This window comes from Opisthocomus hoazin, chromosome 5 (assembly GCF_030867145.1).
Source record: "Opisthocomus hoazin isolate bOpiHoa1 chromosome 5, bOpiHoa1.hap1, whole genome shotgun sequence".
In the NCBI taxonomy this organism is placed as follows: Eukaryota; Metazoa; Chordata; class Aves; order Opisthocomiformes; family Opisthocomidae; genus Opisthocomus; species Opisthocomus hoazin.
In genome coordinates, this window is record NC_134418.1 from 68,369,216 (window position 1) to 68,440,624 (window position 71,409).

At 41.8% G+C, this 71,409-nt stretch overlaps 1 protein-coding gene across 6 annotated transcripts; it reads left to right on the forward strand.

Annotated features, from left to right (window-relative positions):
• The first annotated feature begins 2,077 nt into the window (after positions 1–2,077).
• Positions 2,078–51,914, forward strand: FNIP2 (folliculin interacting protein 2). Of its 6 annotated transcripts, none has more exons than XM_075421637.1 (18): positions 2,078–2,231; positions 24,622–24,748; positions 27,920–28,054; positions 29,142–29,242; positions 29,325–29,396; positions 30,034–30,134; positions 30,284–30,373; positions 31,506–31,577; positions 32,190–32,319; positions 35,679–35,880; positions 36,453–36,541; positions 37,407–37,553; positions 37,680–37,849; positions 41,283–42,585; positions 43,390–43,546; positions 44,706–44,906; positions 48,609–48,724; positions 50,116–51,914. In XM_075421637.1, the coding sequence occupies exons 1-18, from the start codon at positions 2,137–2,139 to the stop codon at positions 50,192–50,194; spliced, it is 3,387 nt and encodes a 1,128-aa protein (XP_075277752.1). In that variant the 5' UTR covers positions 2,078–2,136; the 3' UTR covers positions 50,195–51,914. The 6 variants fall into 6 exon arrangements, with proteins under 6 accessions (XP_075277752.1, XP_075277756.1, XP_075277751.1 ...); XM_009936924.2 differs by lacking the exon at positions 2,078–2,231 and adding an exon at positions 17,522–18,061; XM_075421641.1 differs by lacking the exon at positions 30,284–30,373.
• The last annotated feature ends 19,495 nt before the right edge of the window (positions 51,915–71,409 follow it).

Below are 71,409 nucleotides of genomic sequence, written 5' to 3' on the forward strand. Positions count from 1 at the left end.
ACCCAGCCTATCCTGGCTGTAAAACCGAGTTTCTGCATTTTCAGGAGACTCTTCAGAGAGATTTATGCACCATGAAACACAGAAATACTTAACAAGCATTCAGCTATTCCAGGATTTGAATGATCCTTTTTATATAATGACAACTTTCTAACAAAGTCCCATCTATTTCTACATTAAGAATCTGGCTCATTTTCTGACTGAAGTTCCATCAATTACATTGTCTTTCTCTGTACGTAGGAAGTCTGACCCTTAGAACATGGCAAACAACGTTTTGATTCTCATGTGCCACATTTTTGTTTCCTGTATTTCCTAGCAGAGTGAGGGCTGTAGAAACACTATCTTGCTGTAAATGGTCTTTGCTTGACAGATGGTGTGGCTTTTTTTTTTACATCTGCTCATATTTTGCCCTCATGGGTTAGCAAAAGATCGCCGCGTTTGCTTTGCCAGGTGTTCTTTATAGCCAGACTCCGCTTGGGGTGGGACAGCGTGTGCTGACTGTAAAAGTTATTTCATGATCCTTTGCTGATTCTGCTGTGTTTTCCCCATGATTTTTTCAGAAGCAACCTTCAGAACACCAGTGTCTTAATGTTCAGTCACCAGTTAAGGACCACAGTGACTGTCACACGCATTAACAGAAGATGCTGAGAACTAACTTTGCACTGAGCGTCAGCCAGCACGTGGGGCGCATTTACACTGCCGGTTCTGCTCAGATCAGGAGTGTGTTTTCAAAGCCGGTCTCCCAGCTGTCCTCACTGACTTTGCCTTCCCTCTCATTTTGGAGTGGCATCTGGGCATACAAAGCAGATTAAACTAAACCAGATGTGATTTGGAGTGGAACCAAACCAGGTTCTGTGGAGGAAACGAAACCAGGTGTTTTTCAGGGACACATTCAGTGCGCTCCAGCAACTGAGACTCATTCTGCTGACAGGACCAGATTACAACCAGTCCTAAATAAAACCCTGTAAAATGTTGGTGACGCGGGCATCGGGCTCTGTCACACAACTGTTTTAGCCCATGATTCTGCTGAGACGGGTCAGCGCCGCTTGCTGATGCCGCAGAGTGGCAGCCATGGCATTTGCAACCTCAAGTTTCTCAAGACCGTTCCAGGAGAAACGCAGTCCAGTGCTTCTTTCTGGAGTTGGACGCCTGGATCCTCACTCGCATTAGTTACTGCGTCAGCCACGACGTCCTCCGTCTTGTCCAGCCATGCCCTGCTGTTCACCTGCCTTTCAGTGGCCGGTCACCGCCCTACCCTCGCTCCTCTGTCCTTCACCTTCAGCTGAGCGGACTGACCTCCATGACCGGGGCATCTGGTGGTGGCGGTGGAAGTAAAGAGTCAAAAGTGGAAAGAACATCTTCGCTGGGTGTTCGGCCTCACGGGTGAGGAGGCCGGGGGCCTTCGGAGTGGCGATCCCCGCTGAGAAGCGACCCCCAGCCGAGGTCAGCCAGCCCGCTGCTGCAGCGGGAGGGGCCGGCCGCTGCACCAGGCACCGGGCAGCAGGCGGCCATCTCCTCACTTCTGTTTTGAGCAGTAAAGCGAAATGCACCCCACACGGTCCGTCACCGACACGCGCATGCGCATGCTCACTGCCAGCCATCAGCGACATACCTGCACGCGCCGCGCCCCGCCCCGCCCCGCCCCCAGCCAACCGCCACCGCGGGACCCGGCCCGCCTCCCCCGCAGGCCTGCCTCCGGCGCCTTACCACGTGCTGGGGGCGGGGCCGGGAGCGCGGCGCAGCCAATGGGGAGCGCTGGAGGGGCGCGGTGCGCTCGCGTCCCCGTCCCCGTCGCGCGGCTGCTGGAGGCGCCTCGCGTTGCGCCGCGCCGCGCCCCGTCCGGCGGGCGGCAGCAGCCAGCGCCGCCGGGCTCGCGCGGCCCGCGCTCCGGTGGCGGGAGGGAGGGCGCCGGCTGCGGCGCGGCTGAGCGGGCCGGCGCTCCGCTCCCCTCTCCTCCGCTCCCCTCTCCTCCGCTCCCCTCTCCTCCGCTCCCCTCTCCTCCGCTCCCCTCTCCTCGCCTCCGCGCAATGCCGGGCGGCTCCGCGGCGGCGGGTATGCTGCCGCGGCCGCCGCCGCCCGCCGCCCGCTGAGCCGCCGCCGGAGCCGCGGCGGAGCCGCCGGCCGGGCGGGGCGGGCAGCATGGCCCCCACCCTGCTCCAGAAGCTCTTCAACAAAAGGGGCGGCAGCGCGGCGGCCCCCCACGGCCGGGCTCCGGGTGAGGGGCCCGCCTTCAGGTGAGCGGCGCGGGCGGGGCGGGTCCGGGCTCCTCGAGAGACGGCTCCGGGCGGACCCCGCCCGGGGGCTTCCCCGGCGGCGGGGGAGCGGAGCGTCACCGCCGGCCCCTGCCGGGTTCCCCCCCGGCGAAGTTCCCGCAGGGCGCGCGAGGAGCGGCCCGCGGGGAGCCGGGCGGCCCTTCCCCGCCGTTCCCTCACGCTGGGTCTCCCGGCCGTTTTATACCCGAGCGGGGAGGGGCCCGCCGGGAGCGAGGCGCCGGGCCTGCGCTTCCCCCGCATTCGTGCGCGGCTGCTGCGGTGGCTCGGCTTTGGGTCTCGTCAGCGCGGCGAAACCGAGAAACGGCCGGGCGGCTGTGACCTGGAAACACGTGCGTGGCCTGGCGGCCCGCCGAGCCTCAGGTCCCTGTCACTGCTCGCTCTGCTGGTGGTGCCCCGAGTCCTGGAAAGTGAGGCGGGGCGGCTGTGGAGGCTTCGGGGCTTGGATACGTCATCTTTATCTGGTACCGAATTATTACTCTTTTCTCGAGGACGGCGTTTTGCTCAGGCTGGTGGCTTGGAGCTTTGTTGCTCTCGGCATCCGTTCTGCTCGCAAGACCAAACCGGTCCTGGTGAGCACGGTGACGGTCACATGCATGTCCCGTAAGTTCTGTGTCTCTTTATCCATTTGGCATGAGTTGACTAGTCTTGTGATCAGATAATATACAGCACTGAATTGGAATCTGGGCTTTCACTGCTGAAACTACTAGGAACGGCAAGGGAGAAGGGGTGGAAAATATCTCGATCCACAAAGTGCCATAGTGCCGAGTATGAAAGATCACAATCGTGGAGTCATTAGGATCTCAAAGATGGTCGGTTAGGGCCATGGCCATATGCATGGCCAAAGTTGCAAGGCCGTAGTATAAAATGGAATAACATCGAAATGGCATTAGGGTGTTTGGGCTATAAGGCGATTCCTTTGGAAGTGGTAGGACACGGTACTGGTGCTGCATTCATCTGAGAGAACAGGGCTTGTGAATTTTGGGAGGCTGTAAAATCTTATGTGCTATGCTTGCTAGTTACTTACTTTTTGTAGCAGTTATTCACCTTGTGAATTATCTCCTTTAATTTGAAAGAAAACAAGTGTTTTTCCCACATTTAAACTGAGTGGCAATTCCCAGGTAACTCTATTATTTTGCCTTGTGCTTAAAATCTTCCTAAGTACTATATATCAGAGACCAATACTGCTAGTTCTAGTTTTAAGGTTATGGGATTTGTCAAGGACCTCTGTGAAGGCAGATTCCTTGTGCAGTGTGTCGTACATTAAGATCAGTAAGACTGCTCCACCTGGAGTATTCCGTGAGATTAGGGATTGTTTTTGTTTTCTTCTTCTTCCTATTCCTTAGGTAAGATATTCCACATTCGGTTTTCAGTTTGAATAACATTTAAATGGTGTGACACTTCAAACAAAACCTGTTATCATTAAAATATTATTGTAGGTACCCATCACTTTTTGTCCCTAATTTTCCCCCATTCCTCTATCTGATTAGTTTTTGGCAAATTTAAGGTTAATAAAGTTATTTGAAGCATTTTACATGGGTGAAATGCTGTGTGGGTTGGGTGGGGTTTTTGCCTGCTAATATTGCATTAAGCTTCTTTCTTATGACTTTCGAATGTGCTGCAATGCTTTTTCTTTTTTTCCAGTGATCTTTTGATGACCTGTAGGAGCATACTTACTGGGTCTTAGAAGCTTCACTACACGTTTTTAATAGACTTTCTGTTGAACAGCAATCTCTGTTTGAGGGGAGAGGTGTGACTGGACCTAGTAAGATGGAAGACTTAATCCGTTGGTAGCTGCTGTATTAAGCATATGCTGCTGGTCGCTGTTAGAGACAAAGTGGCAGGTCACTTTCTGTTCTAATGGCAAGCCTATATTTTTAAGGATTTTAGTTATTTTTATTCCCTCTTCATGTTTTTTTCAGCGAGGTCACTCCACATTCAGTGTGTCTTGCTGTGTGTAGCTCTGTTAAGCGGCCCCTGAACCTTGAATTGTTATGAAAGTCTTGAAAGCCTGAGTGTATTTGCACACCCTCCTTACCCTGAACAATAGCAGAATCACCAAAAATCTCCTTAGTAGATAATACCTCCTCAGATTAACTTAATTTGACAACTTTTTTCAAGTACATTGTTAGGAAGCTTTGCATTGTCTAGTCTTCCCAGGAACACCAGGAGAAGTTCTGTTGCAGAGGGCCATCGACCAGGCTTAAGATTTGCCTGTAACAAGTACTGTGTGTGCTTGTTCTATTGCCCGCCTCTCCTTTAACGGGAGCTAAATCTTGACCAAATGTCATTGCTGTTTCCTCTCTTTGGCTCTGAAGAAAACAGCAAGCTCCAAGGTCCGTGCTGCTTACCAGGATGAGCTGGCATGGCCTCAAAGTGAAAAAGAGACATGGTGCCTACAGCTGAAGGTGGAGCCACAGGAAATGATTTCTTGGATGCGTGAGCATTAGCATCTTAATTTGGATCAGGAGCGCTCTCTTAAAGAAAACCTCTAAATTGTCTCCACTCACTGCACTTTGGCTCACACAGCCAAGTGGCTTCGGTGCGTAAACTGGATTCCTGTTGGATTGAGTGAAATTAGAAAGTGTGCTCCAACCGCTAATGGGCATTCAGCCCCTGGGACCAGGCTGCAGCTGGTCAAAAGTAAAACCCCGGAACACATATAGTGTGGGCGTCAAGTCCTTAGCAGCAATTAACTCACTCTGTGGATCTGCTGCGCTGTGTGTTCATGTAAACACAACCCTTGCTTGCTGTTTAAGGACAAAGTGAACAAGAGAACATGAGGTGTAGATGTTAATATAGAGCTATTAGGACAGTAGGACTTTCTACTGGCCTGTGCCTTCCTTCAAAACAATGGAGATATGGAGTGGTAGAAGGGTAGTAGTTAGAGATGTAGAGTATCTGAAGTCTTGTTTTTAAAAAGAGAAATTATAAACCAGCTGGAGAACAGATGGGTATTAGTGTCATGATACTGCATTTGCTCTAAGCAGGTTTGTGCACAGATCTTCAGCTTCTCATTTATGTTACTACCGCTTTTTGCTTCCCTTAACTAAAAATATATATATATATGTTTGTGTATATATGTTTATAATGCATACATAAAAATGTGTGCGTATACACACACATAACCTTTCAACAGAGACATTGGAGTGACTGTAGTTCAATATGTTTCTTTTTAGCCTCTAACGCTCTGAGGAAATTCTAGTTACACATTTCTCACACACAAAGTATTTATGTGGCTAAGTTCCCTTAATATTTCTTATTTCCTTATGAAATGTTACTTCCCTAGCGAGACTGATTTAGAGTAGTTTGTATGGGTTTTTGGAGTGCTACCAGGGTCGTGTGCTCAGCAGCATGGTAGCTATTACTGCAGAAACAAAGCATCCTGCTTCCTATGAATTTTAAATTTTAGGGGTTGAGTATTTTATAAGCACGTTGTATCTCAAGACAAGAATGTCTCAAGTGCTAAGCATATATTTGAGTGAGGTATGGGGGGATGGCTTTGGGGAAATGGGTATGGGTTGCAGATAGTTTGAATGTACTTAAATTTATAGCAATTCCTCTGTAATGGTGTTTACCTGACTCCAGAGTGAGATTTCATGTCAGTACTTTTCAGCATGAAAAATTGACGATATCCTTAAATTGAGGGCTGAGGTTTCACACTAATGTCAGTCTTTGATAGTTTTGCTTTTCTTTAACAAAGTACCTATATCCAGGGGTGTAAGAATGAGAAGAAATGTCTTTCAGTTTTCGGAAGACTCTGCTTTCACTGCTGAAGGTGTAATTTCTGCATTGCAACCTCTGATGAAATTTCTTTGATATTGGTATGTTTAGGGAAGGAATGTTGTAGAACAGGGAGTAGTTTCATTTTATGTGGATTCTATAAAAAAAAAATTTGTGTTATTTTGGCTGTCTGAAACTTGCAAATGGGCTGTTTCTTCAGCTTTAAGTATCAGTTGCTCCTTCTGGTGTCCATAATGGAGCGGATGTCATGTTGTAACTGCAGGATATCTGTCTGGTAACAGTTTGTTAGCTTTGGTATATGAGATCATTTGTTTGGCAGCTGATAGTAGTAATTCCTTTGGTCATAGCGCTGAAATGCTTGGTGAGATCCTACTCGCTAAGCATTATTTCACAGCATTTATTACCAGCCTGGCAATGTTCCACCTTCTGAAAAAGGAAGGAAAGCAGTAGTGAGCTTTGAGTCTGCTTGCATGTCAGTTTGTTTTATCTTTGTTAAAATGAAACACTCCTCAGTAAATTCTTGTAGCCTAATTGGGTTTCTCATGAGATTCTTGCAGCTTTGTAGACGTCCATACAGCCATAACACTACTGAGCACTCATGTGTGTCTTCATACATAGAAATATTGTTAAACATCTGGCTGTAAACCCTTCAAAAAACATATGGAAGAAGGTCACTCTTTTACATGCTGTAGGAAGGGTGCTGCAGCCCGGGGCCAGATTTGAGCATGGGGGCAGGGAAGCCACGTACCTCCTCTTCACTGACAGCTGAAGGCGAGCCTTGAGGTGCAGTGTTATACTTCTGCTCTGCCATTAGCCTTTCCTCAGTAATGAGAGCTAAAGAGTAAGTTCTGCAGAAAGAGATTTATTACAGCCTTGCTCAAGAGAACAGCTTAGAGAGGAAGTGATTGAAAATATGGTCTTTTGACTGGCTGTTTTGAAGCAAGACAAACAAACCTCAGGTCCTCTGGCTTTTGAGCTTTGCAGGAACCAAGGCCATCTCCCTCTTAAGCTGCTTTGATTCCCCCCCACTTCTGTCACTGAACAGTCTCTTGGTTTCCTTTAGCTTTGTGCCAATACTAACTCCCATTCTCTCTTAAAGTTGCAAGAAGACACCAGCTTCTTTTTTCTTCTTTCTTTTTTGCCACAGGTGGCTAAAAAAAATTGTCTGGAAATGCATAAGCTACTGACGTTCTGAGAGGAATGGATGTACCTTGGTTATTTAATTTAATTCCATGAAAAGATGCATTCTTGCCTGACTGATCAAATGGGTTTTGCCAGTGGACTGTCTTATTTCTGATTTACAAGTAACTTACGCATGTGCCATTACCAGCTAGTAGTGCATTTCCTACACATCTGACTCTTAAATTGATGTGCAGTTGGATGGTAGGTGCTTGATTCCTTATTCTTTCAGTACTTTTGCTGTTTACATGTCCAAAACCGGGTAGGTGAGTACTCTGCCCCATACTATGCTCAGTAGAAAGTCATTTGGGGAGTAGTAGCAACAGAAAGCCTTGGAGCTACCTTCCTGTGTCAGTAGCACAACTTAAAGCAGAATACACTATAGTCTAAAGCAATGATACTAATGGTGTAGGGGAGGAGTAGTCTGTTGATGTAAATGGATTGGTGTGAGCAAGTAGAGCTGCTTGGGGCTGAAAAACATGGACATTCATGCATAAAAGCAGAATTTGTAGAGAAACTTTTTAAAAGCTGATGCAGATCTTTATTGCCAGTAGATGGTGGCTTCATGTAAACTTATGTAAACTTTGTAACTTTTCTTATGTAAACTCAGTTGAAGGAGCAGAATAGCTTTATTAAAACTTGAGAGGAAAGGAAGGTGGAAGAGGTTTGACAAAAATGTTGTGATCGTTAGTCATCATGTCATCCCACTGACATTGTGGGATGTAGGTGTTCCAGCGCATGGTAGTGGCCTTTTGCTGTAGCTTTGGTCTGAACAGTGAGTAACAGCAGATCGAAAGCCCAGACAGAGTAGATGTGACAAAATGGCTGGGGTCAGAGGGGCCAGAAAATGGAGTAACTTTTCATAAAAGCAATTTATTGCTTGTTCTGGCATTTCAGTAATATTGAAGCTGCAGAGGGCTTCTTTCGCAAAGAGACTTCTTTGAATTAATACTGACTACATGTGCAACAAACCGTGGTGACGTACCTGTTCCTTTAGGTATTCTTTGTGACACTTAACGATCTTGCGCTTTCATCTGTAATCTACTTTGCACCTTAGTGATGTTCAGGGATGGCTTCTGAAGAGAAGACTCAGTTTTAGAGCCATGTGTTGTGTTTTATATTTGTCAACAGTTGTTTGTACTAACTACACCCTTGATTAAGAGCACACTGTCATCTTGCATGCCACTTAGACAAAGCGTTGTAAGAAGAATGTTCTTACAGTATCCTAATTACCAGCATTCGCTATGTGAAGGTTTCCATGGGTACACTCCTTAGGCAAAAGATGAGGAATGCAGTTCTGTACAGTAGTGGTGAACAGGCTTGCTAGAGAGAATAAGTGAGAAAAGGAGGACTTTGAACTGGGTACCTCTTGTATGAAGGCAGCAAATGTGTCTGTAGCCTTGCATGCAGTTCCTGTGACAGTGTCAGACTGCTGCTGTTCTAACAGGCATGGATGTGGTTGTTCACCTTTGCCTATAATGAATCATCTCTGTGTGTGCTCTGCCTCCACTTCTCAATCTTCAGGCTCAGGTTCTTCTCTGTTCTGCTTCCTCCTTATCTTAACAGTGCTCACTGTCTTTCTTGCCTCACTCCATTTGCCCTATTTGTGTGTGTTTGTCACTCGAATACTGTAGCGATGTCATGTTTTTATAGACTAGATTGAGGTCACAAGGCAAAGTGTTCTTCTGAGGCACCGAGAGGGCTAACTGAGGAGTTTCAATTATAGCGCCTGTGCCTTCCCCACTTCAGTTAGGGCAAGTATGGGTGCTTGTACATGACCAACAGCCAAACTATCACTGTTTTGTCAGTCAGCATGCTTCCTGGGTATTGGTAAGATTCTTAGAATTGCACTGATAAATGGGCATGAGGATTTTGCATCACACTTGCTGCTGTCAAAACTGACTCATGATTTTCCTTCCATAGACTGCTGAAGTGAAACTTGAACTGCGTGTGATGTAATTACTGAATCAGTATGGAGCTTTCTCTGAAACGTGTTCTCACCTCAATGCAATACACTTCAAATTTTCTCCTCCAAGGTGCTCAGTGGAGTTTCACGCGTGCTAATGAAATCAGCTGTATTAAGAAAACAATCTGACAATATTTATTTACTTTCCTAATAGAGGTGCTAACAGGTGAATTTGGTATTACCACTTTCAAATTACAAATCTGAACACTTTACTGTAGTACAGTACTTTATATTTTATAATGAAGTCAGGAAGTTTCTTACATAATAACTCCTGGCTTTTATTGTCATTAATTTTACTGACTTTTATGAAAGAAAACAGTCACTGGAATGATCTCGGTGCTCTAGATTTGTGTGTGGAGTCTTTGCACTGAATCCAGATATTATCTGCCACCTGAAATTGCTCAGTTTTTGGGCCTGAGTATATGAATGCACAGCTTCAGGGGTATAAATCTCAGAAGAGTACCTTAAATTATGTTTTTGAAGGAAACATTGGAGAGAATGATATACAAACTGTACTGCAGTTTATATTTATAACAGTTATTCTTTCACTGAGTGTGGATCATTTTACAAATTTCAATAAAAAGTTGTAGTGTTAAAGCCCTCTCTGGTCTGGAGAAGACAGTTATGAAAGTTTTTTAAAATCTGCAACTCAGAGGAATTAGCCTATGTTAAGACAAATTTTTGCGTCTATCTTCTGTGTTTCTATGCATGGACACATGAACTCATCTAACTACTGCTGAACAGTTGAGTGCTTGTGTCTGTCTTTCCTTGCCTTTCCTTTCACGTTCATGTAACATGACTGAGTTAAAGTAGCTGGGCAGAGACCTGTTAAGTTGCCAGAAAGGGATGCTGGGGACCTCTGGTGCAGGCACAAGGAAGAAATGGGTTAGGTGCAGAAGCCTCTTTGCCCAGCTGTACAGCAGCGGGGTTAGTCCGTGCGCGTTAAGGCTCTGGTCATGGCAAATGGCTGCAGTGGTACAAGATGCCATTGCCTTCTCCCATGCTATGCTGAAATTGATTCTTGTCTGGACATTTGTCACTTCCATGTTAGCATTGATAGGATAGTGTTGGAGCCCTCCTCAGTTATGTCTATGTAAAGGTCAGTAATGTAACCATCTCTTGCAGTAGTTTGTGTTAAGCTGTCAAACTTCATGCAGAAATGGTTATAGAGGGCTCGCATGTTCTAGTTCTAAGCTGCGTTGAGAGGGCTGCAATGAAGAGCTGGGAATGGGTAACCACTTCATCTCACTTGCCGGGCGACTGTGGTGACATGCATTGAGCTCTTACTTAATCTTGGCTTTTAGCCTGGAGGGAGGTTGCTCTTACGTGGTAGCCAGCAGAAACATCAGCAGTGCCAGCCTCTGCCTTGCCAAATGTTAAAAGAGTTTCTAAATAACAGCAAGTTAAACAGTTGGAAAAATTAACCCTGTCTGATTATAAAGGTATTTATGACACTGGCTGTGGATAGACAGTGTGCTTACGAAGCGCTAAAACCATTCCACGTATGATTTCAAGCTATGGAGTGAGTAACACCTGATGACTTCAGTATTTGGGAGACTCAAGGATATAAGTCAGTCGTCCACTGTGGACAAGATCAGAGTGCAGTTTGGTTTATAAACAATTTGGCTACTACATGTCTTGTGTTCAGAAGTCCCTGTGTGCAGTCTTACAGACAGGAAGATGTTTGGGAATGCTTTTGAGTGGAACTAGGAAAATAACACGTATTTGAAAACTAGCTTTTTCTGTTTGTCGCTTTATGGTGGCACTTGGTGACTGTAAAATGCCTGTGAATAGCTGGAGTGGATGATGAGTCCAGGGGTAGGTATGCAGTGGAGAGGAAAATAAGAACAGAACACTGTATTTTGTAGTGGACATGGGTTTTTCAAAACAGTCGGTCAACTCAATGAACCTGTGTACACATTGATACTATGTCTGCCTGACTTCTTTGTTTTTAAGCAAAAAACACATGGGTGGAATGTCAAAGATGACTTGAACCTCTAAATTAAACTTTGTTTATTGCTTAAAGAAATAATTGTATATTTATACAGAAATGGGGTGTTATGTGAACTAGAAATCTGATTGAAACAGTGGCTTTTCATTTGTGTTACTGAAGCACTAAAAGTTGGCTAGAGTGTAGACTTTATTAGAGTTGTGTCCATGGACCCTGTTTTGGCTAGAAAAGAAAATGAGAGGTGTTTTTTGGTTTTGTTTGTTTTTTTTTTAAATATAGTTGTCCTGAATCTGTAATTGTTAAGAAGGCTCATAGTGAATCTGCTCTGGTAGACTTCATCTTGGGAGAAGGTCAGATCCACTATAAAGGACTTTCTTATACAGTGTTTTACGGGGGGACACTGGAGGAGCTGGGCCAATTCTTACCTTTTCTTGAGGAGAAAAGTTTCTAATTTGTCTAAATAAATAATTAGTGCATAAGCTTGGTGACTGACATTTTAGAAATTATATTTTGTTTTTATCACTGACTCTTCAATGTGTGAAGCACTTTTCTATGGCATGACAAGGTTGCACTTTGCTCTTTTTTGTGATTTTTATTTTTTTTGTCTGGATATTTCATGATTGACGGGCTGTGACTTGGCAGCCAAATGTTAGCATGGTACTGGGTGTGGTCAACTGTAATTACGTGTCAACCTGGTTCTATAAACTTTTAAGTCGATATAATACCAATATTTTTGAGAAAATGTTTGGGATCATATGTAAGCAGTTAGAGCAGTTGGCCTGCTTTAAGCAGAAGGCTATTTTGTAACTTAATGACTATTTATACATTCAAAGTCCTACGCAATTGGTGGTAAACAGAACGTAACTGCCTTGCGTAGTGTCTTGCAGTAGGTTTAGGTTTGCCCGTGCCAGTCAGCTGCAGGACCGTGGCTTGTTTGGTTGGTTGTGTGTAGTGTTTTTCACTGAGAAGGTGTTATGGCATGAGTGATTTAACTACTCTGATCTTCTGTACGGTGTGCCAAGACATGGGTCCCCCTTCCCTTTCCAGTGAAAGTTGAAAATAAATGTATGTAAGCCTTCAAGATTCAATGCTAGTTGCTGGAACGCTACCTGTAGATGCTGTCTACAAGAGAGGGTTAAGGAAAGTGTTTTGGATGGAATAGACAAATTATCATAACAACAAGAGGAGCAAAACATATTTTTGGCTATAACTAGTGAAAAATGCCGGAGCTGACGTTACATCCATCTGTGTTATCATTTCATTCAATCTAAGTCAGGATTTCCTGGCATTCATCTAGACACAGGCGATGGACTTTGCTGTTCATGCTATAGCAACTTCTGGGTGACCAGGCACCGCTTCTTGTGTATGTGTTCTTTCCCATATCCTGGCCAGTTGGGTAAATCGGTAAACTTTCATAAATATTCGACATACGTACTTAGTTTTTCTTCATTCTCTTCCTGATTATTGCAGACTAACTTTTCAGTTACAATCTCTATTTTAAAAGAAGCAAAAACAGTCTTGCTCTTACAACAGTTTAACATAACCATTTACGGAGGGCTCACCAATAGTATGTTAGCTGATGGAAAAAAAAAAAGGGCTGCTTCAGCTCTTATCACTGCTAGGGAGTCACATCTGATGTCTTTGGTTTCATATGTTATGAACCTGGGAGGATGCACCTAGAACCAGGTGACTTTTGGTTTTTATTTTTTATTTTTTTCTTCTAGTGAAACTGTACTGCTGAATGTGCACTGCTGGGTTCATTGAAACTGACCCTTCTGAATCAGTGTCCCTTGGAAGAAGGGCACGGGGTCCCTGGCTTGCGCTTGCCTCTGGCCTGCCTTGAGAGCGTTCTCTTGTGCAGTGGGAGTGCGTGTTCAGAGCAGGGCTGAGGAGGGGATCTGCAATGCTTTCCGCACCCCTGGACAGCATACCCGAAATTTGTTTGGCTATAAAGTTTGCGAGGGAATGCCCTGTCCTCTGAAGTTTACAAAGCCTTCTTGCAAATGTAGCCTTTTCATAGCAGAAGCAGAGGAAATTTGTAATGAAATTGTTTCTTTTAATATGCGTGTGTTTTTAGTTTCTTCAAGTGAAGGTGTTTGTGTGTGTTTTAGCAAAGGGAGTATTTTTCAGTTAACTAAAAAAGAGTCAGGGGGGCAGGGACCGGTGTTGAACACCAAACAGTGTTGTTCATATCTCTGTATCAGTTGACATTAAGATGTATTTACTTATGTCTAATAAATAGTATTGTTTCGTAGCCATGTTTTTTTAATTTTCATATTCTAAAACTGCTTCTCTGAACAGAGGCTTGAAAGCTGCATACAGACTTTTTCTTATTAAATAAAAAAAAAAAAAATAGGGCTTTACAGAAGAAGGCAAAGGAACAGGAAAGAGCAGGCAACCAAACCCATGCCTCGGGATACCACCCCTAAGGTGTGGTGGCGATGTCTGTGCTGGCCTGCTCGTTTACGTAGGAGATACTAAGGTCTGAGATCCGTCAGTACTTTCATACAGCGCTGAAATGCAACAAGAGCTGGTACGGTGTTATAAATACCAGATTCTGCCTTACGTTATTGCTCAAAATTCTCCCTCAGCTGTGCAGCGTGCAGCTCTTCCTTCTGTGCAAGAGAAGGTGGGGAAAGGCAGAGGCAGTACAGCTGGTGGGATAAGAGATTTCTATTCATCCCGTTTTCTGGCGGAGGCAGTTCTCAGACATGCCTTGGCAGTGTCTGTATTTAGTAGCTGCGTTCCTGGACACGGGCCCGGTCACATGGCGCCGCTGGAACAAGTGACATGGGAACGATGCATCAGCTGGGACCCGGGCTGGGGTGCCGGGCTGGGAGCTGGGGTGCCTGGCCAGCCAGCAGGCCTGCGCCCCGCTGCTCAGCAGAGACACAGGGCCCAGAGCTGCTTACTCCTGGCCATGGCTGCTGCCGTTCGGCTCAGCCCCTTGGCTCCAGTGAAAGCTGCAGGGTGGTTACTGGAGGTGCCTTTAAAAAGATAAACCTGGGGGAAGGGAAAAATGCAACCCCCTAAGGAAAGTTCAGTTAACAAATAAACCTTCAGTTCTTTGAAATGATAAAGATTATTCCTATGAAACAACTTCTGCAAAGTATTTGACTTAATTTGGATCAAGTGAACTCTCGTAGCTGTTAGAAGCTGTGGGGGCTAGGGGGCAAAGTGGGATGGAAGGTGGGGAGATAAGGACTAAGCAAGGTTTTCTGTACCGAGGAAAGGACTAGCTGATGGATCTAGCGTCCATTTTGCATGCTTTCCTTTCTTTAAATAAAGTCTTAGTTTAGCAAAACTAAACATGCTTTTCTTAATAGTAAATTAAATATATGCAGGTTTTTTTTGCAGTTACAAGTCTTGAACTCTTTGTTTTGCTAATAAGGAATTCCATTTCTGGGGCTAGCAAAGTAAGAGCACTGTCTCTGTGCTGTTTATCTTACTACCTCAAACACATTGGTCTTGTTGGGTTTTTTGTTACGTTAGGGGTGGGGTTTGTGTTTTCTTTTTTTTTTTTGCTTACATTATCACTGAGGCACTGTATGAGACCTAGCTCCCAAACTTCTGACTTGTAGATTAGCTAATGAACAGTGAATCCAGACTTACGAAAGTCGGCTGAGTTGTGAAACACTGGTTTAATAGGCTGTTCTTGATTTTTTTTGGAAAGCTGATGGTGTGCAATTTATGGTGACTTGAACCAGTATAGATCTGTTTGCTAGCGTCTGTCAGGTGTGTGTGGTTTTTGTGGTCGTGTTTTGTGCATACATGTGATAGTACTGCTTTCTAGCAACAAAGATTATGAAAAATGCTTCCAACGTTGCAAAAATCCATTATTTTCTCCTTCTCTAAGCAGGGAGTCTGTGAAATTCGAACTTTTCAGTGAACAAATATATACAGTGTTGATTTGCTTTTCATACAGTAGCATATAGTTATCTTTTAAAAAAGAGTAACCTTTCTATACAGTGATCTGATATCAAGAACTTTGTTTTTCTCGGACAGAACTCTTTCTACAGGAAAATCTAAACTCAGGGAGAGCAGTGCTGCAAATAACATGTTCCTTCACTTGTTGCATGACTAATCTGCAATGTATCCAGCCTAACGTGTGTGAAACTAGTAACTATGTATCATGCTTGAACAAGGTGGTTCATCTGAGGTTAGTAGTGCTTTACCATATTAGGACTACTTTAAATCATCGTGGAAAAAGAATGTGGTGTGGCATCAGCACAACTCTTCCGTATGCAAGGTTTTAAAAAGAGGAGGAGCAGTGTGGGGTAAATACTTCAAATTGGGAGGAAGGGAACCTACATAAGCTATTCAATAGGCTGAAAGAGGGAAATTCATCATTAAGCAATTCAAAATAGATTCCACTTCACCTTTCAGCATGTGTTTTGGCACTCATCCTGAATGTCTGGGTGGTAGGCATTTTTTTGTCTATCAATTTTGCTAAGTGTATGTTTTGCAAAAACAGATGCTCACTGAAACAGCAGGTGTGATTACACTTCTCTAGCCCGCTCCTGCAACCAGTTTGGAAAATAAAACCTCACAGGGGGCTCTGAAAATACTGTTAGATTTGAAAACAGTGCTTAAGTTTTAATGGACAGCTGTAACTTTTACAGAAAACTCTTCTTAATTAAATAACTCCATCACACGTTTCCTCTTTCCACTACCCCAAATTTTCATGCTAAAATATTATCTTGGGTTGAAATCATTTAGGCAGTTGTCTCGCAGTGGAGGTGAAGGACGGGAAATAGCCTCCCAAAAGAGCTGGGGACATGCTGTCACATAGCCCAGAAAAAGAGTGATTAAATTCTGCTTCCCAGAGGATTATGTCTGGAGAGCAAGAGCAGGACACTGTCTTCCATTTTATGTATTATCTACTCCTTGGACTCAGGGTGTTTTTCATGTGTGGGTTAGCATTTCTCTTTTTTATGTGTGTTCAGAAACTGTTCTGTAGATTTTCCATAGTAATTCCCCAGGTATTTTGGGATTTATAGTATACTACAGATGACTCATCTACAGATGAGGTAGTTCCTAATTGTGGTCTCTGACATGAATCAAGTATTGTGGACATTTATCTGAATGTTTCAGAATTTTGTTTCGGTTTTTGTTTGAGGAAAAGATAGGACAGCAGTGAAGGCTATCAATTGCTGATCTTAGTCTAGGTGTAGGGCCCTGGCTGTCAGTTGCTTGTTTCATTCGCACTTCAAAGGTGACTAGGAACACTGATGGTTAATGTAGTCCTCCTCAATGAGGTGAGGGCTGGGAGTTTCCCTCTCCGAGGTCGTTTGAATAACTTGAGAACAGGCCAAAGCTTTTCACTTGTTCCCCTGACTTGGGAGGAGGAGTGACTGGGATCTAGTACTTGTCACTACTCTGGGAATTGAAACTGAGCCTTTTTTTATTACTATAGGCTTCCCTCTGCAACTGAGCAAGTTGTTCAACCTAACTTTGCTTTGGTTTTCTGCTTGACTTTTGCCCAGTGTTTAGAGGCTGGGGTTTACTGAGATTACAAAATCCTTTTAAGAAGGGTGCTGTGCTATTTAGCAGGTGTCATGTAGCACTAGATTTTGAAATCTTACTGTGTTTTCTAACTCTACTGCTGTATTTCTGGGTGACCGTGAGCGAAGTTATTTTCCCTTTTTAATCTGGAAGGGAAATAGAACTATGGCCATCAAGTCTAAAATTTTACTGATGGGGGAGAAAGCTATGCAAGATACGAATTATGAGTAGACATGTATGGATAACTTTTTTAAAGCAGGGATGGGGAAGAGGACTTTGTTCTGCAGTGGAATTGCCTGAGCAAAACATCAGGTTCCTTTGTTCTGTTTAAAAGCTTACATTTTCTTGGTCAGAAGTATTTTATTTGATATTTTTTGTCATTAGTACTGCCCTTAAATTGTTTTAATAGGCACAGGACTATAAATTCAGATCAACTAACTTCATCTCGGTGACAAACTTTTTTTGGCTGTGGCTTTCCCTTCTACTTTTTTAAAAACGCTTTTCAAAACAGTGGCTTCAGATTCGTGGCCAAATGTAAGTAATCTTGGTCCTTAAAAGTAAAAGCATTACAGTGCAGAGTATCTAGTGGGTTTCTTGGTGCTGGTCATTTTTTTTTTTAACTGATAACCATATGGCAATGGTGACAGATTCTTATTTGCTCCTAAGCTATATGAGGTTGCTAGGGGTTGTCAGATGACACTTGCTCACATGAGAGCCATTAACAGGGTGTTGTAGCCAGTGTTAGAACAACCTTGCAACTAAGGGCGAGTCACTGCAAAAGCAACTATGCTTTTTTTTTTTTTTAAGAGGCCATATGGTTCAGTCTTGTGACTACATAATTGCCAGCTACCTAATCACATACCAGGAAACAAACATAGTTAAAGTCAATATTAGCTGTTGTATCTGCTACAGCTTTGCGCCAGGCTTGGTAGGAAAAACTAACAGCAGCAAGAGCAAGTCTATGATGGCTTCTGAAACTTGAAAGTCGTGCCTACTCCTCTGTCTGCAATAATTGCAGCAGTACATTAGCTGAGGCTGTCTTTCTGCATTAATGGCTTATAGAATATACGAAGATCTCTTTGGCTTTTTTTCCCCTAACAGGAAATTCAGCAGACTGTGTTCCTGTGAAGGGAAGAAAGCCGATGGTAAATTACCATCGTTAATGGTTGATCTATAGTAAAGAAATCCGCTTGAGGCTGTATCTCTTCAGCGGGTATTTAGTTTCTTTGAGGAAGCTTTACAAGAGGATTTGTGGCAAAGGAAAATGTGTGGGGGTACACCAAAAGCTGCAAATGGCACAGGGGTACAAATAGAAAGAGCAAGAAACAACAACAATGTACCACTTCGAAATAATCTCTCTTGTACCAAATTGGATGAAAGGATTAGAAAATCTTTGAGAGACCAACGTGTCAGCTGTGTCAGCAAAGTGACCAGACTGCCGCAAAACAGGTATGCGTGTAATTTTTTTGATAATATATTATTTTTGACAGAGAATGGACATTTGTAGTTGATACTAGATTTATAATTGTGCCTGAAATGCTATTTTGTAAATAATTGGAATAGTTCTACTAGAAGCTTATTCTTTTTGATGGTGGTGACGTATACTCCATAAAGTCTTCCCTGTTGTTGGAAAATGAATCTATGTTCTTGACTCTGATGTGTTAAGATTTATGCATACGCAAACTGAGGCATGAAGGATAATTGCCTTTCTTTTCAGTTAAGATTAAATAATCTTACCTTCTCTTTCTAGTTTTGTAATTAGTTTCCCCTCTTATTTTTTGCCACCTCCTGTGTTAGTGGGTCAAGTAGTAACAGTGCGCAGCGCAGATAGAGAATGCTGTGAAGTGGGGAAAGAATGGAGAGGGAAACCCTCTGCTTTACTTGTGAATGACCTCTAGATCAAGCATTACATGAAAGTAATCTAGAGTATGAAGAGTGTTTCCCTGACTACTTTGTGGTGCCTCTTTCAGGTGTGTGCTAGGATACTGAGTCTACTGCTATGTGACTATTGAAAATATGGTTCTGGGCAGCTTGTTCCACATTCTAATAGAATGAATATTCTGTATTCAGGATTGCCGATCTAAGAAGCAGAAAAATATGGATAGATACATAGGTGTATATAGATATGTTTCAGTCTTTTTATTTCTTTAGCCAATAGATGTTGCACTGAAGTAGTGAGTGGTTAGTCACTTTCAAAAATGTTTTAAGGTCAGCTGAAGTAGTTTTTGAATATAAGTTTATAGGTCACTCTTCAGTTATGGCATGCATGCGGATTATTATAAAAGTGAACCAAAAGCTTTCTTTGTAAGGATCAGGGTTTGGAGATCTATATTAACTGAAAATACTGATTCAGGGCAGAACGGGGCAAACTGTTTGTGACTTTTTTGTGGAAAAAAACGAGTCTACTTTTCCCTAAGTAAGAGAGATCTTCTTGCCTCAATGTGTCATATCTGTAATAGAATAAATGTTGAACAAGCCAAAGTAAAGTAGCTGATATGCCAATTTAAGAGAAAATAAAGCAAACTAAATCTTAATAGGGAATTTGGGGAGAAAGCTTGCGAGGATATCTGTAAGCTGTTCCAAACTTGTGGCTTTCTTTAAAAAAGAAAAAGATTATCCATAGTGTTTTAGTATCTTTAGTAGACCTGGTTTTCTTGTTGTATGAACATAGACAGATTTATTTATTTTGACTTGAAGATGTTTATTAGTTTTAGCATCTTCCACATGCAGGAGAGATCCACTCTGAAGGTGAGGCTAGATGAGCTGAGCTGTTCAAACAGACTGCTGATGCTGAAGGGAGTAATCACATTGCTGCCTCTTCTTTTGCTTGCTGGCATCATGTTCTTGTCCTTTTTCCACTTGTGCTGGCCTTGGCCTTTCCAGTCCCCTTAGGGAGCCAGTTCAGTTCACTAAGCAGGCAGAAAACAGACTCGGGAACAAGAAAACTCAATTAACATTCTAACTAGCCTCAGTACTTATTTGGAATGTATGGGCGGCATTTTCTTTGTGTCCTTTCCTAAAGGTATATAGCTCCATGGGTGAAGTGAGTTAGTATAACTCATGCTGCCACCAAGAGGTGGAGGTTCCATTGCCTCCTACTTCTTCCTTCCTTTTTCCAGCTGTTTCTGATTCACTCATTTGCTGGGACAGACTTCTGTTGCTGCAGAAGCTCTGGTTACTTTACAGAAGGGTCCAGCAGTTACCAGAGCAGACATGAGTAACAGGAAGGGTCACGTAGTTCCAGAAAGAGGAGAAAGGATATGTGGGGCTTTTATTTTTGTGATCAAATAAGCAAACATTATGTTTGGTCAAAATAGTCATGACATCCACACAAGCTCATATTAATTTATTTCAGCTAATTTTTAAGAATGTGCAGCACCTGGCATAATGCATTGTTTTTAAGCCAAAATGAAACGTTTCCATTACCTGTTAGTCTCTTCACTTCCTGGCCTTTCTAGGGTGTAATGTTGTTAGAAGCCTGTTTTGTCAATCTGCAGTGCATTGACACTCAGGTGGCTGAAAAAACCGCTACTATAATTCTATTAATTTTATTTGTAACATTTGTTTTATAAGTCACAAGTAGTTCTCAAACAGGAATTGAACATGTAAGATTTTTCTTATATAAGCAGAATGAGAACATTTTTATATAAGTAGGGCTAAGGCAAATGATGTTTCAGTCAGTGTTTAGTGAAACTTATTTTTGAAGGCTTTTTTTTAAGCTGACTGAAAAAGCAACAGTTGTTATCCAAAAGTAGTGATTATAGCACATTTATTCTTGCTAAACATTCATAAGAAATATGAATCTTAGCCTGGGGATTATGTGGTTTTGTTATCAGAAGTAACACTTTCAGCAGTAGGTACATATGCAAAACTATTTATGTTGTATAACTTTGACATAGCTTCTTTCAGTACTTACGTATGGTTGGGTAAGCTGTTTCAGGCAGAAACAGAGAAAGAGGAGACAATCAACAGTGTGCCAGTGTAGATTTTACCAAATGAGTATAAGGAAAACAACTGAGTCTTGAGACATGAAGTAAGAGAGCGTTGGGAGTGGTGGTGGAGAGCTAAAAGGGCACTTCTGATACACATAAACATCGATATTTGCTATAACTGGACATGGAGTAGACAGAATCTCATAATGTGGTGCAGCTGGAGAAGAAGGGGCTGCTTATAAGCATATTGAGGGTTTGCTTTCTAATTAATAATTTTGTTACAGAATTGTCAATAAAAAATAGAAGATTCAATCTAGTAAGGTGCAAATTCTGCTAACTTTTCACATAACACTTTCAGAATCTTCTCCTTCCCCATCCTTTCCTTATCTCCCACAAATGCATCGTGAGGATTTTTTTGTTGCCTTAAAATTAACAATAGTTCATATTGTAACCTTGGAGGGGAAGGGGAAAGAGTGTGCTCCTTCAGTGTTTATTTTTGGAGGATAGAAATATATATCACTTGTTCAGATTTCGTGGTTGAAATTGATTAGTGAATTAACAAATAATTGGGCAAGGTGAACCTGTACGCATATAGGTTGCTTGTGAACTTAGGAGCCTTTTTTCTTTAAGAAAAAAAGGGCTAAAATATTTCTGTTGTGTCTTTCAGATATTTTGGTCTTACTTTTTAGAAACAACTGATGGAAGAGTGAAAGGAGTTTTGGGGTTTTTTTTCTTAGTCAAAGCCTTAAGCTGTTACTTTTTAACATCTAAAGATATATTAAGATGTACAATGCAATAGTGTGGTGGATTTTTTTTTTCTCATGAACTGGTATTTTATGCAAGAGAATCTTATCTCTTTTTAAAAAAACTATATGTGAAGATGAAACAAAAGAAGCACATGCCTTTCAGCATGGCTAAATAATCAAGAAGCTGATGCGGAGACAAGTAAGTAAGAGTTTGGGGTTTTGGTTTTTATGCATATGAAGACGGAGTCTATGTACGGTCTGTATTGTTCAACACTGCTTTTAGGAGATGACTGAATAGTCGTGCTGTCCCTGTTTTGGGCGCTGTATGTTATATAAGCTGGCTCAAACAAAGAGTGGAAGTGCTGTGAGCAGTCTGCTCATCAGCTTTTGTGACGGGGAAAAACATCCCAGTCATCTGACTAGTCTTGGGGCTGGTGCTAGATTCCACGTGGAAGTAATGCGACCATCATTTATATGCCTTTATAATTTGCCTATAGACGTGCTTGATCTTACCAAATGAGGTTTTAGTAGGATGGATCTCTTCTGTAATGGGTAGGACTGCTGCAGTAACTGCATCTGTGTTCTGGGTAATAAAAAGCCTGATAGCAAAGGCTTCGTTAAAACAGAAGTTTGATATTTGGTAAGTACTGTAAGAAGCGTTACCTGAAGTCACTTCCCTAGATTTGGTCTGTTAGTCACATAATGCTCTGTATGCTGCATTTTATGTAACTTCTTAGCTTGTTTCTGTCTGGTACTAGAATCTGAAGTTCTGACAGGTTGCAGCATTCTTTAATTCTAGCGTGCTGTGTGGAAAAGGCTGCTGAGTTGGCTTCTACTTCAGCATTTGTTAGAAAACTCAGTTCAGGTCTTATACAGAAGTTGGCACCACACAAACAACATGAAGTTTGCTTTAGTGCAGAATGTGGGAGCTCACCTGTTCATAAGGAAACCTAACTTCCTGCCAACCCAGTTATCGAGCATGTTTTCAGCACTGGTGGGTAGAAGCATGGCTGGATTGGCTTAGTCCATGCCTGAAATGAATCTTTCTCAGTTTAGACTTGCAGTCCTGTGGTCCAAACTACAGGTCCTGCTATGCCAGTCTTGGAGATAAATATGGCTTTGCACTTGCATACAATTTAAATTAAGGCCAGAGAGGTGTACCATTTTGTTGTTAAAAGGAGGGAAGACCTGTGGCCGTTTGAAGAAATCAGTATAGTTTCTTCAGATATTGTCTGTTGCAGAAACTGTGTAAGTAAATAGGTAACTGTGTAACTGAAAAGGTGTGAGAGTATCTAGTACCGAAGAGCATCAGATTCATGCAGCAGGCTAGAATGAAGTCTGTTGACGGCTCTGAGTTCTCTTGTGTTCTGTATAACTGGATTTTATAATAGCATTGCACAGGCAGCGGGCTGAGAAACTAGTAACAGACTTTTAAAACAGATGGTGTAGTCGCAGCTCTCTGTACATGTGAGGTGTGTAGGATCTTTGTTGGGCAACTATCAACAATGGTATCAGGTCTGATCTCATGCAGGTTAGCTTAATGCTGTGACTCCCTTTGAAAGGGAAGACTTGAAAAAGAAATCTGCCTGACGCTCCTAACGTTTTGAAGACAACATGTTACAAACACGTTACAAACACATGAACTAGTTTCTTCACTGTTGATGGCAAAACAGCCTTGAGCATCATTCCGTGATCTGGCTTTGATGTGTACTGGACCTTTGCATATTACGTACACAGAGTATGCTTGTATCAGAGTATCTTACAGTGGAGACAGGTATCTGCCTCTTTCTGTCCCTAGGTATTTAAAAATAGAATAAAACCTTCCAGATTGATGAGGTCTTTCAGCTTTGAAAAAGGTGCCTATTTAGGCTTATTTTTCCTTCTAGCTCCATAGGAAGGGGAGTTGATCTCTGAAATGCAAGATGAAGCACAAAGCAAAAATTAAGCTGGCTTTACTTAAAATGATTTTAAATTTGCAAGTCTCTGAGTGTGCTCCTAAAGCAGTTGCCCATGGTTACCTTACTGACTCTAGCAGGAGTTGGTCTTTACCTCACTGTTGATTTATGGCTGTTAACAGAGCATGGTAAAAAAGAAATAGCTACTGAAATTACTGTCTTTCAGGTGTAGAGAGTTTTTGTGCCCTTCCCTCAGTTTTCTACCTTTCCTCTCTGTAGGGCATCATTTGGGAAAATTCCGAAATGAAATATCCTTTAGGATGGGAGATCAGTGTGGCCTTGCCTGAAGTCTGTTACACAATTTGCTAAACCAACAACTATTAATAACAGTTGTACTCTTACCCCCTAGAAGCAGTCCATCCAGGTCAGGGATGAAGCAATATGACTGAGCACCTGTGCTGTGTGGCACTGCTTTATGCCACGTAGGTTTTTTCCATTCATTCCAGCTTGTCAGCTAAGTAACACGAAAAGCATTTTCTGTAGCTGAACCTGAGGCCAAGCAAACCTCCATGCTCTGACCTGCAGTCTGACTCCCTTTGGAATTAGGAAGTGAAGTCTCTTGCTGTCACAGCCATGATCAGCTGTGGTCCTCAGCCTCCTGCGGTAGCACAGGGAGGCAAGTTGTGTGCCATGGTGTGTCTCTGAGGAACAAGCAGATTCTGGCTTGAGAGAGTTGTTTTGCTTCAGGTTGAGTCTCAGTGGTATCTTGGTTTTGTCTACTAAATGGGTTTCATCGTAGTCGGAGATCAAGTCTCGGTAATCTATGATTGCTCTGTAAACCCTGAAACATCTCAGAAAAGAAAGAGGAAAAATAATGGAGCAAGATAAACCTTTTCTTTGATTTATGAGAATTAAACTTTGGAAAAATCGTAACTTGCATTGACAAGCATAGCTCAAAAGAAATTGGGTTTGTGTTGTTTAGAGGAGAAAAGGATAAGGGAGGGTGTAAGCCCTGAGCTTGTGAAAGGCTGTGACAAAGAGGATGGTAATCTGTTGTTCTTTATTGCCACTGAGAGAATTGCACAAAATAATACACCTACCTTGCAGTAAGGATGCTCCAGACTGTATACAGAGAAGGAAGTGAAGTTAAGAGTAGTTAAGCCTCAGAGCAGATTGCTGAGACAGTTTTGTGTTCCCTTTCCTGAAAATGTTGATGAAAGTTTGGGTGAAAATTGGTCAGGCTGTACCTGCCTGTGTATCGGTGATGCTGGGCTTAGACGCTCCTTTGAGTTTGTGTTTGGTCAGTGTTCTGTGATTACAGCCTGATTCTTGTAAATGCCGAGTAAAAGATTCATTTGCTGAATACTTCTTTCTTCACTTTAATGAGTGTGCAGAGTAAGCACACTATTTTAACATCTTGTGTTTATAATTTGCAGCTGGTCCTCTTCAGAGTTTGACTTGAATGAAATCCGCCTGATAGTTTACCAAGACTGTGAGAGGAGAGGCAGACAGGTCTTATTTGATTCCAAAGCAGTCCGCAAAATTGACGAAGCTGTGGTTCAGGTATGAAATGCTGATTTTGCTTTTGTCCTACTGCTCTTTTGTTTCCCTTCCCAAAAGCAGGAATTTTAATATGACAGTGTCAACTTGTTAATCTTATTGTGATCTTTCACTTGATCTTGATTCTGTGATAGCTGCAACAAGCATGTGTTAGATTCTAAAAAGCCTACAAACACATATCTGATATTTGGTATTTATAATATAAATATGGTATTGAAACTTTACAACTTAGACCAGATTTGCTTTCAAGCAAAGCAATCTATACCCCTTTCAACTGCGTATTTGCTTAGCCATTTTAATGTTGACTGGGATTGCTTTTTGTTGTTAGCCCTGGGTGTGCAGTCCCATTGTTCCAGTGATGTCTAGCATGTCTATAAATGTGCCTGTCTTCCTTTGGTGTTTGGATTAGTAAAGTTGTTGGCTTTATGTGAATCAGAACAACTCCACTTTGGGTAACCATGCCATAATGTGTAAGAGTGACACATGGCAATATATGGCCACCTAAGTTTTGGTGACACACATAGAAGCAGGAGTAGATGCTGTCAAGGTGCAAATTCTTTTGTGGTGCTCTTCAGGCACACAAATTGTGGAGCAATGCTACCAGCAAACTTAGGTGATTTGAAGTCAAGTAAAACAATAGTATTTTCAGGTTTGAAGTTGTTTTAGTTTGGTTTTTTTTTCTCCCAGCTCTGTGTTTCTTTTCTATTTTGAATAATTTCAATTTTTTGTTTATTTTGAAGCCTTTGTTACAAGCAGCAGCTTCAGCCTGTCAGACAAGCATGGTTTATTGTGGAATCACTAGCTAGATATGAATAGTTATGACTTGTAGAAATCGCTTATGAAGATGCCTGAAAAACAGCAATCTCTATTTCTGTCACGCTGCAAATATACCATTGTGCTAAATCAGTAAGACTGATGAGCGTCATCAGCTGATGACTGATCATCTACTTAAGAGGGTAGATAGGTCAGATTGGTCTGTTAATCTTGCTCCTTCCCTACCCCCCAATGAAGATGGTTGCTTTGTGTCTTAAAGTGGGTTTAAAACACACAGCATGAGAGGAAGAAATGTATTTCTGGCTTCGTTTAAATACTCGGACTATTTCATTTGCTTGAATACTTTAAACTAAAAGCTAACTACAAAATGTCCTATCAGAAACTGTATGCAACACTGACATAAAACAGATTATAACCTCCCTCAGAACAAATGATACAGGCTGTAATCTGTTTTCTAGCCAGACATTAATCTGGGTGCCCTTTTAAAACAGTCAAAGCACTTTGAATGGCATAGAAACACATAGATGTTAGAAGTGATCTTGGATGTTTGATATGTTATCAAACAGTGAGCCTAAAACTTAATTCATTAAAAGTTAAGGCAGAATTACTCTCAAGATCAGTCCTGTTTAAACTGAAGTCAAGAAAGTGTGTGTGTATATACTGTGCATTTATCCATTTTCCTGAAATACAGTAAAGCTTTTTCACATTGAATATTCAAATACATTGTTTGCCTTTAAAGTATGCAATAAACTTACCTGGGAGATGTAGCAGGTCTGTGTTCCATTTAACCATGTTTGTTTAATATACTGCATTTCTTTTTGGTGTTTTTAATCTAATCTCCAATTCTTTCTGCAGATGACGTGTATCAGACCATTTTTATTAGGCATTTTTAGTCAGTAGGTCATTAAACGCACGAGCACTCACACTGATACATTTCTAAACCCGTAATGACAGTCACATTGAGATTAGACAAGCAATAGCACATAAATAGTATGCCACAAAAAACTGCACAAAAGGAGTCCAAATCTAGAAGTCCAGGATTTTACTTTTTTTAACTTACTAGTGGGCTTATTTTTAAATTGGTAAAGGAGCTGTACCATCGCTGTAGTTTAAACTCAATGTTTTAAAAAAAATGGCAGATCATCTACTCCACTCCTCTTGGCTTGCTCTTCCTCTTTTTCTTCTGCATCTTTCATTTTGCCCGTTTAATCAGCTTGTCATCATGACTTGAGTATTCTAAAACTTACTACAGTTACTGCACTGTACTGTTCAAAGTGTTCGTCTTAAAAATCAGTCTTGTGGAATATTGGATTCTACTTTTATTTCCCTTTAATTTCCTGTTATCATTCCTTTCTCATCTTGCTGAGCCCAAAATATGTGGTGTAAATTTGGTTATGGATGCTTTTATTAGCTTCTAGGTTATTACTATTTCTTTTTGCCTGATTACTTGTTTTTTTCTGTAAACTATATCTACATGTACCCTGTTGACATATTAAAAAAATTTAATCTCTGCTAATGCACCTTCGCAATGAGGTAAACCACGCTGGTCCAAATGAGACTTACAAAAATACACTTCATTCCAACGTGCACCAAAGAATGAATGTTTACATTAATACGCATTAAATATATGTTCATTAAGGGATTTTGAATTTCTTAATGTATAAAAAGTTTAGGAGTGTGAGATAAGCTTTCTAAGACTTTCTAAGGAGTTTTCATTGCTGCAGGGTTACAGTTTTGCTCCCTTCATACAAATCATTTTAAGCACATGTGAGAAGTATGTTCAAAATAATGTGGTTCTTTTAACTGACGTCTAATGTACATTCAAATTGGAAAAAAAACTCAGTCCTTAAAGAAAACAAGAAATTTTTTTTTAAACACAACTACTTTACAGGTGTAAAAATAGATTTTATAACCTGTTAATTCTACCGAATGGTGCATTATTCACCTCTTCTTTTTGCTCGCTGTGCTTCTGTTTAAGAAATCTGTTAATCAGTTGGGGAGCAAAATCTATATGCAATTGGAGTGATTGTGCAAATGATTACAGAAATTCGCTTGTAAGCGACACACAAACTGAGATTTTGTTTACATAAACTTTGGCAAATGTTACACAGCAATTCATAACAATTGGGCATGATCTTCCAGTGGAACTTTGACTAATTACTCTGTGCGACACTATGACAACTTGTCTGAAGTTATAAATGTGAGAGTAGTTCTGCACTTTCTCTGATGCTGACCTTTATAAAAATCTTTAAAAACTAATACAAATTTTTTTGAACCAAGAGTCTTTTATTTCTGTTGCTTACCTGTAGTTTAAGAAAAATCTTACTGTGCTGTGTTTACAGATGGGAGTTCCCATGTTTGCTTTAATTGTTTGCATCATATTTCTCTGTTTTGACACAGAAAATGGCAGAGGAAGCTGCTGTAAAGACTTCTGTCAAGAACTGCCAAGCAAGCAATGGGAACAATAATGTTTCTTCCCATAGTCCCTCGATAAACTGTATGCAAAACATCAAAGAACAGATACCGAAGTATCAGGTAATGTTTTCCTGCTTGTATTTATCCATTTTACTGGATAATTTTGTGTATACAAGTCTTAACTTAAATGCATTGAATGACTAGTTGTACTTCTAGTCTATTACAAGTTAATCTGAACCTTGAGATACCTACCCTATCTCTATACTGTTGTAGAGTAAGAACACGTGGGTACTTCTTAACCTTTTGGTCTATCTTGGTCTTGTCCTTGAAAGAGTTACAAAAGAGATTTAATAGCATTATTATTTTTGAAGGTCAGAAAAAGCACTATACCGTTTTCTCTTCTTGTTTTGAAAGATATCTACCTATGCTTCAGGTCAGTTCTGAAGAAGCTGTTGAACATGGTATATTAAAAGTCCTTTTGGTCTGTCTTACTATAACATGAAATCTTTAAGAGAACTGTTTTTTTAGGTACTCTGGCTATTTCACAGTAAAAGCATAAACATTTAATCTAGAAAAATGTAATTTGAAGCAGGTATAGATTAAGATAGAAAAAATTATATTTAATTAGGAGGTGATTTCCTTCAGAATTAACAAACTTCTCTCCATATTTGCTATTGATGAACAGTCTTTGAAACAAAATAAGAAATCAGTCTGATTATACTTAAAAACACAGTCTTCACAGGTTATTTTACAATCAGAAATGTTTCCAGGAAGCTTTCTATAACAGCAAGGAAGGAGAATTTACTCATTTGAATAAGAAAGACAGCTTAATGCTTGGAGATCCAAGTCCTGTGAACACCTAAAGGTTTCATCAAATGCTGTTATATGGGATTGTTGCTGGACACAGCTATTGCTTTGGAAATACTGTAGATCTTTTTTCCTCTTTCTTGCCTTTGGAGGTCCCACTAGAACAAGGGTAACAATGTCCATCTAGTGAGGAAAACAGAGTACATATTCCAGCTGTACTTGCATTCAGTGTGTTAAAAACACACCGGATCTTGATCTGCATGGACAAGAAGAACTTATTTGCATTTTCCATTCAAAATGTAGCACTATGGCACTGTATTAAATTGAAATAGTATGCCAAGTTTTTACTGACTATGTTCTTCCCATTGACTTTGCTCTTCCCATCTTCTTGTCTGTGTAGTACACCAGACCAGCCTCTGATGTCAACATGCTGGGAGAAATGATGTTTGGCTCAGTGGCAATGAGTTACAAAGGCTCCACCTTGAAAATTCACTACATACGGTGAGTGTCCTTTTCTGTGATGCACTCTCTTGTCAGGCGCTTGGAATTGATGACTCACTGAAATGACTGTTTATCCTTTCAGCTCTCCCCCACAGCTGATGATAAGTAAAGTCTTCTCGGCCAGGGTAGGAAGCTTCAGTGGAAGCAACAATAAGTAAGAACACTTTATTTTTTTCTTCCGCATCCAATGCAGTTGTCTTTCCTTCTTTCCCTTTTTGTAGTCCTTCTGTTGCTGCTTCTAAATTTGACTTAGCCGGGGTGGAAAAGTCTAGCAGAAAATCAGAAGTGGCATCTGTGGAGAAGGATTTTCTTGATAGAGCCCATCGAATCTCTCGGGGTTTCTGCTTCTTAATTTGTCCAGGGCATGCAATAAACTTCAGAGGTTAGGTGCTTTGGTCAATCAAAGCCTGTCCCTTCCTGCTGCCAGAAGGGTGAAGAAGGGGTGTATGCTGAGAAAGCTTTGTGTCCCTGTACCTCACCTCTGTTTCCTTCAACAGTGACAGGAGATACTCTCTCATCTGTTCCCTTTTTTTCCTTGTCCCAAAAATGGGCAAATCTGAATAAACTGAATCCCAAATGTGGCATACAGAACTTACAATAGTTCAAAGAGGGAACCTGTGTAGAAAATAAATGCCTATTTCTTTACAGTGTCAGAAAACCTACTGGTCCTTGAGTCTGACTGTAAAGTTAATCTTCAGTCCTCTATTTCCATAAAATGAGCCTAATTCTGAAGCTAATATTAATGCCTATTAATCACATTCTTAAGGAACTGGCTTTTCCACTTTTTTTAGCTTACAAGATAGCTTTGAATACATCAACCAAGACCCCAGCCTGGGAAAGCTGAGCTCGAATCAAAATGGTTTGGGAACCTGTCGCAGTGGAAGTAATTTAGGTAAATATTTCCAGGTTCTATGTCTTCTTGACAACATGAGGCCATCTGTTTGTTCAGTTTTTTTTTCCTGTACATCACCTTCTTTCTTTATCTCTTTTTTTTTTACTTTTTTTGCATTGCATTTTCTCTACATTGCTTTTGTTTCCTAGGTGTGTTACAGCTGTGTAGCAGCAAACTGCTGCAGGGTGTGTCTGAAGGAGGTCCCCTCCGGCTCATCCGCAGTGCTTCTTTCTTTGCAGGTTTGTGTGGAATGCCAGCCACAGTGTGACCCATCCATATGCACACACAAATCCAGCTCCTTCTCAATCCTTGAGGGCATACATAATTACTCTCTAGAAACAGAAAGGGCTAAAATAGGGACAACAGAGGTATTTGGCTTATAATTAAAAATCTTTCTTCCAAAAGAGTAGCTGATGTAATTGCTTTTTTTCATATTTCTTTTCTAATTCTTGTGTTTAATTTTAAAGGTATTTTTATGCAGTGTTTTTAATAATAAATGAGCCCTTATGTTTCTTGGAGAACTTATGTTTCCTGGCTTGTAGCTGGTTTCTTGCTAGTGTGCAGGTGTCTTGCTGGTGTACAGCTTTTTATTCTCTTACCTCTTGCTACTATTTTTAATTTGATGGCAGACATTCAAAATTAATTCTTGAGCTAAGTCTGGGAGACTTTAAGGTTTTTTCTTTAACAATATCCATTTCTTTAATTTTCAAACTTTAAACTACGTAAAGTGTCCTTTTACAGGCTTACTGATGACCCATACAGGTGGGTATATCTTCGGCCTGACTAGTTCTGTTTATTGCAAAAATGTGACCTGGAATACCAATGGAGTTTCTTCACAGCCTTTGCAAATCTTGCATGCTCTACAATTTGAGTGACTCTGCACTACTAACACTTCAATGTAATACAACATAGGCTGAATGTTTCTTACTGTGAGGCTTTGTGGATAGTAAATCTCTGCTTGGGGAGTGAATCAGAAGCTTCATGGACCTCGTATTTGACTATTTCATTATGATGTTAGCCTGTATGACAATCTTGCACATACAAAAAAATGTCAAGAATGACCAGTGGGGGTACCGCCAGCCCTCATTTTCAAAGCATATCTGATTTCTGATAATGTAGGCTGTATTCGCATTCTTAGAGATGTCTTTAGATTGAGGCAAATAACCAGCTTCCTGTAGTAACAGGGTAGTTGGTATGGGAGTACAGTTTGCTGCCACCTCTTCTGCTCACACCACGCTGCTTATTTGGAGTAACAGTACAGGATGTAACTTTGCTGTTTTATGACCTTTAAAAGTAAACGTTTTTTTAAATGCTGACAAATAGTATGATGAGTTATGTAATATTTTTTGTTGATCTGGTCTGTTTGTTTAGCACACAGCACGCCTGTTGATATGCCTAGCAGAGGACAAAATGAGGACAGAGACAGTGGCATTGCTCGGTCAGGTATCTGCTGTCTTGTTTACCTACTTTTGTAATTGTGTTACAATTCTTTGGTGCAGTAATTCACCTGAAATATATAGCCACCTTATGACCTGTAAATCCAAAGTTTTTGGATCTGCTAAGCTGTTTTCCTTCTGCTTTTGCCCCAGGCCTTAATGTGAGAACATTTGTGATGATATTCCTATTTACAGCCATTATTTTCTGCGTTCTTAACCAACATATAATTTGGAGAAAGAACTGGCTGGAGCCTTTGCTAAAGCAGGGGAAGAGAAGATGTTTTTGCACTGAACAGGGAAAGGAGGCCAGGAGACCAGGGGATCTGTCTGTTGTAATGAGAGGGTAACACCTCTTAGGACAGAATGCTTTTAATGAGAATAAGACTTTTAGTATGTTCCATTAGGGAAGATTTCTGACTTTATAAGAAAAGAATGTCCTCAGGCAGCAAGATTTATTTAAAATAATTGTCTCTCCTGTTGCAAGTGAGTTATGTGAAAACAATCAGCAAACAAGAGCAATACCTGTGCAAATTGTTTTCACAGTTGGAATATGAAGAAAAATATTTAACCATCATGATATGTAATGCAGTATATGTGGGTTTTCTTGCTTTCTTAATAGCATCTTTGAGCAGTCTTCTGGTCACTCCTTTTCCATCTCCAAGCTCTTCATCATCATCTTCTAGCAGCTACCAACGTCGCTGGCTCCGAAGTCAGACAACCAGTTTAGAGAATGGAATTATTCCAAGGTGGTGAGTGCAACACCTTTCTTCTTACAACAGCTGCTTGGCAGTAATTTAAGCTAAATAGAGTTTAAGCCTCTTTTCTTTAAAATGACAAATCCTGTTATTAAATGCTCTCAATTCAATCTAACTTCTGTGCATGTTATGTAAGATTGCCAATATGAAGAAACATCAAGTTTTGGCTGAATATGAACTGCAAGGCCCAGTTTGAAGCATACTTATATTTATTGAATGTATGGGCTGTGTCTGAAGTCACAATCTGAAAAGCAAATTAAACTGTTTCTGAAGGAGCAGAGCATCCTATTGAGATGAAAGGGACTGTAACAGCACTGCTGCTGTAATTACATTATACTGTGATGAAGTCTGACTAGTGAGCAGTTACTGAAATTTGCAGTAATAGCCCATGACAACTCTCTTGGCTGGTACAGGATGTTCCTGATGTGACTTCTGCCAAAACAGGAAAGAAAAAAAGAGCTGTGATCAAAAAGCTTGGCTTCTATTTTGGAATTTTATTAGCTTTTGTAGCTCAGTGGCATAACAAAGCATGGAATGCAGCAGACCTTTCATAGCTAATAAGCAAATTCTTCCTTTGTCAGTTGCGAAACAGTAAATGGTTCTTGATTATCTGCTCATCCACCTGCACCCAGAGACAGCATGGAATTAGTGGAGAGCTGCAAGAATTTCCTACTGTTTGGCCTCTCCGCCTCTTCACTGTTTGCAGTTAAGAGAAGCTTAAAAGCTGCCAGTGAAAATATGTGGTCAGTGAAAAACAAAAGCAAAACCTTTTTGAAAAGTCATCTTTCCTTAGTGTCAACACTTCAAGCTTTTTCTTGGGTATTCTTACCAAATCATTTCTAACATGAAGAATAGTGCAGTAGTGCTAATGCAGCCGTCATGCTTTCTAAATCATGCTTGCTGTTGAGAATAAGCTAGTAAACATTTTGCTTTCTGTAATTTGAAGTACTTTTTAGTGTAGTTTCCTAAAGAAATAAGGCTGAGAGTAGTGCATGCAAATAAGTTCAAGCATTTAGGGTAAAGAAGATAATTTCCACCCAGTTGAAGTAGCAGCCAAAGTTTCACAAATAGAAATTTCCTCTAAGTGTCATGAAAGTGAAAAATTGTCTAGAGGGAAGTAGGCTTTTTGGGCTGCTTGTTCTCTGTAGGGAGTAGGTTGTGTTTCTTCCACATTGAAGAATGTGTGCTGGGAAAAGATACTGGAAATAAGACCTTATTATTTCCACTATCTAGAACTACTCTTGAATTGGTTCTTTCAAAGCCAAAAAGCCTCTTCAGGTGCTTGTTGTCTGATTACTTGCTAGGGAAACAGTAGGCTTCTGGTTGAATACTTCAGTTTGTACAGCCAAGATTCTGCAGTGTCTGTGCCTGATGTTTTAGGCCAATAGCTCAAAGAAAATGACATGTCTAGCTGGAACTCCACGTAGTCAATTGGCAGGCAAGCTAGATTAGCAGCTTTGTTGAAAAGGCTTCTCTCACAGACCTAAACTGCTCAACTTCTGTTCCTGGTAAGCAGTACAGAAGCTTGTGATGTTTCTTAGATGCTGACTGATCATCCTTTCCCAGCTTCCTTGGGACTTTCTGTCTCCGCATGCAAGTTCCTGAAGTTCAAATGAGGTTATGTTTTTGTCTTGAACTCTGGTTTCCCACAAGCTGTTTCTTGCTGGGGTTTTATTGTGTGTGTTTTTTCCTGTATTCCTGGTCTCATACCTCTATGATGAGAAACTTTTGTATATTTAGCTTTGTCAAACCAATTAAACTGTAAACCACTTATTTTTAGAATGAACTTAGAATGAATGCTTAGCATTCAGACTTTCCTCTTAATTGCTTCATAGTAGTCTATAAATGCCACAGGCTCCATTTCAAGATAATTCCGATAGGAAAAGCCTTCAAGATTTTAATTACTACTCACTGGTATTGCAGTCTTAACTTAAAAAGAAACTCCAAAACCAAGCTATTTCCATATGAGCTGCTGCTTTGAATGTCTCCATTTGCTTTCTAATGGCTCTCTTGTCTGTTCTTACCCTTCTCTCACTGTAATTTCTCAGTGGATTAAAAGCCATTATTCAATTAAAGTCCCTTCCAAAAGAGATTTTGACCATACTATTTTACTCATTGGTGTATATACTTTTTAAAGCCCTTTTTTCAGTGAAATCGATCAAGAAACTTAAAGGAAGAAAAAATAGTAGTTCTGTAAATCCAGCAATGTCAATATCTAGCACTGCAATGCAAGTATTTATGGAGGAACAAGGTGAGGGGATTGCCACCCTTTTACATAATCACAGAAAAACTTACACTGGGCTGAGACTTGTGGATGTCATCCAAATCAGTTGCCTGTGCAAAGGACTAGCTTGGAATTTAGATCAGGTTGTTGTGGAACTTGTCTAATTGAGTCTTGAAAATCTCCAAGGATGGGGTTTCCACAGCTTCTCTGGACAGTGTCCTCTGGTGTGTTGACCATTTTCCCCCCATTTGGCATCATCTGCAAACTCACTGAAGGTGTGTTTCGATCCACAAGTTAGGCTGATAATGAAGATACTGAGCAGTATTGATCCCAGTAGCAACCCGTGTGTGATATTGAAGAGTGGCATAACTGTTGAAAAAAATGTGGCAGAACTGTCAAGTGAATAAACAGAACTTGGGGAAATAATAATGGTTGTAAAATAACCACTGTTTGGCTTTTTTTTGGCAGAAAACAAACCATTTCAAACTAAAGTATATCCAGCTTTGAGCTAGGCACACATGTGTTTGTAGGCGTTAAGTTTGTGTTTTCACAGTAATTACTAAGCGGTGACATTTTTTCTTCAGTTAAAATAGAAAGTTTTATTTTGCGTGCTGAAGTTCCTTAAAACATCTATCTTAAGATGCTGGAACAGTATAGGTAGCACATTTCCCAACTTCCCTCATAAGCAGCAGTACAGATTGAAGAGTGTCATAGACATACTGCTGAGCACCTAGGCAGGAGCTGGAGTGCTGGATGCAGTTCACAGCTCTGAATACCTTCAACCTTTTTTGCTAATGGTTTTGTACATTGTGTCTTCATTCCCTTTTCTTTATCTCTCTTAAAGAAAAGTCCAAAAGGAGGGGTTTTGTAGTAGCTCTGTTTCAGAAGAAAGTGTTCACTTCAGGAGCTGGCCTCTTTGGCGGTTGCCTTACTCCTGTCTGGGTGAACATCAGTCGTATTCATCAAAATGTTGAATATCCTCTGTTCAGAGACAAACGACAGCAAATTCTTATGTAGGTCTCAAAGGAGACCTAAGAATGAATTACTTTCTACTATATAGGGAGATATGGATAGAAGATGATTTGCCTCTCGACGCATAGGTAACTGTCCTAACAAATCTGTCTTACAGGTCTACTGAAGAAATGTTTAGTATGGCTGATGAAAGCTGCAGCTCCAATCCTGCGATGGTTCGGAGGAAGAAAATTGCAATCAGCATAATCTTTTCTCTGCCTGAAAAAGAAGCAGCACAGAAAAACTTCCAGGATTTCTTTTTCTCTCACTTTCCTCTTTTTGAATCTCACATGAACAAGCTGAAATATGCAATAGAAAAGGTACAGAATACTAGTTTGGCATAATGTGGAAAGATGTGTCAATAAGAATGAAGTATTCTAGAATTTGATAGATGGAGAGTGGGAGAAGGTGCGTGGTTTCGAGCTTCCCTCCCTCCTTACACATGTAGTCTTGAGGCTGAGCCCAGTGTAGGAATTCAGCATTTGCTGAAAAAGAGATGCAGTTTCTTTTCTAGTTAGAATGAGAATGGAGAGTTTTATGCTATGGATGTTTTTTTCTTTTTCTTTCCTTTTCACCATATTTTGCTACGAGGTTTTCTTGACTCCCTCAAGACTGTGGAAATGATGGTATTCTATCCTTTCATGCAGTCACAGAGAGACACAAAATGTTTGTTGCTGTCTTCCCCTTACTGTCAAAAGTGTTCTCTTACCATGTCCAGTCTTAGGGACTGGTCTTTCATGAGGTGGAGGGAGGTTGGCAGGTGTTGCTGTCCTGAGAGACTGTATAGCACTGGGGCTAGATCTTAATTATTTTGACGTGTTAATGAAGCTTAAAAAGATGAAGAATGTGAATCCTTTAAGAAGCTGTTTTGTGTCTTTAACTCTTAATCAAGGCCATGATCTCATGTAGAAAAATAGCAGAATCCAGCCAAAGAGTGCAGGTTTATATCAGCCGTGTCATGGATGCCCTGGGAGAATTCAGGTGAGTTGATGGAATTCTGAATTGCAAGGACAGCTCTTGCCATGCCCCTCTAAAGATATTTGTCATTTCCTGTTAAGGCAGCTGAGTGCAGGGCCTTGTAATTTAGCCAGTCTTGAATTTAGTGTAAATGAATTTTCTGTGTTGGGTATTGGGTAAATGTTTTTAGAAAGCTTTAGCAAAACCAGCTCAGTCATTTTCAGAGTGAGAGTAAAAGTAGTTCTGTTGCACTCACCTGTACATGGGACTGTCAGTTAAAGTCTTTAAGATCTCATTAATAGTTGGTTTCTGCTGATGCGTGTGCAGAGGAATGGATTGATTGTTGTATTCAGGCAGATGAGTTGTCTACTCCTAGCCATAGACGCTGAACAGCGTAAATGTCAATAAAGTTGCTGCCCAAGGCTTTCTTTTTAGTACCTAAGAAAGGAAGGAATGGCCAGAGGCCAAGACAGACAGCCCAGGAGAGAGAGAGAGAGAGACGAGGCTTCCGTGGGATGGAGTTTCTGTAATGTCTGGAATGTGGAATTGAATCACTGCAATGAATAGAATGGGTTCTATCCCCCCTCAATTATTTCTGAATCATTTCTCTGCGTACAAATACACAGGGGAATGCAAGAAAGGAAAGACTAATATGTAATTCATATGAAGACACTAAGTTACTGGTACGCTGAATTAAACAGACTAGTGTTCTGGGACACTTGTAATTAGCGTGTCTGAAAAACTCTTCCAGTTTGTTTAGTCTCCTAGATATCACAAAAAAGAAATAAATAAAATTCAATGGACAATAGAAGAGGAAAGGGGCTACTTGTGTTTGCCAGAATGAAATGTGCATATTAATGCTTACTTTTGGGGAATTTTCTTTGAGCAGAGTTACCATCTGGAACTTATATTCTGTTCCAAGGATTGCAGAGCCTGTGTGGCTTAATATGATGTCCAGCACCCTTGAAAAGAATCAGCTATGCCAGCGTTTTCTTAAAGAATTTACGTTTCTAATAGAACAGATCAACAAAAATCAGTAAGCTTTCCCCACCCCCTTTTTCTTAAAAATAGTTTGTGTGCTTCCCAGTGCATGTAGATATGTTACAGCACTTAATGGGATATTCTTTTGCTGATGTTACTTTAATGGTGTTCTCTTTCCTAGGTTCTTTGCTGCTTTGTTAACTGCAGTGCTGACATATCATCTGGCTTGGGTCCCAACAGTAATGCCGGTTGACCATCCTCCCATAAAGGCCTTCTCTGAGAAGCGCACATCGCAGTCTGTGAACATGCTGGCAAAATCCCATCCATATAACCCTCTCTGGGCACAGCTTGGTCAGTAGGAGATGGAAAGCTTCAGACTTCTCTGTAACTAGCACCTTCCTGCATCCACTCCTCTTAATCTAAGAGCTACTTGTGATCCAGATCACATCTGCTGATTTGCCTTGCTGCAAGCTGGGCAGAGCTACCAGCAGATGTCTTGTGCCTGGTTAAGCAGAGCATTTGGAGGCCTGTTTGCATAGCCTGAGTGCTCTGCTCTTTTCCTTGGGCCCTTGTTGTCATCCTTTGTTACACTGCCTGGTAAAGTAACTTGGTATAGAAGTATTAAGGCAGTACAAGTGCTGTGAATGAATCTGAGCAGTTTGGGAAGAAGAGGGAACAGACTGGACTGACAGGAGTTCTCTGGGCCTTGGAGGCCCTTTGTAGTTGAAACTGCCCTGGCTACCTCTTTTTATCATTTTCTCATAGAGTTAGGATGGACACCAAGACAACAGAGTAGAAGTCTGGCAACTGGCAGTACCTCCATTCATTCACAGTTATGTTAGTGGGCTTGGGCCAAGATTTTCTTTCTATACCCAGCTCCTCAGGCTGTTCTCTGACAAATATTTTATAGCTTATAAGTTATCTTGATACAGGGGATTAAATAACTGCTGTCAAATGAGTAGGTGAGTGAGGGCTGAGAGAATAATGCTGCCAGTGGTAAATCCTTGAAAATTCTTCCTCCTCTTGGCAGCAGCTGTGAGTCTGATATCAGATCGGCCTTAACTTTTACGTGGCAATATATCATATCAGTTAAATATCACACATGCACAATAAAGCAATAATGTGACTTTTACACTGTGCTACTAGTTGTTTTTATTACTAATTGTCTCAGTTATGTATGTTATTTTCAGTAATCTTTATGAAACTAAGAATTGCTGCCTTGACCATGTAGTTGTAGCAGAAGTGTTCTGTGTTTTTAGTATGTCTTTAAAATGTTATGCAGAGGAGTAATGGATTTGACTTGAAGGGGCAAATAGAAGCTTGCTCAGGGTATTGAGGATAGAGCGAGGCCTGGGGTTATAAAAAACAGCTGGACTGGAGGCGTAAGATCGGCAGTAGCTTGTGTGGTCTCTCCCAGGAGCCACCACTGGTGACTCGTCAAGATTCTGTTTCTCTCCTCACCTTCCTTAGGCTGTGTGTTGCTACCAGCATTGGCCTAGCCAAGTTCTGCGTGCCTCAACTCGAAATGTGTTCTGGTTTTATTTCATTCTTATAAAGCCCAAAACCCATTATCAGTTGGTTTCAGTAACTGATACTGAAAGTAAGATGTTGCCCTCTGCTGGTCTCCTCTTTTAGAAAGAAGGAGGGGCATGGAATAAAATATCATGGGGCTTGGTGCTTTAAAATAGAAATTATTTTTTATTAAGGAAAGAATTTTGATGTACCTATCTTTCTACCTTCATATCTGTGTTTTCATTATGTGTTAGGTATCAATTACAATTACGTACTGATACAACTGTAAGTACCACTGTCAGGAAGATATAATACTGTCTCTTAAACATCAGCTTCAATCTAACTGTCTTAACAGTCGGCATTAGTATGTTTTGAAGACCACAAGTTTGACTTTTTGTACAGTCTTATTAGTAATGGCTTTATATAAAAGTCAGTTGTGCAAATGAACATGAAGCCTCAATCTGATTTCCATAGCAGCTATGCTCAAGTCGAAAGTCAAAAGATATCTTCCCATTTCCTTTCCAGCTTACCAGTCCTTGTGGCCCATCAGGTGCTGAGGTTAGTTTCCAGCTGAGTAGTCTGAAGCCCACTTTCCACTACTGAGAAATGAATTTTCTGGCATGTTAGTCTACGGGGCTAGTTGCAAGGGTGTTTTTAACCGGGGCAAAACAGCACACTGATGGATGCCACCACACAGCAGCCTCTCCAGTGCATTCGCTGGCATCATGGGAAATGGCAGCTCTTGGCAGGGGAGACAGTAAGTGAGAGCAAGGGAATTACTGTCTCATTGATCCTTGTTTTGTAGGACTGGACTCAGGAGCCTAATCCCTTGTATGTTCTGTATGGCAAAGAGGAGGATGAGTGTAAATGTGTTTTTTTTTATTTTTGGTTGGTGGGGCTTTTTAGTAGTTTTAGTCTCCTCATGTAGAAACCAGAGGTCCCCTTGTCCATGGTAGAAACCTTCATGAAGCTCTGATTATAACGTTCATTTCGTGTTGCTTCTTGAAGTCTAGTACAAAATCCTGGTGGCAAACTTGGTCCAGAACATTTGAGCATCCCTGAGCAAGGACTTAGCACCTAAAACAATCTGGTAGATTAGCAGGTAGCTGATAAAGCCTCAAGCCAGAGAAGCCTGCTTTGAAGGTGAACACTTAAGGTCACTAAAGGAAATTGAGATTTTGGTGGTTGTCTCCCATTTGCTGGTGGTGTCAGCCACAGCTTGGTTAAGCAAAGACTTTTAGTGGGTCTTCTCTAATGGGTGTCAGGTGAAGGCAGCTGGGTTAACTCAACCTGGTAGTAGATGTTTCTTGAGTTAACCCATCTTTATCTGATAGAGCATGTGAATGTTCCCTTATAGGCTATCTATGTTTACTTCTCACAGAACTTTGGAGTAAAAACCCTTCAGTAGATATAGGATTATAGGCAACTGGAAGATAGCACCTCTTTCCCAAACGAATATGTTGAAAGTAGGATATGTATGACCTTAGTTCTGTTAAAAGAGCAGTTCTTCAGGATAAATGAGCTAGCAAATAAGCAGTTCTTGGGGGGACTCAGATTATGTTGTAGTACCTACCTTTCGTATTATAGTTATATTTTAAGCAGTGAATATATTTTCTAGTTCTCTGCCACCCCCTGCCAAAGATAAATGCTCATGGTAGTGATGTTGACTCCAAGTATACAGAAGTGCTCGTGCCTTGCCCAATAAGGTGGTTACATGCCCATTTTTTCAGAACCTTATTTATTAAGCCTATACTGAATACTTTTTTGCTTTTTTGATATCTTAGTCCTGAAAAATATAGTTTAGATTTTATCTGTATGAAAATTCCTGTGTTTAGCAGAAAAGTTGACTGCAATAAAACAGAATAACTTTGATGTGAAAGAAAATTAGTAGAAAAATAGAAAATAGTATAACTGGCTTCAGAGTTTAGCTTGATCTGTCTACCCCCTGTTGTGTCAATTTCTGAGTGATAATATCTTGTAAGCATCATGTAAATAAAAACCTTAGTGGCTTTGAACAGAAAGAAACCAAGCAACAGCAGCTAATCCCTCACAAAAACACCAAAAGCCTTCTGGACACAAACCAGGCACAAGAAGCGCTAGGGGACTTTTTTTGTTATTCTTTCTTTTAAACTTGTATGAACTTACTGTGAAAGAAATTAACTCTATGATTTGTGTCCATAGCAAACTCTGTTTCAAAATGTGTTGAATTTAAAAGGTAGAGCTTCTATTACAACCAAACACAAGCATGTGAAAATCTTGTTTTCCCATATAGGTGATCTCTATGGTGCCATAGGCTCTCCAGTTAGAATGACTCGAACTGTTATTGTTGGAAAACGCAAGGAGTTGGTGCAGCGCTTGCTCTATGTTCTGACTTACTTCATTCGGTGCTCTGAGCTGCAGGAAAATCAGCTGACATGGAGTGAGAAGGCTGGGGAAGGAGAGCAAGTGCTAAATGGAAGCAAGATCACAACTGCACTAGAAAAGGGAGAAGTAGAGGAGTCTGATTATGTGGTTGTCACTCTTAAAAATGAACCTGCTCTTGTGCCTCCCATCCTACCTCCAAAGAATGATGCAAGTAAGAACAATAGTATTGAAGAGTGGGTACATGACCCAGAAAGCACTCATGGTGTCCCAGCCTCTTCAAAAGAAAAGGGAGAAGCAATAGGAAAGGCCAGTCAGAACCCTGAAGTATCTGTTGAGTGTCTAACTAGCAGTTTCCACAAAGGAGCAGCTGATGGTAGGAAAAGAACTGTCACTGATACAGGAATTGTATCCTACCATTTTCAAGAGCCATCTCAGCTGGAGAATTTAGTGGATATAAAGAAGAACCAGAATGAGAGAAAGGTGGAAAAGCAGTTGTCTAGTAGGTCATCTGCCTTACCTTGTCCTGAAAGGTCTGGCCACAGGAGTTCACACTTAGAAAAGGTCACTTTTCAGATTGGAAGTTCTGCGTCACCAGAGTCAGACTTAGAAACTCATAGAAGAGAAATGGAAGAAAATCTGAAGGCATTCAGAAAAAATCCAGAGGTGATACGCTGTGCCTCAAGTTCCACGAATCTAACTGTGGATGCTTCCCAGAATCAAAAAGAAAGTTGTGAAGCTGCTTTTATACCCTTCAGTAAACATAATGTTTCTTATGCACAAATCCCTCCTTGTGAGGGGAAGGAGAGTGTACTTAACCAACACAAGGAAAGCACAGGAACTGAAATGAATTTAGCAAACACAATATCTGGTGAACCAGTTTTGCCCAGAGATAACATAGAAACTGTAAAATTGCCAGGCTTGAAAGAAACTAGAACTTCATGCTCTGGCAATCTGGAGAACTATTCCCCTGGCTGCATGGAAGCTGTCAAACAGGAGTTCCCTAAAGTAGGTGCTAAAGATGTCCCCTGTGGGGATGCTGGAAGGAAAATCTCCTTCAGACTTGAAGGGGACATTCCAAGGAACGAGAGTTCAGACAGTGCTCTTGGAGCCAGTGATGAAGAAGGTGATTGTTGTATCACTGACGAAATGCATCATGACAATGTCAGCAAAAGACTTGAAGAGTTTGCAGAAGTGGAACTTCCTTTACCAAGGTAAAGAAATTTAAATTAATTTAGAATGAAGTGGAGTCAAAAGTTGTTGCTACTTTAGAGATGTTCAGCGTTTCAAGTCTGAAATTTTCTGGGATCTTGACTAAGTTCCCTGCAAACAAATCTGTCGCAGACACTGCTGATGTGGTTAGGATTCTTGTAAACAGGCTTCACAAAAAGAAAACCAAGACAGAGCAGATTTAGGTAGTGAAGTTTTCTGATAGGTGTTCTTCACATGTCTAATAAAAAGTGGTTAAACATTTTTATATAAACTGCCTAAAACATTTCGTGTAGGCATGTAGACAGAATGTCTGAGGACAAGCAAAACTTCAGCTTTACTTAAACTGATGACAGTTTAGATCTGACATGTATGACAAATCAAAGACAGATTTGAAATAAATAAGAGCATCCTATTTGAAAACTTTAGAGCTTTACAGGTGTACACGGAGCTTCCTGAGGCTTAAGATAGGTAGCTAGAAAGAGTTTGCTTCTTGGGCTGCGTTGGAGAAAACTCAAATTTAGCAAATCTGTTAGCTACAGAACAAGGAGCTCATACATACCACAAGCTCTAATACCTGTGGATTTGCCTTTTCATAAATTTGAAGTAGTCAATACATTATTAAAGTTCAGCTTTTAAAATCCTTTTTTCAAAGAGCACCTGTAATTGGTTTACTGTATTGTGAGTACAATTGTTGATTAATATTTGCAGTACAAGCAGGGGTGATAAGCCGAACTTCACATTCATGTAAAAGCTGAATGCAGTTTGTCAAGCAAAAATCTTACCTGCTTTGTTTTTCTGTATTTCAGGTCAAACACAATCAGCAGCCAATATGTGAAAAATTTTGGAAGATCGCTTCTAGGTGGTTACTGTCATACATATATACCTGATCTAGTGCTGCATGGAGTAAATAATGATGAAAAACTCAAGCAGTGTTTACTAGCAGACCTACTTCATGCAATGCATGTGAGTTAAAATACTGTTCTGAGTCCTAGTAGGAGTCGTGATATTACTGAGATCTACAGAAGCAGGTCCTTTGAATAGGTTTCTTTCTACTTAACTGTTCTTAACAGCCACACCTGACATGTCTTCCTTCGAAAGGTGTAAGCCCTTAATTCATTGTGTGCAAAGCCTGTTCACGCAAGGATCCCATGTGCTTTCCTTTGTACTCTCTTAAGGCTTCTCTTCAAAGACAGACACAAGGAAAATTGTTTGCAACTTCAAGTTACAAACAAGGAAAAAACCCTCAAACTGCTTCTCTTTTCAGTCACAATAATAGATAGAATTGTCTGTTTCATAAAAATGGTATGCAAGTTGAAACATCTTACTTTGCCACTTAGTGGCATGTGTTGCAAGGGAGAGGAAGTCTTGTGGAGACATATTGTACTAGATTGTAGCAGAAGTGACTGGCCGCAGAAAGCAATTGTCTATAGGTAAGAACTTTGCCATGTTCTTACTGTACTTGAGGTACTTCTAAATTATATAATTAAATTGTAACTGACCTTTCAGTAAAGTAACTGTGACCTTAGTGTGCAATTTTAAATGTTTATCTAGTAATTGTCAACAGCTTCTCCCTATAGCAATTAAGAATCACCCTGCTGAAATAAGTTCATGTACTGCCCAAAACACTGATGTGTGTGCATGCAATTTCTTTGAACAACATCGAGCTGGTCTAATACTGTCTCTTCATACATACCCTGCCTTGGTTGCGCATAGTGAAATCCCTTACGTCTCCAAAATATTAAATGTACTTTCACAAGCACTAGATGAGTAGAATTGTTACTCTTTTTGTTTTGGAAGAAACTTACTGTTTCAGGGAAGGTGGAATACTTGAAGAAAAAAATATTGGAGTAGTGATTGTGAATCACTACTTAAACAAAATTAAATGCCTTGATCAAATTGGCAGTTAAGACTTAAGTGACCAGATGTTGCTGAGTGTAAACTCTGTCACTAAAGTTGGTATTCCTTGTAATTTTTGAGATGCCTTTGGCTTCCTATTGGACAAAAACATGCATTGGATCACTTTCTTATTGCCTGCCTACATGTGAATAAAAGTGGAACTTCAAACTACATTGTGGAAATATATATGAAAGTGTCTCATAATGTCTGTGTTTATCTGTTGCAGCATCCAGTGCTAGATGAGCCCATAGCAGAAGCTGTCTGCATTATTGCAGACACAGATAAATGGAACGTACAAGTAGCTACAAGCCAGAGGAAGATGATGGACAATATGAAGATAGGCAAGGATGTTTTGGTTTCGAGTCAAGTATCCAGTTTATTGCAGTCTATTTTACAGCTTTACAAACTCAACGTCCCAGCTGACTTTGTAAGTATTTCTTTACTGAAGACTGAAGCTAAAGAAAATTGCTTAGCTTAGGTAGCAAATGCAGAGTTTTGTACACCATGTTGCTGTACCAATGAACTAATGCCTGAAATAATGCAGAGTTGGTACAACGTATTTAAAAGAATGCCTGCCACAGTCCAGTAACAGATACTGGTTTATCTGTAGTTTACATCTAATAGATCAAAGTTAGTTACTCCAAAATACACACACCAAAACTAAAGTCGTTTAGGCAATTTTACCATGGTCCTCGTGTGTTTATGATTAAGGGCTCTTAAATTTGGCTTTAATTTTTTCACTTCTGTCATTTCCACACTTCTGTACTCTTCAAGTTGTTGAAGCTTCTATCTGCCCAAGCCTGTTTCTAGCATACAGCTTTCTGTTCTTGAGCTTTCTATCCAACCCCATGCAGTACATGCCTCTTCTCTCTCCGCCGCAGGTGACTGTGCCTGTGTGTGTTTACTTGACCCTTCTGTTTTATGCGTATTTTGGTCAACCCTGTCAGCAAGTGCTGTCTCAGCCTTGCTGATGTCTCTGTAGGATTACTGGGAGGAGACTGAAACCTGAAAACACCTGGGGCTGGGTGGGTGGCAGCAAGGGATGTTACTTTGTCATATTGCATACTCCCTATCCCGCAGCATCCTTTCCTGCCCTCATTATTAGTGGAATTCATCAGAGAAAATCAGTAATGCTGGTTTTGCTGATTACAACAAAATTACCCACAAGTCTGACAGTGATAATGATAATACAGTTTTTAATGCACGATTGTAGGTGAGGGGTGATGGGGTGGGTTTTTTTTATTAGTTGCCCCTTTTTCAGTTAACAGAATTGATTTGTCCTTCAGCAGATAGCCTTGAGAAACTTTGTAGGAAGCCTGTGCAATGACTGTGCTAGCAGATGGAAGAGGAAGATAGGGCTAAACACTAACAGCTGTAAATAGCATCAGTTGGCACTGGTTTGGATAAAATTCGTGGTGTTGATTATGCTAAATACTTGAAGTCAAGTGCTAGGCAAAATATGTGGGTACATTGTCAATGTTGTCTCTGGATTCCTCTGGGCATCAAAATATGTACAAGCTTGGGTAAAATTATATCCTAACACTTGCACAGTAACACCTTAAATTCTGGTATTTTAAAACTGAATAGTTGATTCTGCAACTGAAGTGTTCGTTCCAATGTTGCCTTGGGGTTTGTGTATTGAATTTCTTTATGCTTTGTGTGGTGTGGGAGAGGTTTGGAGGTGCAATGTTTTTCAGGGTTTTTTATTTCCTTTTTCTTACAAAAAGGAACAGTGAAGTGCCACTGCTAGTAGTTTGTAAATTTTCTGTAATCCATGTTAGAGACACTTTGATGCTTCTGTCAGTGGATTTTGCAGCTCTTTGCTAAAACAGAACCATCGGTGCAGGAAGTTAAGTGTTCCACTAAACTCTAGGGGGAGAAGTGTGACTTTTTTATTGTAGTGATTCTATTGATTTAAATTTTGACAAAAACATATGTACTAATATCGATCAGAGATAATGTGGTATGGTTGATGTTTCCATTAGGAGTGTATGTCTCTTTACATGCAGTTACTGTTCAGATGAATAAGTTTTTTGGGTTTTTGTGATACAACAAAAAACAAAACCCAGCTTGAGATTGGATGAAAGACAAGTGGTGATATCTTTGTTGTGGCACTTCAGACTGGTAGCCGTACTGCAGAGAGCTTTGCGGTATGCCAAGGTGAGAGGGAAGTGATGATTTCAACTGTTGCATGTCAGCAATATGTCAGAAGATTTACCTGCACCTTTAAACTCATTTTAAGCTACTTTTCTATTTTTAGAAGTGACTTGACTTTTTTTTTCCATTTAGTCAATGAGAAATGCAGAGGAAGTTAATACTGAAAAAAAATACTTCTGTAACTTGCTTAATGTGGACATTTTGAATGAAATGGATTCATGTACTGAACTTATGGGGATAAATGTCTTTTGATTCTTTGCTGGCATTCAGGAGGAGCAGATAATCCAATGTAAAGAATCCATGTTTTAGAATAATGTGGAATTCTTCCTTATTTGCTCCCTCTGAACTTTAAAAAAAAAATCCATAATCTTTTAGCACAAGTACTGGAATTGAGATTTATTGAACAGCTACTTTGTAAATCAGCTGCATGTTCCCTGAACCACTGAGGAAGTGATCATAGGCTTTTGGCGTTACGGTTAGCTGTAATGGAAAAGATATTTCCCTTTCAGCTAGAATCAGAAGTGTTATAATGACTTGAGTGAAAACTTGCTTCAAGCAAATGGATCAAACTACTCTCAAAAAGCTTTTGCCTTTTTTCCATTGGTGGCAGTGATCTTATTCCACTACTATATAGCATGTTTTTTAAAATGCTTCTTTATCTTCCATGATTAAGACCTGATATAAGCTCAGAGAATCATAAAAAAAAATCTTCATCTTGCTCCAGACCATCAGAAAAATACATGGTAGGCTACCTACAAGCATGAGTCTTTTTTTCTCATTATTTTTTTTAATTAGCAGAACTGGTTTCACAGGATCTCATTTCTAATACTTATGGTTTTCATTCAACTTGAAAAGTGTGCTGGACAATGGCCTGAAGCTATTTGCTGCTACTGTTTCCAATTGCTGTCTACGCCTGCTGGATGACTGTACATTTGATAATGTGAGGTTCTGCATGTGCTTCCTGCTTTCATCTCCTGGAGTTTGGAGAGCTGAACTAATTTAACTTCTTTGAAGCAGTCATCCCTGTGGAAAGAAGGAACATATCAAATTGAATGTACCTTTTGTCCTAGAACAAAATACCTGATAAGACATCCTACGTACTCACCTTGTGAAGACGTCCTACCCACTGACCTTGTCTTATCAAAAAAACCCCTCTCTGTCTCTGAAGCTGAGGTTCATCTGTTCTCCTGCAGCTGGTGTCTGAGAAATTACCCTGCATCTCATGACTGTATTTAAAACTACTAGGCATTTCTAGCATGCTACTGCTGAAAGAAAAGGGGAGTGATTAAATTTTTATTTCGGCTTGAACTATTACCTTTGTTGGCAAACAGCATCAAACATTTAAGCAATTTTAAACTAGAAGTGTCTAGGACTAAGAGAAACAAATGCTTAGAAAGGATTTGTAACCTGGCTTCTACAGTAAAGTCGTGAATGAAAGCTGTCATTTTATGACAAGGAAGATAATGGTGTCTTCCACTTCTTGAGTCTTAGTTGCTTGAATAGCAGATTCCTAGAGCTAGAGTGCTAATTCTAGGAACTGTTGTCTAAACTGAGTCTTTCAGAAAAATAGTACTGACTTGTGACAACGACATCTTGATCCAGGTATTCTGGTTTGATTCTTAGTAAGATGTCTTGAATGTCTTTGAACCTGGTTAGAGCTATTTGTCAGCAGAAACACTATGGCTGACTTGTGTGGAAAATGAATGTGCAGTCTGTGCAACAAACTGGCTGCCCAAGTAAGCTGAAATGCCCCAATTCTGTGAGGGGATTCCCCTTTGAGAGGGTAGGGGAACTTTTTAATGTTGCTAGCACAGCTGTAACAAAACCAGTTGCCTGTTACGCATTTTGGAGTGGAGATTTAGTTTGAAAGATGTTCTAGCTAGAACAGAAGCTAAAATGATATGCTTACACTTCTGTAAAATTTGCATGCAATTTCTAAAGCTGTTCTGAGGTTTTTGGTCTGTGTTTACAGTGCATAATGCATCTTGAGGATAGACTACAAGAGATGTATCTCAAAAGCAAAATGCTTTCAGAATATCTGCGAGGACATACACGAGTGCATGTGAAAGAACTAGGAATTGTATTGGGGTGAGTATTGCAGGTATCGGTCTTAACCAATGGCCAAACTTGAGGCAGTTATTTTCCTTTTCAGTTTCACCAGCATTTGCCTCTTCATATTTAGCACTGTCCTCTTTCGTGTGCCTAATAAAGTGTAAAGATGGGTTCTATTGAACCATCTGAAAATCAGGAGGAGACACAGTTGTACAGAAAGAATAAACTACTTGTCGTTCTTAAATCTTCCGAATGAAGAAAGTTTGGATTTTGGTCATTAGGACATTATCCACGCAGTCATACACACTCTTTCTGTCTCAGTCTCCTTAATGAAAACTTCATCGCAACAAATAGTTGAGAATTCTTGGAAGGTTAGGTGGTGCAGTTGTATGGTGAGGGAAGAGGGGTTCTCAAAAAACAGGTGTAGGAAGAGAGACAGGTGTCCTGTTTGGCAGCTGGTGTCTAATAATAATACTTGATTGGCATGCAGCCTTTAGGGGTGCACCTGCTGACAGCAGAAGAGGGGGAGGGGGGAAGAAGTGAATGCACATTCCCAAGAAGGTGTTTTTTAGCACTGTAGGTACAACCTAATTTATCCAGACTGTTCAAGATTTCATACTGAGAAATGTAGCTGTAAACAGTGAAATCCTGAAATAAGCACTTTTCTCAGTGTGTGTGTATGTGTATAAATATATATCAATGTATACATACGTCCTGGCCTCTGAGCAGCTTTACCTTTGGGACAGGCTGCCCAGAGGGGTTGAGGAGTGTCTTTCTCTGGCGATACTCAAAACCCGCCTAGACGTGGTCCTGTGCAACCTGCTGTAGGTGACCCTGCTTCGGCAGGGGGGTTGGACTAGGTGACCCACAGAGGTCCCTTCCTGCCATTCTGTGATTCTGTGAAATTTTGGAAACTCACCATTGCATTTGAGACATTCCTGATACAGTTATTGCATAATAATTAATAATTCCAGCTTTTGGTTATTTTTGGGAAGACAGTACGACTAGATGGTGAACTGAGTTATATTAAAAACATTTAAATGCACAGTCTTCCATAAGCTGATGTTTAATACTTTGTTAAACTGGGCTTATTGGTGCCTCTTGACTGCTAGGACTACAAGCTAAGGCTTATGGTTTAGCAAATAAATAAAAGATTTTATTTAAGCCACAAAAGCTTATATACCACAAAATGTAATACTGCTATCTTTTGACTTAAATGGTAGCATACTTCTTGGTTTTAAACATTATTACCTATCTTTACTGGTATGTTATGAGTAATGGCAATAAATAATAATTAAACTATGAACTCTGTTATAGCAAGACACTTCCAGTTTCTTTAAAGTGGATGAAAAATATCTTCTTGTGTTTCTCTTCTTCTGTGAAGGTGACTGTGTATTTTAAAGTCTGTCTCTCTTTTTGATTTCTAGGATTGAATCCAATGACTTGCCTTTGTTGGCTGCTATAGCAAGTACTCATTCCCCCTATGTTGCTCAAATACTCTTATAAGTTAAAATCTCAGGATAGTCATTCCCTTAAAGTAAAATAAAGAAAATGGGAATGTTGAATGAAGAATAGAGGTGCCAAACACTGGTAAAGGGAACACTGAGGAAAGCAGGTGATGACTGTACATTCTACTACCTTCGGATTCTGATTTCAGCTGGATGTTTTATCGGAGGACTTCAGTTTACATAACGTAAAAGGCATTCAGGTTTTTCTTACAATCTCACTTCTGACTTAATTCAAGAAAGTGACTGCATCCTTGCGTTTTGTTTTTATTCAGAGGACAGAAGTTAACACTATGTGGCAGACCAGGAGCTGCCATCTGAAACGCTGCTCAAAACCATGAAGTAACCGTTAACAGAACAAGTGGGTTAGAATGGATTTCATAATACTACGCTTGTGAGTGTGGTGTGGTGTATGTTTCTTTGCTGGGGAGGAGGAGGAGGAGCTGTAAACTATGTATATAGCATTCCTATACACAAGTGTGTTAGATGGGACATCATAATTTTCTTGCAGAGCACACACATGCCTTCGTATAGTAGAAGTGACGGGCTCAGAACAAGGAACCTGGATTCAGCAGCCGAATGTTATGTGGGAATGGAGGTGTGCATGAGGTGATCTGACTTTTCCCTTTAAGGACAAGTGGTTAAGCAAGCTGTGGCTGCTTCTGTTTTTAATGAGGAGGCATTCAAATAAGCCCATGGCTAGAAGTGGAATTGAATGGACTTCTGAGATAGGGATTTTGTGGGAAAGCCTTATGGAATTTCTGCTACAAGTTTACATGTGTTGCTGATGCAACTTTTATAACTCTCTTGAGTTTCTGTATGGCTGTAGGCCTGGGAACTAAGCCTGTGTCTTGGTGTTGTCAAGTGTTACTATCTCCAAGGAGTATGAATTTGACAGACTTCTGTATGATACCAGTGCTGTTAGTGTGCGTGCCTGTGTGCACCTACACCAAGCAATTGGCACAAACCGAAGACAATCTTGTTGGGGAAACAGAAGAAAACAAACCAACCCCCCACCAAACCTGTAGTCAAAAGTATTACTTTTTTCCAGCTACTAGTTGTCACTCAAAGTAGGAATAAGAGAAGCATTGTTTGAAGTAAAAAGAAATGTGGGAGGCAAACCCCAATATTTGATATTACTATGAATGTTTGCAATTACCCTTTTTGATTCTACAGAGATCTTGAACTATCATCTGGGTGCCTTTCCTTAGTAGGTTAACTACTCTGAGACCGGAAACTACTTCTCCACTAGTTGATACTGGCCTTCTGTGTTTCTAGAAAGCAAAATAAAATTTTGTATTTTACTGCTTTCATGTGGTTGATAACATGAATGTAAAAAAAAAATTACTTTTTTTGCATAAAACACTGTTAAGCTGGATATGAAGCTATGGACCAGACTGAGGAGAGAACAAAGGATCAAAACAAATATTCTTAAAGAAATGGAAAATTCAGTGTTGGATGTTGGACCCTTCTGTTGTGAGCCAGCATGAATGAGGTGTCTGAAATTGTCAGCTTGCAAGCAAATTGCTAGCAATACAATTGCTTGGGAATAGTGAATTGTAATAAGAAACTCCTGGTCACTGGTTGTGAGTTCTCCTTGTTGGTGATTACAAATTTTTAACACTGAAGGGACACACTTTTATTAAAAGTGGTTTTATTTCCTACTACCTTGATGTTTGGACTTTTCTACAGTAAATTTCCAATGATTTGAAATAATGAAATGTGTATATTGTGAGTTGTTTAAATGTGATGGGGGGTCTTGGTTAACCTTGTGTTGCTTTTTGAGGGAAATAGGTAGACTGACGTACTGTGAAGAGAAGTTGTTTCCAAGTGGAGGGATACTTAATATTCTGATACAGCGCTTCTAAAGCTATTCCTTATGTGCTGAGTTTCTGACCTGACATTCCAGATGTTTCTTTTATCGTATTTTCATACTTTTCCCTAGTGTTCTACCTAAAAAGGCTAAAACCTTTCTATGGTCCAGGTTTTCTCCTACTACTTATAGTTAAGCAAACTTTTCATATCTTTGGTCTGTGAATCTGTCTATCTGCTGGGAAGTAAAGTTACCTCCGCGTATAGCTGTTAGCGGGTATCACTCTCTATTCCGCAAGGTTAAGACAAAGTAAGAACCACAGAGCAAGTCACATATCCCTGAACTGCCCCTGTGATGGAGAATGTGTGCGTGTGCATGCGTAAGATGACGAAACTGCTTCCCTGAGTGTATATAGATATCCTCATGTACTTTCTCTATTTCATGTCACTCTTAAATAGTAGCTGAGTTCATTTAAAGTCAATTCCAGTTCTCTTAAAGTATTAGTTGGGTTTTTATCTGAACAGACTCTGGCAATTCTTCAAAGAAATATGTGCTAATGTAGAAATATGTGCTTTTGTTGTCATAGAGTGTACTAAGGAAGTCAAAGGTCAGCCAACATTCAGTGATTTCAAGACTAATACCATGATCAGTAACACCTGATTTTTACTACATCAACTATTTAAAATTAAAAAAAAAAACCTGCCTTTTTGCAAGACATCAGATTAACCTAGGGGGTGGCACGTGAGCTGATGGTCAAAAGCACTTGGATTTTCTTCAGCCCAGGCTAAAACTTTATAATTCTTGCTGCTTTCTCTAACATTTTGCTGCTCTTCAGAAATTACATGATGAACTATCTCTTTCTCACAGTTTTTAGTTTTGGGGAAAAGAAAATCCAAAATGGAAGCTGTTTATTACCTTTAAAAGGCTTTAGACTAAAGAAAGTTAAATACATATTTTCCCCTCCACCAAATGTACTACCTCAGTTGACAGGATTCCACCTTCTAGGGCTTTTTTTGACTCTAAGTCTTTAACTTGTTTTTGGTAGCATCTTGCTGTTTATGTGAATTAGCGTGGCATGACAGGGCAGTAAGTATTTACAGATGTGTTGTTAGACATCTTTAGGGCATGTTTCTGGTTTTATTTTAATAGGATGAAAAGTGATATGAATGTATAGATGTGTTTAAAATTGATAATGTAGCTTAATTTTCAAATATTCCAAAGTTGTTTTTATCAGTATTATGTAGGTTTTTGTAAACTTAAATACATACTTTCTTGGTTAAGTGGGAGTGCACAGTCTTTCCAAAATCCCACATAAATTCAGTTTACACAGTGCAATTTAAAGAATGTGTGCTTTTTTCAGGCAAGACTAAACCTTCATACACAGAGGGGAGGAATGAACTGCTAAATTGTAGTATTTAAACTCAATGAATTCTTTAACCGCAAACAATACCAAGATCTAAGCATTTTGATTTAATTAGGTACTCTCTGAACTAACATATACAAATTTCTTCTGCCCAAGAGAAACGAATAGACACAAATTCTGTAATTCACATTTCTGGTGGCATCCTCCAGAGTTAGATTGATCTCTTCCGCTCCCCACTCTATGCATCTTTTTTCTTAAAGTCAAAAACCCTTTTCAGACACACCGAACTCTTGTATAGAAAGTTGACACTAAATGATCACTTATCCCTCAAGTAAAACTTCTACTTCAGTTGAAAGGACCCAAATCAAAATGAAGTCTGAACTGCTGAATATACTCTAGACATTTGTTTTTGAGGTCAAATGGGCTAATTTGTTATACATACCAGGTTTTCCATAATAGAAAAAAAAGTGTGTTGCTATTGCATGTTTGGAGAGCATAGGCTTTTTTAGGAATGACTGAATACCTATGTCAAACTACATGGTTTTTTTTCCTTATAGTTGTTTATGTACGCTATCATTTTGGTCTATTTCTTTGCGGCATTTGGTGCAATAAACTTTCTGAAATGAACGTAAGTGGTATTTGGTATCTTCCTTTTTAAAACTTAATTCTGCAATAGCTGTTCTTGGTGTTCTGGCTGAGATCTAATAGCATGTGGACATCCGATAACCCATTTGTGGAGCAGGTAAATGTTGCAAGAAATGTCTAACAGGAATGCTTCACAAAATTTGGAACCTGATTGAACACTATTAGCATCTTTGGAAGCTTTACCCCACCTGCGTATCTAAACTACAGCTCTTACAGTGTGAAAGCTGACTGCAAAATATAAGGGAGAGTGAAGACACTGACTGTTGGAATCGGTCCCGCGGAGGTTTCGCACACCTGCATGGCTGGCACTTAGCTCAAGTGCATAAGAAAAGAGCAATGTCTTGCTTTCCCATAATATATCCAATTTTAAAAATTTCTCAACAGGAATGAGTGACACCTTGTGTCTACTAGATTATGACTTGGTTGATGGACTTGACATGAATGAGTTTGATAGAGGCCTTCAATTTGTGTCAAACTCTCCATGACCTGAATTTCTATTTAGTATTCTGCAGTTTATACTGAAAAAGTATAAAAATAGTGGAAAGTCTGTATTTACAAAATAAAAATGGAGAAGAGGTCAACTGTAATTATGCTGAACATGTTTGGACACAGGTCTGAGGTATAGTCTGATTTGTAGAGTTGTAAGTACTTCTTACCTGTAGACTGAGATGTTTGAGGTTTGCTCGTTGGTCAGGCTAACAAGGATTGCAAATAGAACAAAAGCCCAGGAATGTTTGCATTGAGGACTTTTCACAGTGCTCTGAATACAGCTTCTGGCTGTCTGGCCTGGCTCCAGTAATTATCAGCTCTGGAGCATTTGAAAATAAATCTACTTATTTTTTTATGCTCAAAGGTGCTTAAATGCTTGCATGCACACACTTGAAATACGGAGAAATGTCTGTTGTGATGTCTACTACAACTCCTGGGTAATTTGTGCTGCTGTTAGTACTCCTGCACGAATGGTGATCTGCTAAAGAGGTGTTTATGAGAATGAAAGGAGTTTTTAGTGTGAAAAGTACATCAAATGATGGTGCTGTGGTGAGCTTTAACCTCACTCCAGCTCTCTTCTTCCCAAATTGTGTAGCTACCTCCCTCTTTCTAAGTGTGCTTCCTTGAGAAGGCTTGAAACAATTTAATAGCTAACTCCTGTAACGTGGGGAAGACCTCATTGCCCTGTCTGGTATTTCCTCCTGTCACACTAGCTGCATCTGCAAGCTGCTGATGCTGTGGCTCGCTCTGTTGCTCATTAAATCACTCGTAGCCCAGTGCAGTGTGCTTGTAGAAAAAAAGCAGCTGGTAGTTGTCTGCTGGGTTAACGAGTTGAATCTGCCTCCCGTCAGTGCTAGTGTAAGGGCAAGGGAAGAGATGGCTTCCTCAGCTGGGAGCAAGAGAGAAAAGGAGATTGTGTCAGCTCCTGAGGTCTGTGGTACTTGCAGGCCAGTGGGCTGGCTCAGCAACCTGGGCTTCCACCCAGGCTTTGTAAGACTCCATGGAGCTCCTCTGCTCTGACTTGACTACTTTTAAAAAATTGTGGTTAAGCTGTTGAGAATATCAACTGGTTAAACTTTCTTCTAAAGCGCACTGAGCCAGTCTCTTTCAGAACTCGTAGGACTGGGACTGTGGCAGGTCGGCAAGAGGCAGATGCACAGGCTGATGGGTGTGAAATGGCCAAGCACGGGGAAAGGGCAGAGACCTGTGTTAACAAATACTTCGTGTGGTATGGCTGAGGGCTGCCGAGGAGCTTTTGGAGCTGACAGCTGCAAGAGAAAATAATACCTAGATTTGAAAAGCTCTCGAACTCAGCAGTCAAATTCCGTGATTTGTTCAAAAGATGTGACTTGAAATAATACAAATATTAATAGTGAACAATTGGTTAACTGTTTTCCCTCTTACATAAATAAATGGCAAAAAGGATCACAGAACCGATGAAGAGATTCTCCTCATGTAATGAGGAGTTCAAGGCTACAGCAGACGTAAGTAAATGTGAACTATACCACAAAGTCTTGTGCCAAAAGTCTGCCAGTCTTTCTCCCTCCTTTTCTCTGTAAATGAAAAAGTCCATAGAATGTAGCAAAGCTCTCGCTGGTCATCAAGGCACCGTAGCCTTTGGTTTTTCTGTACATGTACGGTTGAAGAGAGTGTGACTGAACATGTGGAACAGGATTTTGGACATAAAGGACATGCAGGTGAGTGACAAACCATGAGACTGTGACCTGTCAGGCTTCTGATCCCATATAAAATTAGCTTCAGTGGCCGCATGCTAGTAATCCACATGCTGGAAAATGCCTCTTGTAATAGTTGCAGTCAGTTGTCTGCCTGGCACAATCCCAAAGCTCAAACAGTTTAAGCAGTACAAGTAGAGCAGCATCTCGCCTCGCAATCCTAAAGGTCAACACAAGGCTGAAGGGCTTAGGAGTGACAGTCAAGCACTTAGAAATAAATATAATCTCATAAACTGGATTTCTTCTGTTTGGAGCTACAAGAGAGGCTCCACTGTCATCTGAAAAAACAGTGTTTGAGAGTGCACTGACTCCCCTGGGGAAGGAGTTTCCCACCAAGGAAGAAAGCTCCCACTCCTCCAGGCAGACAAATGTTTGTGGATGTGGAAATACAAAGTGATGCTTGGGTCTGCTTGAGATCTTCCCAGAGAGCGGTTGTGCTGTCTCATGGGAGTGCTGTGGGGTCGAGGGCTGGTGTGTTTGGCTCACAAAAATGTTTTCCCTTCCATTGGAGTGAATTCCAACCCTGTATATAGCATCCTCGCAGCCTGCTTGCTGCCTGGGTGAAGAGAGCTGTTGTGGCTGCCCGAGCCGCGGGCCCGCCTGGCCCTGGGCTGGTGGCCTCGCTGTCCAAGAGCGGAGGGCACGGGCTGCCTGACGGGGGGCAAAACAGCACGGAGTTGGCGCCCAGGGAAAGCCAACCATTTTCCTCTGCCCCGCTATTGACCGTAATGGCCGTTCTGGCTGTCTGCTGGTGGGGTTTGGTGTCCCTCACGTGAAAGGGTGGCAGGAGCCAGAGGCTTGCTGAGCAGGGTCTGCTGCGTGCCCCCCCGCCTGATGCGATTACCGATGCGAGCGACGGGCTGACCTCTGCCAGTGGTGCAGCTGGGGACAGGACTCAGACACCAGTGTTCCGGGTACCTTGGTCAGGCCTCTGGCATCTAAACCATTTGTGTTAGACCTAGCTGTGGCTGCACCCCGAAGGTAGACGGGCGCCTCTGCTTTTCCTTGGGCCATTTTCTCCCCACAAGAATGCAGTGGCCGCTCCTGTTGCTCAGCAGTGGGTAAACACCAAAAGCAAAAGATGCAAAGCCCATTTGTAATGTTGCTAAATAAATTCTGAGCATCATCAGTAATTCGCTGGCTAATGGGAGCGGTTGGAGGAGGAGGGGTGCGTTATCACATGCTTGAATTAAATAAGCTCTGGAGAAGACCTGGTGGCTTCCCAGATGTGAGTGCCTATGCTCTTGATAGGCAAGGGAGCTGGTAACTCAAGAATGCTGTTCTTATCTTCAGAAGGCTCCTGTCCTGAGCCTCGTGATGTTTAAACTACATTGCTGCTAAGGACCTAATCTAACTATTTCATCGCTGGAATCGTACAAAACTTTACAGGAAAGCTGGCTTGCCTCCACCCCCACTTGCTTCTTTTTATATTAGTATTCTCTCCTTTTCTTCTAAATATATGAAGTGTTTTCTGCATGTCTATTTTTGTGGCTAGCAACTGCTCTGCCAGCCCTGGAGAAAGCTGGTGTGGACTTTGTGATTTGTGCCAAGGAGGTTTCCAACCTTGGCCTGGTCGGAGAGTGGAGAGCTGGGTGGCCCCATCCCGGGAGGCAAAGCACTGGGAGCAGGGGTCCCTAGGAATCCCTGCCCCAGTGAACCCAAGGGGCGAGCTGCACCCGCAGGTCGTCTCGCTGCTGGCCGCAGAGTATCGCTAAGCGTCACTCTTTCCCCAACAAAAGAGGACTATGCTAACAAGCACATAACTACAGTTTTGCACACAGAGGAGCTTGTTAGTAGTCCGGGGCGAAGTCTCTGGCAGCATCAGACTACCTTTCGCACCAGGACGCTTCCAGTAGTTTGATGGTGTTTGGCTGCCAGCGTGCACACACACCGCTGCCCTTTTCCTCACAGCTGTGACGCTGAGCTGGGTTGCGCTGTAGATGAGCTGGAAGCGCGACTGTGAACTTCACTGAGTGGAGGACTTGCTCAAGTTAAACGCAGTTTTATGTGCTCCACAACGGTGTGTGGGGCACAGCATCCTGGCAGCACAGCTTGTCAGCGCAGGGCAGCGCTGCGCGGCCGTACCGAGATTCACTAAACCTGTCTCCAGTCACTGTGTAACGCAGCTTGATCTCGGTACCACGCTGAGTTAACCGCAGTGATTAACCACTCCTCATTCTTGATTGAGCTTGGCTGGTGGCAGGTCGGGAATTTTCACCCTGTGTCTGTGGCTCTGCGTAAAAGCAGCTCCTGTTTGTTTTCTCAGCATTCTGGTAATTGCCGCCGCTCGTTACAGGAGGATGCGGCAACTGGCCAAAGGTATGCAGGGAGGCTGCGGCAAGCCTTGTACCTGGTCTTCCGAGTCCGAAAATAGTGCCTGAAATAATGCCTTTGCCGCTGGAGCATCCTACTGGCCAAGCTGGGGTGGGGTGGGCGGGGGATGCCACGCACCTCCCTCTCCCTTCCTGGCAATTGCTTTGAAGAGTCAGAGACACAGCGCCTGGCATCCAGGCATCTGTCTTTTGGGAAAGAAAAAAAGAGAACAGTGGTTCTCTCATTCTTATCCAGCACCTCAGAAGCTTTTTACGTACAATTACAATTGTGCCTGTAAGGGTAGAGATTTAGCTGAAAGTATTTACCACATGGATGCTGCCAAAGAAATGTATTTTGGTTTTCCAAACACCTGCTTCTTTGCTCTTGTGCATCTTTATTTTTTGCTTGGGATGCATGAATGATGCGGGGAAAAGTAACTCATGACAAGCTGCTGAGCAACACTTGGTGAGAAATAGCAGGAGTCAGTAACCGCTCAGGAGAAGTGCTAGTTTTTAGAAAAATAAAGGCAGGATTGAAAGATCAAACTTGTTTCTTGTTTGAGGCAGTGGGAAGGTGTTACAGGCAAGCATGTGGAGTGTTCAAGACGTTAACTTACTGCTTCACAGAAACAACTCATGCGCCAACTTTTACACATTGGCGTGCAGGTATCTGTTATGAAGACTCTGCCGTGGCAATGCAGCATCTTTATATATGTCTTTTAATATGGAAAATAGCGATATAATGCGGTTTTGCTCTGAAGTATGTATGCAAGCTGAAAGCCTGTAACCAGTGTTATGGCTGTAGATTATGTGAAAGGATAGGGGCGGGAGGAAACATAAGAAGAATGAGCCAAAAAGTAAAATTATGGGTCATAAATGCGACTTGACTCTCTACTAGCGTCTGTTATGAGTTCCTGATTCAGTCTTGGTGCTGCTGATTTTAATCCATGTGGTGGGAATCAGCAGATGAAAAGCAGCCGTGACCAGACAAGATGTGACTGTCATTCTGTAGGGGGATAAATTGCCATGGCAATCCTGGCCCTTGGCAGTGGGGAGCTGACGGATTCTGGCCAGCTGCTGGGTAGCTGGAGATGGTGGGTCCCCTGGAGGATAAGGTGCCTTTTGGGTAATTAGACCAATGCAAACTGTGTCTTAAAACAAAGGATGTTAAATGATTTTTTTCCGCTTCTTGGGATTAAGTAGGGGCTCTTGTTGTAAAAACGAGTGGTTGAGAGGCACCACTGGTTTCTCAAGGACAGCAAATGCCAAACCCAGTTGGAGCCTGAGTTTTTCCCATATGCCATGAGGAAGAAATGCAAGGTTTGACAGCAAGAGAAAGAGGTGGCTGAGCGCCTGCTACGGGAAGGAAAAGAGTTTATAGAATCATGAAATAGTTTGAGTTGGAAGGGGCCTTTAAAGGCCATCTAGTCCAACCCCCCTGTGGTGAGCAGGGACATCTCCGACTCGATCAGGTTGCTCAGAGCCCCGTCCAACCAATAAGGACATTATGTGGATCTCTGTGCTCATCACCTGAGCGTGCGGGTGCTGCTGCCGGTGTGAGGGAGGTGGCTGCAGCAGGTGAAGAGGACAACCGGTCTGCCCCTTCCAGCACAGTTTGCTCAAAGCAGTGGTGAAATGGGAATCCTGGGCAGTGGGTTTCGTGTTTGTGAAGCCAATCCACTGCTGATGGCTTGAGTTTGCTGATGGAAAGCTGCCCTTAGCTACCTGCTTGCAGTAGGGGTCAGGTGAGAGCTGCTACTGATGCCTTGAGAATCCGTACCCAGGTGTTGAGGATGAGAGGGAGAAGCACAGCTCCCCTTTCATGCACCGCCTGCCCCTTACTTCAGCTTAGCTGCAACATGAGAACTGCATCCTGAAGGACTGGCCAAGTAACAGCTACAGCTGGCCATAATACCGAGACACGTGTTTTGTGGGACCGATGCCAACTCTTTTCTCCTTTTCCCCAGCTGCAGTTAGTGTAAAAGCTGGTTTCAGATTGCTTGCCTAGCTCTACATTGGCATCAAATAGCTCAGCTTTGCAGACCTATTACGCTTCGCAGTATGTCATATCGGACCTGATTCTTATTCCACTGGAGACTGTCTAAGGTAACCTACTGAAATAGATCCTAATTGTTCCCTTCCTCACCACTGAACCCCCGTGAGAGGGTAGCTGCTGTTATTTCTAACCTTAATAGCACTCTAACAAGAGGAGTAACTCCTGGAAAAGTGCAGAGTATATTGATTCTGTTTCCAGTTTGTGACTCTGCTCCCTGACCATTACAGAGCACCGACAGGGATGTGGGGCTGGTGGTGGGTGTCAGCGGGAGTGGGGCCCAGCAATCCAGCCAAGCATCTCCCACAGCTGGGAAAGCTGCAGAAGGGCGTCGTGCAGCATGTGTTTCCTTGAAGAGTGGAGTCCCAGTTCTGCATGAGTTATAACCATGATTGTCGGTGCTCTGAGCACCAGCAAAGCAAGCTGATGATAAATTAGGTGCAGTAGCAGCAGCTGCAAAATCGCTGTCCTGCTGGCTGGGGAAAGGCAAAGTCACCAGAGAATTAAGATGAACTGCTAAGCATATTTTGCGCTCAGAAGACAGCTTCGTAGGAATTATAAGGAAGACCGCGCCATATAGAAGTTTTTCTAACTTCTGCTGGAGCTACAGCTGTTGTTCTTCAGGCCTAATATTCCTCCACACAATGAACTGCCCCACTCAGCTTCTTCAGATAGGATCAAAAGGGTCAGCCAGAAAAATCCATAAAGAGTTGGAACAATTCCAAGAAGAATGCAAAGGCTTTGAGCAGTGGCTGCTCGGAAATCAAGGTCAAATCCTACCTTAATAGCTAAGAGTACACTCTGGAGTTCAGATGTCTTAAATCAGACCCTAACAGTCATGGCTGGGTAAAAGACAGGAGTCCACATCTCTGCTTAAACTCCTGCCTAGTGCATGGAAAAGTGGCTGTATGCCACCAACAGAGAATAAGAAAATGTTGTGTTGCTCTTTCAAAGCTTTTTGCTCGTGTAAGATTGAGGCTTCACACCAGCTGTCCTATAAAAAAAAAATCAGTGGGGAACCCCAAAGTAGTAGTTACCACTCAAGCCGTGCTGTGTTTGGGACATGGAAGTCCCACTGGAACTGGGACTTGGTCATCTTGTTAGTTTAGACAAAGTTATATTCACAATACCAAGTTTTAAATTGTTTTTCAAACTTGTAGTTCAGTGTAACTTGTCCTCAGTTACCTTGGTCACGTGTCCCTGCAGTTCAGGGCTTGTGACCGCTGCAGTGCTGTTTGTACCTGTTGCAGTGCGTTGTTTCGGTTATACATTAAGTGTAGCAACTCTTCAGTTTCTGTCATTTGCTCTGCCGCTAGGTTCCTTTGCCAAAGCCAACTGGAAGCTATAAAAAGCTTGCCTTAAAACCAGCAATGGAAATAAAGCTGCCTTCTGTATTTCGCTGTTGTTGGCACCCAATGCTTCCCGGTGTGGTAAAAATTCAATTTTAAATAACCTGTAAGCGCGACCGGCTGCACATGTGAACATTGAGACGTTAAAACTTTATATTAAAAGCATTTTGTTAGATAGCTCTGACACCGCGCTGTCTGCAGAAACGGCCTGAGAGACCTGACAGCAGTCTGTGTGGCTGAGCGGCTGACTTCTACCTGGTCAAGATGGAGCAGACTGAAGTAGACCTGTAAGACTGGTTCCCTCTGCATTTCTCACTCTGGAGGTCACAAGCAGGACTTCATCGGCTCTGAAATCAAATGATGGGATGCTCCTGAACCACCCCTCGTGAGGAGCGGGTGCCCCACCACAGCCTCTGCATCGGGACGCAGCTTCGCCCCACGCGTCGTGTCTGGGGCTGCGGGGCTGCGGCAGAGCTCGGGGCTTAGGTTCAGCCTTTCTCCCTCGGGTCTAAAACCAGGCCGTGGGCAGCGTGGCCCGGTGGAAGGGGGTGTGTGTTCGTTGCCCCCTTCCAAGCCCCGAGATGAATCTTCCCCTCTTGCGCTGGCACCGCTGTTCTCCCTCAGCACGGGAAAAGGCAACCTGGCTGCAGGCGAGCCAGAGGCGCGTGAGCGAAGAGACAGATGACTCCTTCAGCCTGACAGACCTAGGCTCTTTCGCCATCTCCGTCTGCCCTGGGGTTTTGAAACCTCTTAGCACACTGCAAAATTCCCCAACAGTAGTGATTCCTCCTTCCCAAAGGTGCGATAAGGGGAAAAGCTGGCCCCTCGGCCTGTGGTTCAGCACGGCTTCCAGGAGGCGACGGGGCAGCGACCGCGGCTGATGCTCTGCTCTTTCCCGAGACTGCCTGCGCCGCGGTGCCAAGCTGCGTTGTTCGCAGGGGCTGGCCTTGCTGAGGTCAGAGACGTGCCTGCCGCCACCGAGCCACTTGCTGCCATTTCGGCAGGTTTCACGAGATGGTGGAGTTACTGGTGAGTAAAATTCACGAACAGAAACCTTGGCCCCTTTGGAAAACCGAAGAGGAGTTGTGAGGCACTGTATGCACTTCAAAAATTAGTTTTAAGGTGTTCTGACATGCAAGTTTAACTGATGCTAATGTCAATGATTTTTTTTTTTTTAATAAACTCTTTTCAGCTGAAAAATGCAATCACTCCAACAAAACAAAAAGCTTCACCTGCAGAAAGGAAGCATCTGCAGCTGGCGATGTGGCCGTCTAATAAAGTCCCTCGGCTAGCAGCCTGTAGCCGCGCTGTCGTAGCGTGTGAAGAATGCGCTCGGTGCCGCGGTGATGCCCCGAGCCGATAGCTGTGTGTGGCTCCCAGCCGGGGCGCTGGGCGCTGGGAGGCACCGCCAGCCGAGCAGATCTCTGTTTCTGTGGAAGCAGCATCCAAACCAACCCCATTTCCAGCGCCTCCTGACCCAAATCCCTGATTAGCCAGGAAAACATTGACCTCCTCTTCTCTAGCTGAAAGGCAGCAGCTTTCTGTTCATTTTTCTGAGCCCCCCCTTGCTGACTGCTGCAGCTGGCTCGGCTCGGGTGACCTTTCTGTGGTGGCGGACAGTCGGCGTCCACTACTGCAACTGAAAGCTCTGCTGTTGGAGAAGGTCTGATGTGAGGCTGGCAAAGAGATAGTGGCCAAATTTAGGACGAATTCCTGTTCTGATGAGCGGAGAAGCTCCAGGGAGATGTTTAATCACTGCAGATCAAATGATATTAACGGTAAAGATTTTTATCCTTTGCTTTAATAACGAAATGTCATGCTGTGTGGACATGCGCTGATTGAGTTACACTGTTCTCTCACTAGCCAGAATTCTTTCTTTGCTAACCCTGCTCTCTCTCTAATATTTTTTCCTTCCTGTTCATCTTGGCGTATCTAAAATTAGATGACCAGCTTTCCCAGGCAGGCACCTGCCCATGCTTATAAAGTTTCTGGTGTACTACTTGAAGGCCACAAATAGATAAGTTAGCTCTTTCCCTTACTGTACGGTCTCAAAAGAGAAACTGCTGAGACAAGATCTTTCAGGAATGTAAATGGATCCCTTTGTCTGTGCTACAAATGAAGAAACAAAGATAAATGTCACCCACAGTGACTCCTTTGGAGGCTGTGAGCAGCTGGATTGCTTTGGTTCAGGTGTTCCAAGCCAACACCATTTTCATACCCGAATTAGGAAATTGAGGATTTAACTGATTAATATAATGGATGTATTTTCCACAAATCACATATGTATTAGGGGTTCACCTCCAGTACAGGGTTTGGGGATTAGCGGAGTGCTTCTCCCCAGTCTGGAGGCTGGATGGGACGGCAGAAGACGACCAATGGTCAAATCTGTTTTTCCAGGCCGGGTGACATGAAGAGGGCAACGTGCTCTGTGACCTGCCTGCAAGCGGGGCATGCCAGGGGAGCACGGCGTAGCAGCCCTGTTTGCACACTCAGGGTTTTCAGGAATCCTGGCTCTTCTCTGGTGGCGAATGCTCTTCGCTCATCTTTTTCACTTAGGACAGAATAATTCCCAACGTTTGTGGCTTTTCTTCTTTTGAGGTAGGGAATACGCAAACCACGGTGGCACATCCAGGCTGCAGTTTCAGAGAAACTGGTAGAATTTAATGTTGATGAAGATCTGATGTTCCAACTTTGAGTCAGCGCGTCATGCGTCAGGCTGTCAGCAGCAATGACTTGCTGATACCTGTAACAAATTCCATATCTATCTGGCTATCCTTAGCCATAAAACCGACAAAAAAATCTCAGCTACTATCCAACCCTAAACCTGTTGGCTTACTGAACCAATCTGGGTGTCTCATATGTTATTTAAAAGCTCATATCAATAACAGTTATTATTAGTGCTTTTCTTTGAATATTTTGCCATTTAGAACACTAATTTTTCTCTCAAAACTTGCTTTGAGTAAGGGAGTGTCAATTATGATTTTTGTTTTCCCGAGTTGCATGGATAATTGATGTTTAAGATGCACATAGGCAAAAAAGCCTGAAAGTAACTGATAGGAGTTCTATCCACACACCAGTTCTTCTGCGAGAGGATCAGTATTTCTAGGTTGTCAACTCTTTGTTGATTATTTGCATTCCTTCTGTGCTTTGTCCAACACTCAGATCTGATTGTCTTTTAATGCTGCTCCAGTAGGGATTTTTTATTACATTGAAAAAAAGAAATTAAAATAAAATTAAGGTTGCAGAAGGCAACATTACAAGGTAGGACGTGAGGGGAATGAGAAAGCATATTTTTCCCCATTGGGTTTTGTAGCTGTTTCCTAGGCAGCCGAGGTATGTCGAGGCTTGATAGCTGTTTGTTCATTGTCAAAACAAAGTGTGAGAGAGGGCTGATTAAAGATGTCTTCAGTTCCCACCTCCACCTCTCCAGCTTCTGCCCTTCTCTCCTTCTGGCTTGCAGCCTTTTCCCCCATTCTCTGCTCCTGCTGTTGGGTTTGGGCTCTGCTTCTCGCATCTTTTTCCATCTTCACAGCCACCTTCTCTCCTTTCACATTATTTTCATACCTTCTCACCTTTAGATCTGCTTGGTCTTTTCCCTGTTCAAAGGGTGTGGAGCGCATGCAGTACTGGGGATATTCACTGAACTTCGGTGACAAGTTCTTCTAGATTGCTTCAGAGAATGGTGAGCTTCTTGCCCTGAGCTGTAGGGCTTGGTCAGGTGGAAGCTGCAAAAGCGCAACCTTGTCGTGGTGGCAAACTTGAGGAGTCTCAAGTGTCCTTTCTGGAGTTACTAGGTGTGAGACCTAGCAAAACCCATTCCTTTTACTTGTTTTTTTATAATAAGGGGAAAGCAAGATACTTTTCCATTACCCAAATTCTGAGATAAAGGTGATCCATTACAGCAGAATCTTTTAAAAAATGAGGCTGCCCATCGACCATCAGCCATTTTAATTCAACAGATTCTTTGGAGAAGATATAAACCACCAAAAAGTAGGTCCATAAAAAGAAACCGTAATTGCAGGTGCTGCTGCCTCTAATACTTGACATACGGAAGCCTGACTTACTTTAAAATATCACTTAGGTCAAAAAAAAGAGAAGAATGAATATCATAGGCAGTACTGCATTTCTCCTCATTTACCTGGACCGATGAGTATTCGTCTTTTTGCTTGGACAGCATTTTAAAAAGACAAAAATTTAGCCAATACAATCAGCAAAATTCTCCTCCTTCATTAACTAAGTGCCCAAGAGACAAATGGAAAAAGAGCTAGGCTCTTCTATTCAGGAGGATGTTGCAGATTAAATGATGCAATAAATTTACCCCTGGATTAAAAGTGAATTTTCTTCTAGCACAAAAATCACCTTTCAAAGATGTTGGAAACTTTAGAGGATGCAGGCTAAAATGATAGCAAATAACCCTTTGGAGCTATGGATGAGATAATGCAGAAGTGGTGTATGTCTATAGCAGTGTCCTTTACACCGTGGCTGGAAGCAGACTGCTGTGGCTGCAGTCATTTAGGTGGAGAGGAGGAACCCCCTGAAATGGCAGTTTGGCTTAAATATTTAAAGTTTAGCAGCAAGTAGCTGTCTTCTAAATAAATGCTGTGGAATGTTGTGCACAATTAGATAAACTGCTAAAACCGATAGTTACTGGTTTTTCAAAGATTAATGTTTTTCCCAATGAGACTCTGAACAGTGCGTTTCCCATATGTTATCCACTTTATAGAACAGTGTGTCTTATTTCACACGTGCCTCATTTTAAATATTCAGTAGTATGTATTTTTAATTTATGACCAAATAGTTCAGCATCTGCGAAGGTAGCTAAATACTATTGGTCTCATGTTTTGTAGCTAAGGCAGCTAGGGAATAGACAAGTCAATGCTTTGTGATATGATATTTTGGCATTTTCCTTGTGACTAGCAGCCTCCTCAAAACTGAAAGCATGACCTTTTGCGAAATGGCATTCTTTTATTGAACAAATGTGGTTTTAATGTGTTCTGTTATAGCTGCTTGCTGTTGTGATTATATGAAACTGAACTGCCTTTTGCAACAGTGAAAACTACAGCGGGAACAAAGGGACTGAGCTGGTTTTGACTCCTTATTCTCTTCTGCAAATCTGCAGAAGGATTTGTTGTAGCCTGTGCAAAGCGGTCGCTGCAAATATTAGATCTCAACTTCCACAGTTTTGCTATGGGCTAGTCTGAAGTCGTGAGTTAGTGACATGAGAAAAACTTGAGCTGCAATGTTTTAATGAATTAATCTTTTTTTTTAAAGTAGAAACATTTAGTCAAGCCAAGTAAATCCTTACTCGCTTGCTTGCAATTTTAACTCAAACGATAAACTAGCAGTGGTTGAGAACAGGTTATGTGAGTTCTTTGTGAAAGCTCTTTCTGCAAGAGACAACATCCTCTTTCCCTCAGCTGAAGGCTGAGAAAACAGCAGGTCAAATTTCTGCTTATACCAGAGCCCCACTTCTCACTAGTCCTGCAGCAAGCACAGCGTCAGCAATTGTAATTCCTGACATTTCTAACTTGGAGGAGGGGCGTGAGAAGGGTGGAGGAAATCTATTTACTTTAGAGAGAAATGGAAGGTATGTTCATTGCCAAGAGTGTATCAGAAGAGGGCACAGACAAGAAAATACTTTTTGTACTTCATTGCTTAAAACAAAATATATTCTAGGTCTTGTACATAAAGAAAACCTTCCAGATTTGAATCAGTGTCCAGCTGACAGCGTGAAGGTAGGAGAACTAACTTCTCCATTGGGAACAACACTGTACAGCGAGACATGACAGCTATGAGTCAGAACTACCACCTTTATCTCTGAACATGTCCACGTTTTGAATTGTTTTGCTGCTGCTCACTTTAATAAATACAACGAAGTACATAGGCAAAGCTCAGAAGAATACCAGCGTAGCCTTATCACTAGCCTTGGTTGCATCCGTGGAGACAGAAGCTGCAGAGAAGGTACATGACCTCTTCATTACAAAGAACTGTGAGGTGTTAGTTATTGAGATACTAATTACTCCTTTTTGTCTAAAATGAAGATAACCAGGAAAAATACATTTACACTGGGATGAGAAGGATTGTCCTTAGTAACATCTGGATTAAAAAATTGGGATAGACTATTCTATTCATATACATGGAGAGAAACTGAAGGCCAGACGGACCCAGGAGGGGCTCTCCAAGGCGTTTGTGACTTGAGATCCGCTTAGGACATAGCTCAGGCTGGTGGTTCCTGAGTCTGCTTGTGAGGACGTGTCTCCAGAACGTGGCTGGCTTTGACAGCTCCTTTCTCTTCCTCTTCCAAAATAACTCACAGCCCATCCGGGGAGTAGCTCCGTGGTATGCAATCGTAACTGACCTCTGCATAGGGAGGCAACTGCCAGCATTTCCTACAGCAGCCTGTGATGCCTGGATGCAGTCTGGCAGCTTTGTGTGTCTGACTCACAGTGGATCTGGGCTGAGGGTTTCGTTCTTTTGTTTTGTTGCCTTCTCATGTTTGCGTCTAAATTAAACGCTAAGGAGTAGTGAAGAAGGACGATCTTGTGGTTAAACGTATTCAAGCCACAATCTGGAACTGAGAATTATTTCTGGCTCCACCACATCTATGGCCAAGGAGAAATAATTTAAGATCTCTGGGTTTTCCCATTTATGAGATGAGGATGAAAGCCCTCTGTGGGTGACTGAGTGGCTGGAGTGCTTTGATTCCCAACAGAAAGAGCTAGAGAAAATTAAAAAAGGATTTCCAAATAGTAAATATAGATAGCAGATAATTGTTCTATCACTGTCTCTTCTCCGCTCTGTCAGAGCAGTTCTGGTTCTTGGTGAGGAAGAGGATGCCGCGCACGACCCGTCCCGCAGCCCACTTCCGCAGCTGGGCAGCTGCGTGGCGAGGCAGGCAGGTGCCGGTCTGTGTGCCGGCCAGGTCGGAGACAGAAAGCGGTACGCCTGCAGGAGTGCTTCCCCATAGCTCGCTCTGTAGCTGTGCCTGAACAAGCAGTTTATCCTCCTGTACGCTCAGGAACAGCACTGAACAAGACTAATGCAAGAATCGGTCTCTGGCTTTGCCTGACTGCTCCAGTGGGCTTTACAGCGTTAACGGTGAATAGCAGAGAAACAGCCTATTTATCCACTCTGATTTCACTTGCTCTAAAGGGAAGTAATTCCCCTGAAGTCAGTGGGACTGCAGGGCTGTAAGAGCTGTATCAATTTCTGTGCCCTCAGGCTGATGAGAAATATAATATATGACCATACCGTAGCAAACATATATAGAAAAGGCCTCAGGGCAGGGAAACATTCTGTAAATGATATAACAGCAACATATTTAACTGAGAAGCATTTAACAAGCAGGAGCCTGAGGAAGGCTTGCTGTTTGGCCAGTATACAGAGCTCTCCTCAATATTTTTGCCTTTCCACCTCAGCACAGAGCTTCAGCTCTGCTAGAAACAAGCCGGCCTTTGCTGATGGGCCAAAAAAGTTCACAACAAGGCAAAAATGTTTGGTCATTTGATGGGGCCTCCCCGGGGTGACATGGCAGGGGTTACTCGAGGCGAGTGGGGAGTGAGGGCGCGGAAGGTGCAGGCTACTGGAGGCAACTGGGATGATGCTGGTGTCAGCAGGTGAGGAAGGACAGGGCGGGCAGCAAGGGGAAGCAGTAAGGAGGTCATGAAGAAATGTGGTCTCTTCCGTGCTGTCTCTGCCTGAGTGTTCTAGGGTCTACTTTGGTTCTCAAGGAGCGGGAGGCTTGAGGGAGAGAGAAAAAGACGGCCGAGTTCGTACCTCCCTTTCTTTGTGGCTGATCAGTCTTTTTTCAGCTGCAAGAGAGGATCTGGGTACATTCCACACACAGCTCGCACCTGATGAGTTAAAGGGGATTATATTAACACAACTTTGACAGTAGGCAGTCTTAAATCAGCTTTAACTTCACAGGGGCATATTAACTGCGGTGATTTTTTTAATATTATATTTTTAAAATCACTATGAGCATGTCCTCAGAGAAGATTGCAGCAGTTTCACTGCAATAGCTGAGACCTTTGTGAGCTTTGTGAAGGAAAACGCCACGTCTGCCATTTTCACATCCCATTCAGAAAAATCCCTTTTTACTGCTGAAGTCAAGCCCAAAGAGATTCACCCAGTAAATGACAGGAAGAAACAGGTTATTCTGAGTGGTTGCCATGGGCAGAAGGGACAGCTCAACGAGGAGTTGAGGGTGGAAGTTCCTTGCTGGAAACCTGCTGGGGAAAGTACCAGTGTTGGGCTGGGAGAGAGTGAGTGTGAAGTGGGGAAGCATTTTTAAGGTACGGCGGGAATAAGGGGAGCAAGGCCAGGGAAGTGGTGGATGGTGGTGCTGGTGGATATTTAAGCAGCTACATCACCGGTTCAAAATATCTCAGTTACTAAAAGCTGCCCACAACTTAGTTATTTGCTTTTTCCAACAAGGAAAATATTATGTCTTGTGGGAAGTTGTGAGGATGACATACCCAAGAACATTGCATATGTGATCGCTAATAATATGAAGTAAACATCTTTTAAATATTTCCAGCAACATCTGTCCTAGTTTAACTACTGGTTAATGTTGCATTCCTTTATGGAATTATACTCATCCCAGAAAGCAGAGCGTGTGTCACTGCCATCCATTACAAGAATTAATCTTGTGGGATTTTCCCGTCTGTTGAAGCTGAATCTCTTTCAACCTTTAAAAAATGCTTTCTTCTCATTTTTCACCATGCATAATCCTGATTCTCCAAAAATTTGAGTGCTTGTGTATGATCTTATATGTTTAATATTTGGCTTGGATAAAAAGGGATCATGGTGAGATAGTGATTTCACTCATGCTGGGGGGAAAATTCAGGAAAAGTTGCTGCACCAATTTAATAGGAATGTAAGCTTAATTTTCTAGAAGAAAAAACCCAACCAAAACATCTTTGAGCCAATAGAAGAGATTAGCCTCATTATCCAAAGAGAGAGAAAAAAACCCGATAAATTACTTAAAGCTGAAAGTAGCAAACAGTAGCAAACCAGAATATGGACAGAACTCCCCCTGTAGCCATGGACAATCCCTATAGGGCTGTTTACCCCTCTTGTATCATCTTGGGAATGTCGCTGGTCCAAATTTGGGCAAACTGTCAGAAGAGCATAGCTGAAGTTTTGCAGAAGGAGAATGGTGGGGAGGGAGAGGGAAAGCCCCAAATTTCACAATAAGGCAGATGTCCCGGCACAAGGTGGGGCCAATCTGTTTTACCGAGATGGCACCAGCTCAATCACCCCTGTGGCAGCTGTTCTCCCTGTTCATGCAGTGCTAAATCCTCCACTGTCAAGCTATGGATTGGAAAAGAATTGTTTAGCATTTAAAGCATTGGTGAGCATTTTGTCTTGCTCACTCAAGGACGAGAGAAACAAGGAGAGCACAGCTGCTCGAGGCCAGGTTTCCCTAGGGTGATGTCTACCCCTGGATGAGGTCGG

Excerpts from the sequence above, each read along its gene's own strand:
- FNIP2 (XM_009936924.2), top strand. The coding sequence starts at position 17,877 with ATGTGTGGGGGTACACCAAAAGCTGCAAATGGCACAGGGGTACAAATA. Across the intron at positions 32,320-35,678 it reads AATGGAATTATTCCAAGGTG|GTCTACTGAAGAAATGTTTA; the intron begins GTGAGTGCAACA and ends TCTGTCTTACAG. Across the intron at positions 36,542-37,406 it reads GATGCCCTGGGAGAATTCAG|AGTTACCATCTGGAACTTAT; the intron begins GTGAGTTGATGG and ends TTCTTTGAGCAG.